This window comes from Dermacentor variabilis, chromosome 7 (assembly GCF_050947875.1).
Source record: "Dermacentor variabilis isolate Ectoservices chromosome 7, ASM5094787v1, whole genome shotgun sequence".
In the NCBI taxonomy this organism is placed as follows: domain Eukaryota; kingdom Metazoa; phylum Arthropoda; class Arachnida; order Ixodida; family Ixodidae; genus Dermacentor; species Dermacentor variabilis.
The window spans coordinates 129,722,725-129,788,728 of NC_134574.1; the positions used below are offsets into that span (position 1 = coordinate 129,722,725).

The following is a 66,004-nucleotide window of genomic DNA, read 5'->3' on the forward strand; positions in this document are numbered from 1 at the left end:
CCTCCGCCAGACTGGATGCACTTGTTGGACGCATGTGTGTGTTTGCCTGAGTTTTAAGTGTGTAGTTGTGTCCACTTTGTAATACACCTTCAGTTTTCTTTTCCATGTAATAAAGAAAAAAAGAAACTTCTGCGGTGGCGAAGAGGTAGAGTATCCGCCTCGCATGCAGGAGGACCGTGGTTCGAATCCAGGTGCCACGTAATTTTCCACCGGAAAAAAAAAAATCCGCGTGTTGAGAAAATTGCATAAACAGGCCTAGAGTGCGGCCTGATCCCGGTGACCAGAACCGGTAACGCACTCCCTCACCAGAGCAGGATTGGCCACAGCCTCCTATATGAACTAAATAAATAAACACCGCAAAATATGAATATTACCACGTGACTCATCGGATTGAATCACTCGGACGAAGGCCGTTCCTCCGGCCTTCGTATATATGTGTGTGTGCGATTTATTGCAGCTCGTTTGCGGGCTCGCAGGTAGCTCTTGATCACGAGTCCTAGGGTATCGCATCAGCAGCCCAAGCTCGGGTCTCGCGCCGCAGCAGTGACAGTCCGCACAGTGCCACATGCATATTACCCACTATAATATATATATATATGATATATATATATATATATGATATATATATATATATGATATATATATATATATATATATATATATATATATATATATATATATATATATATATCACAGTGAATAGCATCGGAAAGATTGTGTCTCCTTGTCTGACCCCTTTCTTTATTGGTATCTTCCTACTTTTCTTCTGTAGATATTTCCCAAGATATTTACGTACGCGGTCTGTACTCCTTGATTACGTAATGCATCTATGACTGCTGGTATCTCTACTGAATCAAATGCCTTTACGTAATAGATGAAAGCCATATAGAGAGGCTGATTGTACTCTGCGGATCTATCGTTTACCTGATTAACGACATGGATGTCATCCATTGTAGAGTACCCCTTCCTGAAGCCAGCCTGTTCCCTTGGTTGACTAATGTCCAGTGTTGCTCTTATGCTGTTGGAAATTATCTTGGTGAATATTTCATATAATACTGGGAGTAACCTAGTGGGCCTATAATTTTTCAATTCTTAAACGTCTGCGTTTTTGTGGATTAGTATACTGTTTGAATCCTTCCAGTTTTCTGGGACCCTTGCAGTCAATAGACACATCGTATAAAGAGCCGCCAGTTTTTCGAGCATTATGTTTCCTCCATCTTTGATTTAATGGACTCTTATTCCATCTTCTCCTGGCGCTCTTCCTCGTTTCATGTCTTGCAAGTCCCTCCTGACATCATCGCTAGTTACAGGAGGAGTTGCTGTATCCTGTTCATTACTGTTTCTAATGGAGGTATCCTGACTCCTCTGGGTACTGTACAGGCCTGTATAGAATTCTTGCGCTGCCTTTAGTATATCTTCGAGATTGCTGATGGTATTACCCTGCTTGTCTTTCAGTGCATACGTCTTGGTTTGTCCCATGCCAAGTTTCTTCCTCACTGATTTCAGGCGGCGTCCATTTTTTATGCCTTCCTCAGTCTTTCCCACGTTAAATTTCGAATATCCCTTATTTTCTCCTTGTTGATCAGTTGTTTGACAGTTCCGCGAATTGTATGTTATCTCTTGAGTTGCATACTTTCATTCTTTGTTATTTCCTTATTAGGTCCTTTGTTACTTGGGAGAACTTGCCTACTGGTTGCCTTGGTGCCTTTCCTCCCACTTCAATTACTGCCTCTGAAGCCAGCCTAGTTACGGTTTCATTCATTACCTCTATATTATCTTCATCTCTCCGTTCTAAGGCTGCATATTTCCTTGCAAGTGCCAGCCTGACTTTGTCTGCTTTTACCTTTACTGCATCTACGTTGGCCTGTTTCTTCTTGACCAATTTTACTCTTTCTTTCGTCAAGTTAAGGTGAAGCCTAGCCCTCACTAACCTATTATATATATACATGAGGATCGGAAGGCTGGTTGGCTATAAAACGAACAAAGGGTTAAAACACACGAAGACAGTACATAACAAAGATAGGCCTGCTAAAACACAGCCACAAGCGAGAGAGGATATCAGCATAAAAGGTAACTAAAAGGTCCCCGAAAGCGGCAATACCGAATTCACAGAAGGTTCAAATTAACACATTGTACGCCTCAACACAAAAGTTTGCGCAGCAAGTAAGGTCATATGCGCCTTCCGCTTGCCTAAAGACATTCAATAAGGGTTCTACAGGGAATGAATAGGTGGTCCTATTTATTCCGCTGCACCTGTTACAGGAATGCAACACAGACGTTAGACGGAATAGGACACGAAACGAAGTCCGGGCGTTCTTTCGCGGGCCTCGTTTCGTCTGACAGTCTCCTCGTTCCTCAGCTACTCGCTCAGCACAATTCGCTCACATTTGTCTGAGGACAAGCAGCGACATCGAACCGCGCTGTAAGAGCGCACGCGGTGTTCGAGATTACGCCGCCACGACATTTTGCAGCGGTTGCAGCCATAAAGGTTGGTACGGAGCTCTTGTGGTTGTGGGCAGCAGCAGGAGAACGCCGCAATCTCGTGTCATACGCGCAAAACTTGACACACAAGCAGAACCTTGTCAAAGAGTTATCGGGCTAAACAGCCCTTGATAAAAAAAGGTGTGCTTAGCCTATCACTTTCTCAGCCATTTCACTGCCGCAAGCAAGCCATATAGTGCCAACAAGACCCGTTTCAACGCCGTAACGCGAAGAATCCTTTGCCTTTTATTGTGCACTTCATGGTAGTTGCTTCTCTCGACTCTTTTGGAGCCTTTTCAGAAAAAAAATCTAATCGACTCAGAAAAAAAAAACTAATCGATGGTAGGATTTCAACCATGGTCTCCTGGCACATATATGATCTGCCCCGTTAGTCCTAACGCCATTAGGCCTAAGCGCGATAAGATAACCCGCCACTCCACATAGCAACAACATACGTTTAACAGCGAGTGCGCGCTGGCTTGCTAATGCACCGGCTTCATATGCGTGTCTACAAGGTGTCCCGGCTGAACTTTAGCAAAGCTATTCAACGAAAAAGAAGAAAGGTTAAAAAGACACGACGCAAGATGAAATAACAAGAGCTACGGTGTTCGGTTGTCAGACCTCTGACGACCAAACGTCATCGGTCTTAAAATCGTGTTTTGCACCATGTTTTTTTTTTCATCTTTTTTCTTCTTATTTTTTCTTTTCTTTTTTTTTTCATTGGAGAAGCTTGGCTAAAGTTAGCTGGGACACACAGGGTGTTCCAGGGAACACGTTCCATTTTTTTTTTAATTCGCCTGTGCGCAGATAGCACAACTCCAGCTCGTTACGCTCTTTCAATTTACAATTACGCTCTTTAAAGTTACAATTCTAGGCCATGAGCTGGTCTAACTCGAAGAGGTGAAAGAAATTGAAATGAATAATCGACTAAGTAACTAAAAATTGAATAATTTTTACCTGATTACCTGGTATGGCAATTTACGCATTCTAGCGGGTGAGACTTCAAGACGCATCCACTCGAAAATAATTGTTTGGACGACACCATTCACGAGAGATGCGCTGTCAAACTTGCGGTAAAAATGCACTGTCGTTCCACTTACTTTCTTAACAAAACGACGTTTCATGTATTTATGACCAGAATGTATGAATTGCAATGTGTTCCATACGGTAATTAGTAAAAAATGGTAATTTTTAATTTTTTTAATTAGTCGATTATGAATTTTATTTTATTTTTCTACAAGCAATGTCCGCCTCTTCGCGTAGACCAGCTCACGGACTACAATTGCCACCGAGAATTTTTTTTTTTTAATTTGAAAGTGTTCGCTGAAACACCCAGTATATCTAGCGCTTTGAGTCACCCTATGAAACTTTCGTTCTCGGCCAAGTACACCTTTTATTCACTGAATTACTTTCGGATTTATCCGAAAAACTTTTGGTAACATGTTGTAGTTGTTTCTTTTTTGCAGCGTAGTATAACGGATTTTCTGTCATCGTCATCACCGTCATACTCTGTCGTCGTCATTCCAGTCTTCGTCACCTCGCCCTCGTCGTTGCACATACACCAACTCGCTTTACACGGACATATTGCGCCACCTAGCAACACTTCGCGGAACTCCAAAAGAGGCCAGATAGCCAGCTACCATCAAAATACTTCGCAGGGAATTGATCCCAGTTAGTTCATAGCGTCGAAATGACAGCTTTCAGTGAAGCGAAATACTTTTCTTAAAGCGAAGTTTTCTTCAGCTAGACACCCGGGTTTCGCACGGCTGCCGAGCTACTGGGTGTTGTTTGGTCGGTCGCTATCTCGTCGGATATCTCGGCGCTATCTCGCGGCAAAGTGCCTCGAGCGGCCAGTCGAGCGGTAATCTTCAAGGCGAAAGCCTTACGTGGCCCGTTGCAATGGCTCGTACCTCATGAACCCGGCGTCTAGTCGAATGGCACAAAAAATATCATCATAAACGACGACTCATACCCCCGTAAGCACTGGCTCGTACCCCCCGAAAGCAAGCAAAAAATGCAATGGCTCATACCCCCTTACGTCCCTTCTCATTTTTTTTTCTCACGCTTTTATTTTTGTCCCGCTCTTCTTTCCGTCTTTACTTCCCCTTTCCCTTCCCCTAGTGCAGGGTAGCAAACCGGAGGCGTTAACTGTGGCTAACCTCCCTGCCTTTCTCTCATTTGCACCTACCTCTCTTTCTCTCTCTCTCTCTCTCACCCCCTTAAGGCAGAGTCTACAAGCGCTCAGCAAAGTGAAGCGAACGGCTAGCGCATACATTCATTGATATCGCCCATACAACGCACAGAACAGCATACGCGTCAATAATGGACAAGCTTGAAACAAGTATCCGAACCATCAGTAAAGGCTAAACCCCATGAGCGCGATTTTGTGCGCGACAGCGACGGCTTCGAGCGACGGATCGGGCCGTCGCGTGAACAGATCGCTTGGTCTTGTCGCGCGATCGCTCGGTTCTGCAGATCTAGAATTCGTCGCTCGTCGCCCGGAAGTGCTGTGAGCGACTAGCCAACAGCGCAAAGCCGGAACTGGATGTACATAACTCCAGTACTTCCGATTGTCGCACGGAACGAGCAAACGATTGAATTTTTATACGGGCAAGGATAAGAACCTACTGCAAGACTTTCAGAAATATTTTATGCTGCTTTTTTTACAGTAAAATACATCAACTTAAGTTAATAAAGCACGCGTCACGCTAGTTTCGGCGCCTATATTGCTGCCCTCATACCGGCAACGATGGGGAGACGTCGCTCGAAGTCATCGCTCGCATGGGGTGCAACTTGTAGGCGACAAGCGAACGTGACACGCCGCCTCCATCGCGTCGCTTGTCGCTGTCGCGTGCAAGATCGCTTGCATGGGGTTTATACTTAATGCATAGCATACCTCCCCCCCCCCCCCCCCTCGGAAGGTGTACGGCTACGGGCGAGGATCCTCGCCGAGCGAGAAACGAGGTGTGACGTGTGCGGGAGCAAGGCGTTCGACCTTGAGTGCTGCATTCCCCTTGCATGAGAGGATGCAACGCAAAGTCGAAGAGAAACGTCGTTGGCGCGAGTCTGAGTCCCGCTATATACACGAGCGCGCGAAGCGTCGGAAACGAGCCGGAAGAAGGCGCGCGAACTGCGAAAGGAACAACGCGACGGTGCGAGACGGCAACGTACGAAGAGGAGGCCGAAGCTCGCAGACAACGGCTTGCCACGCGTGTACCTTACGCCTGAGCTCGTTATGTCTCGCAAGAAGTCTGACACCTCCGGTCGTACGACTTAACGCGTTGCCAACTTCATGCGTGCAGCAGGCTTTCGCCTTCACGAATTACCGGAGTGCAAAATGCTGCCGAACTTTTCGTTTATTCGCGGGCTTCTTTCTTCTTGGAAAAACACTCCTCTGTGGCACGCATTATAAGCAACAGAAAGCTGTATCGAGAGTTTTTCATTTTCCTCTACGATTTTTCTCATCGATACTTTTTCATCTAATTATAATATTTAAAATGTTGAATAATTAAGTCGAACTATTTAATTAGGCGGAATGCAAAAAAAAAAAAAAAGATAACCCGAGTATCTCCAAGCGACGGCAAATAACAGTGCCATGGCTCTGTCCATCTACGTGGCATTTGCATATATTTAACGTTTAGCTCAAGTTACGTGGGACACCCGGCGCTACTCTATTTAAGGTCATCATCATTATGGTAATAAATGACCTCTTACAACTACGGCTACGAGCCAATGGTGACCATAAAGGTACAACGACAAGTGCGCGGAAGACTTCGCTTTAGCGTAGCCCTTATTGAGCAGGCAGCTTTGGCTCGGAGCCAACACCGATTTGCCTATTCAAATATACACGTGAACCGCACATATGCCCTCATTAGCAAACAGTCGAACCGATTTGAATGGACTTTTTTGCATTTAAGAGAAAAAGTTATGCCGAGTGTAGGAAAGCAGAATTTTGATTTAGTGGTTCGAAACTTTCACAAAAGTTGCCAAGTTTTGCCAATAACAAAATAAAGCACAGAGTTCACAACTGCATAACATAACGTCTATTTTGCGGCCCAGTGCATGAACATGGACACAACTCTTAGCGATAAAAAGAACTAATGTTGACCCGGAAAAGTCATTCAAGTTCTATATTATATAAACTTTCAGTTGATGTTTTATCTCAAGTTGGACTTCTTTGCACCCAATTTCGGAGGCGATATTAGCTATTTCAGTTCTTTTTCACATCCTTGTTTGACACAAAACACACACACACAAGTCGTCTTTTTAGCAATAGCTGCTGCGTCTAAGAGCCGAGATTTGTCGCGGGCACACCAACACTCACATTTCCATATTTAATGCATACGAAACACGCAAATGTTCAAATACTTTGTCAACGTCGTGCGCACCCCGACGAACCCACCTGCCTTCCAATAAAGAGACACTCTCTATAAGCTTACTAGGAAATTCTTAACCGTGTTCAACGAAGTTAGTCGCGCTCAAGAGAGAAAGCTAAAGATACCAACCGAAGAAGTAGAGCGAGAATGAGACGAAATAATAATAATAATATTTGGGGTTTTACGTGCCAAAACCACTTTCTGATTATGAGGCACGCCGTAGTGGAGGACTCCGGAAATTTTGACCACCTGGGGTTCTCTAACGTGCACCTAAATCTAAGCACACGGGTGTTTTCGCATTTCGCCCCCGTCGAAATGCGGCCGCCGTGGCCGGGATTCGATCCCGCGACCTCGTGCTCAGCAGCCCAACACCATAGCCACTGAGCAACCACGGCGGGTAATGAGACGAAAGCGGGAGCCAACGTCTCGCCAAGCAGTCTTTTGCAAGGCGACGAAAAGACAAGTCCACTTCTCGGCGTTGGCTCGTTGCTTTAATGTTGTTCTCGTTTTCCTTCATCGTCTTGAATTTCCATCTCCCACACTCCAAGCGCTTTCCTCGGACAACTGTACAAGTAGGATTTCGATTCGGGGTCTGGACTATTTTACAAAAAAAAATTATCATAACTACGTTAAGAAAATACATTAAAGCACAAAGTTTACATCTCTGTAAGTGTTCATTGAAGGCAGCTATCTTGACATTATAGGTCGCATCGGTTAGATCGCCAAAAACGGGAAAAAAGGAAGCATTAGTTGGTAGCTTATGGAAAATCGTCATATTGTTAAAAGAAATTTTCACGAAAGCTAGCGTCACAGATCGTTGATTTACTCCCCCCCCCCCCTCCCTGAAGCGCTGGGTATACACTATAAAATTTTCCCGCTTAATATATTCCAATATACGTGTAGTTCACGAGATATCTTCGTTGTGCACCAAACTAGAAGGTATGCACCATGTTTTGGGGCATGTTTATGAATAATTCAATTCAATCGTTCTTTTTTTTTCCCAGAACCCAGAAACACCGTTATAACCCTTTGCCCTTGATTTAAAGAAATATCGATTTTCAGCAATTCTTACAGAAAGAAAAGACTATGGCAGAAATCAAACATCTGTTCTCTACAATGGATAGGTTCTATAGTTTTTCTTGTTCTCAAATGCATTTAAAGGGTGCACTCAAATGCAAAAAAAAACACCTAATAAATTTAGTTGCAGTGTAGGCCGAAATAAACAACTTCTCCATTCTCATGTATTTAAATACAGGAGCTACCGGTGCAAAACCCAAACCTTGCGAAGAGCTAACTATCGCTGTAAAAGGGGAGCTCGGCACCCGAGGACGCCGCGCCATCTGATTGGCCGATCGGGCACGCACCCGACTGGCGGTCACGTGACCCTCGCTTCCGCCCGCAAAGCGAGCGCGCGTAGCCCTGGGCGCCATCTTTGATTGCACGATCGCGATGCAGACGACAGTCGCTGCTACGGGCGGTCCCGCTCGGCATTTTCGCGAGGCAAGGTTAATTACCGCCCCGGAAAATTCGGTCAAGTTCGACGCGCCCGTGTCGTGAGAGGGCCGCGCGACGCGACTAGCGTGAGTCAGCCGCGATCGTGACCCGCAAACGGACGCCGGTATAGAATATACAGCGGTGCGGTCGGTCTCAATTATTTCCCGACGGAACGAAATAAACGGCGCAATTTGCGTGCCCGACGGCAGAAGACGCGAAGTCGATAACGATGATTGAATTGCCCGTCCACGCCAGTCGAAACGGGCAGCACTTTTAAGAGTGCATCGGTGCTTATACGGGTGTGTTTACGCTATAGAAAAGCAGCTCCGCAAGCCACATCCCCGCTACTGCTAACTCTTGTTGCGGCTGCGATACGAGAAGCTCGCGTGCTCTCCGTATCGACGTTTCTGACGTGTGAGGTCTCCTTTGGAGAGCAAGGGCGCAATTACTGCGAGTGACTTAATTTCCAGGTGGACGGAAGTTTGACGAATCGCCTGTACGTACGACTCGCAAAAGTGTGGACCCCGCAAACGGCACGCGCTGTTCTTACAGTCCATGGCACTTTTATTGCTTCCTATCTTCAGAACCTGGCTGACATATTTCGAAACGCCGTAGTGGGGCCACAAATGCGAATCACTGGGTGCTTGTCCGCTGCTGCGGGACTTGAGCAGAACGTCACCCCGAGACACGCGGCTTTGCGCTCGCTGCAGCTTCCCAGTTTCGGTTTCGCGCTCGCTGATGGTCGAATTTCGGCGTGCCGCAATTCTGCGAATGATCGCATTTTTTCTAGTTCCAAAGGTTGACATGGCTTGTACGGAGAGCTCCCTTCAGCTTCCCAATTACAGTGAGCCCGCTGAATCTAACTGTTTCAAATTACTGGATTTTAGGTAATTAGTGACTAACAGACTATATATCACCCGTTACATCATTACCGAAGGTCTTGGTAGAATCGACGAGGGTGGCGATACGGGCTTGTTGGTCGGTCATCATTAAAAGATATCTGTATAGCGCAACAACGCAAGGACACAAGAAGAAACGAAGACAAGCGCTAACTATCAACAACCAAAACTTACTTCCGGGATCGGTCATACTTATACCCCCAAACCACCACATGCACAGCGATGATATCAACCATGAAGATACATGATTCGTAGAATCTCCCTTGATGTATGTATGTATGTATGTATGTATGTATGTATGTATGTATGTATGTATGTATGTATGTATGTATGTATGTATGTATGTATGTATGTATGTATGTATGTATGTATGTATGTATGTATGTATGTATGTATGTATGTATGTATACATATAACCGATTTCCTCGCCAACCTACCTCATGGTCGAATGAGTAGCGCATCTAGCTGCTGTGTTGAGGAAACAGGGTTCCAAACCAACCTTCTGACCAACTTGGGCCACTGAGCATGTGGCAAAGTGTATGCGCCGCTCTTCAACAAATCACTTTAACGCCAACATGGGTGACTGTAGACGCGGGACTGAGTATGGGTACCGCTATTCAACGAAACTCTTTAGCGCACTTGGTACGTGCTGGTCTTCAATGAAACTCTTTGACGCCAACTTGAGTCACCGGGCACGTGCCAGCAGCTCTGAGCCGCCCTTCCATGGACGTCTTTGACGTCAGCATGGGTAACTACGTATTTTACGCAGGAAGCCTGCCGCTCTACAATGACGAAAAATATCCCTCACATTTCTCCGATGCTGAGCGGAACCGAACCCAAGTCACGAAGGTTCTTCAAGGACAGCAAACTGACGCTTTAGCAGGCTGCACCACAAATACACTGGGAATGTGCCGCTATTCAATGAACCTCTCGCCAACTTGGGGTCGCTGAATATGTGAAACTGCTTGTGCGGCAAGAGAAGGAACAACCCTCAGCGTTCGCAGGCACCGGCGCGCACACGCTTCTCGCCTCGTAGCCGACGCGTGGACTGCTCGGCAGTCCCACTAGAGGGCGTAGCGTGTCCAGAAACAGTAGAGCGTCATTCTGGCTTGGGCGTGGTTGCCACTTCCACCCGATACAAAGGGTTGGACACATCATCATCAACATCATAATCATCATCAAGCGCATGAGAGAGGAGCCTGCAGGTTGGCGCTACTCAGCGTCCGCACGCGCCGGCGCGCTGTGCGTTTCGGAAGCTGCGCGCAGGCTTCGCGGCCGCGGCGCCAGGTGGCGCCGAGTGTTCTTACGGAAGCGCGGAAGAGTAATGGCGCTGCAGTACACGCCTCGTGCATGACTCGCTTCGGTAGTGGCGATGCGTCGACATGCATCGTGAGATGGGTTCGACCGAATGTTTGCCATTTCGCCCCATCGAAATGTGGCTGCCGCGGCGGGGATCGAACCCCCGGGTGGCGTTGCGCTCTGCAGCTCGACGCGATAGTCGCTGGATTATCGTGGCGCGTCCTGCGTCCATTCGCCCGAAGTGCCGATGAAGGCAGCAACATAGAGATACCGCGTGCCCAAAATATGCTGCAAAGTACACTGGCGCTGTGGACACGAAAAAAATATATATATATTTCCTACAAAGGTGGACGTGGAGCGCCAATGCATATTCGAGGTACATTTCGGAAGTGGATATGTAGATACACTCGAGAATTCTGTTGCGCTGATATGCCTTGGGTTGTAAAAGCCACCATCCCTCACAAAACAGCCCTATACGCGTGCCATAGTAATAAATGTAGAAGTCATAATTTAAGTATTTTACTAATTAGTTGGCTGACTGATTGGGGTTCATCGCACCATTCATCTTAAATTATAGTCACGGCGACTGAAATTCCAGCATTATTTTGTTATTTTTATCTAAAGTCTTCTAGCATGCTGTTTACTCGGCTATTGCCTTGTTGATTTTTTGGGGTCACGTAACGCTATGGAACTTTTAGCCAAAAATGCTCATTTGCGCACTGGAAATGAACGTTGACTGATTGATTGACTGACCAATCAATTGATAGGATTGATTTATCAATTGATATGGGTGTTTCCCCTTCGGCAAACACAGTTTCGCCTACAGAAACGACGCAAGGAAGGAAGGGAAGGAGGGAGAGGATTGAAGAGTGAAGGAAGACAAGAAGAAATGAATTAATGTATAAAGGAATAGATGAAGGAAGGAGATAAATAAGGAATTAATTAACGAAGAAGGAAATTGATGAAGGAATGAATGCATAAATGACGGTACGGATGTAAAAAGGATTATTGGAGGAATGATATATGGATGAAGGAAGGAAGCAATCAAGAAATCAATGAATCAACAATGAAATGGATAAACGTAGACATGAATGCAAAAAGGACGAACGGATAAGGGAAGGAAAGAAGGAACGAGTAGACGAAGGAAGAATCCAGTCTCTGCCGAAACAAAGGCGCTTAACGTCGGAGACCGACCGATACGCGACAGGCATGTCTCCAGTTCTTCTTTAATTCCATCATCTGTTACCTGTCTTTTGTTGCTCATTCTCTTTTTGCATGGCTTGCCGGCGTTGACGTAGGAACAAAAGAGTACCTTGAATGGGCGGACATTTCACGTGGGAGAGACGAGGTTGCAGTGTGGAAAGATAATGCCCGCTGACATATAGCTAGAAACCGCAGCTCTGAAAAGGACACATCCAAGCTTTTTCTTTCGGCCACGGTTTCATCACTATATATATGACAGTGTCGTTCGAGAGACAAGTAGTGCGTCGGAGCTCCACCCGATTGCTTTTTGTCTGTACTACGAAAGGAACAAAAGGCGTCTGCGAACTGCATGTCAGTTCTTTTTTTTTTTCAATGCTATGCCGAAGCAGACACAAAGCTGAAGTACAATGCCGGTGATCACGTCTCAAAGCCGTACGGTCTGCCTATGTGAGACGCCGCCGTAGGGACAATGACAAGGCTGCTTTACCAATAGTATATCAAAGCGAATAGCTTTATCTGGCTATTCGGGTCCGCTTTCGTGGTCGGTGTAGCCAGCCGGTGGGAGGGGGGCGAGACTGTCGCGACAGAGGGTCTGCGCATGCGCAGTAGCGTGACCCCTGGTTCTTGCGTACGCAAGCCGCTTGCGTCCCCTAATCTAAAACACTCTAATAAGGGCGGGGGAGGATTGGGTTGAGGGGAATCGACTTCCTACGCACTGACAGTAGAAGGTAGATGTTCTTCCCTAAGCCATCAAATAATGTCTCTTTTTTTGCACATACTGTTGAAAATCGGTAAAATGAGAAAAAAAAAGAAAGATTCCGGCGGCAGACCCAACGCGTCTTGTTGGAATCTACATATACAGCGAATCTTTGTTTGTATAGATGCATAAATAGCGGCTGAAACTTGCGTTAGTCTCTGCGCTGCTGCAATTTCAGTGCAAGGTCGCATCGAAGCCCTTTCTTCGCCCAAGCCGCATCGTCCACGTAACAATGCATGCCTCGCCATAACGACAGTCGGTGGCTATACCGTTGAGCGATGGGCGTGCCATATTGTCGATAAAGGCTTACTGAGGGCCACCATGAAACATCGCATCTCTTGAAATCGATTGGCTCTCGATCTTGATGACGTCACACAAGCCTTCCAAAACGCAGCCGCGATCGCATCTATACGCATGGACGCACAGTGCCCGTGTTATGCGCAACGTGACACGCGCGGTGGACGATCCTCCCAAAGAGCCAGCTGGCGTTGGCAGCGACAGAAGGGTATGCGCCCGCCTCCTGAAACTGTGAGTTCGCGGAAAATCATATATATTCCCATCTCTGCTATTAGTGAACTAATCTGAAAAATTCTTGAGGTAGAACGCTCCTTAGAGGGCCCGTAACAACGTCCAGTGCGTAACCAAAATGTGGTCCAGTGAGGAACCCTTCGAGGGGGCCAGTAATTTTGGCGCACCCGGGTGTAGTTAGAACACCGTCCGAGAAGATCAAGCGCACCGCTGGACCTTGCTGGACTAGTCAGTGCTTGTCCCATTCGGCGATACTGCCAATCTTCTTTTTTTTTTTGGTTCGCAATACATGATTCTCTTGATGCTACCAGATGAAAGGCAACATCAACGATTACATAACTAGGCCTCCAGCACTATACTATATACACTCACCACGAAACGGCATTGAAAAAAGAAAACTAACTAGTACAACATTCTCTGACACGTACGCAACTATTGAGATACATAAAATGACAACGTAGGTACATTACACACCGCTGTAAGATCTTCGCCTCGAGCTCCACCACTGGAAAAGCTGGCGCCACCGTCGCCGTGACGTGCTATTAGGGATCACATGGGCATAGCGGCCGCGTCGGCTGCTTCGGGAGCGCCGAAGCGAGCTGAAAACAAGAGTTTAAATTCCCGCGTACGCTGCGGTCCTCATTTAGTGGCGAGATTTTCCCGCTTCGAGTGTCTCCTTTACAACGCTTGAAAGCACTACAATAGGTTGTGGCTGCTTTTGAAGGTGCGCAACATGGTAGGCTACTGCTCGGTGCCGCAGTGCCGGACGTACGCAACGAAGCTCGGTGTCAGCCTTATTCACACGTAGCCGCAGGACAAGAAGCTGCGTGAAGCTTGCCTCGCGAAACATAAAACCGGCAAACAGTCATCGGCTACAACTCGGGTATGCAGCAAGCACAGACGCGAGGAAGATTTCTGCTACGGTGCCGGGCATGCGATATTCGGCAAAATGCGCACTGAGACTCTCGCCCGAGTCCGCTGCCCGACTGATGTCATGACGGTTTCGTCTATGAACTTGTCGATGCTATAGATACTCGCAAGTTCAGTGGAGTGGAAAGGGAGCGGTAAGAAGAGAATTAAAAAAAAAACATGGCATATGGTCATGTTTGTGTGATGATTTAATACACTGGATTACAAAAAAGAAGGAGCGGGAAATCACACGCTGAGAACACCGATAAACATACAGTGCGACGCAACTCGAGAAATAATATTGAAACGTCTGAGAATTTAGAAGAAAAAAAAAAGATTGATTCGTCGCGACGGCGCATCACCGTCCCCGTAGGCGTCGAAGTCTCTACAATGAAATTATTTTTGAACAGCTCTGATAGCGCCCACGCAACAATGGCTGCTTGTATACTGTCAAATGCTCATATTCTGCGGCCTAAAGCTCATGGCACGGTGCGAAAACGCGCACGCGGCGAAAGCGAAACAGTGCGCGGACAAGCATGCAGACGCGCAGTCGGTCGCTGCGAATCTGTGCGATCGCTGCATGGAAGCTTCATTCTATTACGATCCATTTAGTTATACAAACACTATAAGAACATATTTCACATAGTGTGCTCTCAGCGTTTACTTACCTTTCACGCAAGGAGACTGTTCGGGAGACTCCATCGCGGCGACCGCGCGCAGTGGCGTTCACTGTACTTATTCGGTAAAGAGATAGCGTCTGTAAACGATTCTGTGCTTTCAGTTTGCCCAAGATTATTATTCAGACAGTATAATCTTCTCTCGTTTCGAAAGTACTTACAGAAATGTCCGGGAGAGCTCGCGCGTGGTGTTTTCAGTGAGCGCTGATAGCAAAACCTATGAGGAGCGCGCCGCGTGATCCCTCATACTACGTCAGCGAGACGCTTCCGATAGATGGCGACTCCGTAACTCCTCGCCGCCAATACCTCTAGTTTGTGAGTACGATTTTGCAAAACTCCCGTAAAGGTTCTAACACTTGTAGGTAAGCTGCTAACTCATAATTTGAAGTTGGTCCACTACATGTTATTTAACACACGCTGTCCACAGAACTGGGGCACCTATATTCAGAACACAGTTAAAGCTGTGTAAACTTTGTGCATCAGGGCATTTTGATGCGAAAGCATCAAATGGCCCATTGAGCGAGAAAGCCGGCGTCTGTCGTCTGTAGCGGAGAAGGGTCGTCTAAATTCCCCTTGGCTGCGACACCACGCCTCAACGGAGAAGAGCGGGCGAAAGGGAATGCCTGCTACCGCAATAGTGCGCCAGGTGTTGCGTGAAGGGAGAGGGCATCGCCGCGACGCCACGTCAGCCTCGCTCGCGTTCTCGGAAGCCGGCGCGCGGTCCGTATCTCTCTCTCTCTCACCCCCACTAGGCTTAGCTGCTGCGCGCGCCTACCAGCCTTGGGTGGCCGCTGCTGCTTCCTCGGCCTCTCTCCTCGCGTATGACGTCGGTGGCATGCGGTGTTGGCAACGCACGCTGCTGCTGCTGCTTGCTGGCGCGGACAGCAGGTACCGCAAAACACTAAGAACTGTTCAGCGGCATTCGATGGGACATTAATGCTTTCTCCTTCACAACTCATAAAGAGCGCTTAGGTGTCCTCAGATTGCCTGTACTAATTTTCGACAATTTCTGTAAAGAATACGTTAGGCCCGAAATCAAAGTGCTCTTTACTACAGTCGGCAGAACTCGGAGTTTCTTCTTAAAATGAAAAAAAAAATTAATTCAATTTCATTCATTCGAACGAGAGCAGCTCTGACTCGCACTTATTTGAAAAGGGAAATTCCGATTGTCGCAGAGGTTAAGCGTTCTCTCAACCGATGCGTACAGACGACTGAGCGAATCACTTCGATTCGCCAGATTAACCACAGCTGCAAACGTGAATCCTTAGAATGCGCAGGGAAATGTGCGACCCAACAGAGAAGAAGACCGAGAATGGAGGGGGATTTTATCGACCATGTTTTACCAGGTATACGCACAGTTTTTGGCGCAGCGATACATGTATGTCCATTGAAAAGCAAGCTATCATAAAGCGTCTAACGACTCCATCGGGGCGAAACGCTATTACGCTTATCGCGGTATCGGCAGACCACCGACATCATCGGTGTGATTCTCACGAGGGTGCTTAGAAGTGGGGCAAATCGACGCTTAATAGATGTGGACTATACCGCAGCTCATTCGACGATGCCTTTCGGGAAACAGGGCACACAGAGCGATGCAGGTGCACATGTGGTCCGTACATCGGCCATGGCAGCGATTACGTGGAAACGCCTCGGGGCCCCTAACGGAGGCCCTTCTGAAGGAACCAATGCAAATGGACGTTGCCGCATAGACGGAGCTATATGGACCCCAACACAAGCCCGGTTGCACCGTACGCCCAAATCGCATCACGTACTATAGCTCAACTCAAAAGGCAAGCCAGTCGACTTTAGGAAGGATACGGGTTTACTGTCGACCCAACTCCGATTTATTAGCTCCGGTATAAACAAAAAAGAAAGCTTAAAAGACTGCAAGCAGGCTAGGTGATTGGGAAAGGAGACAGACAAATACCCTTGCTTCTGAAAGAGATGCGCTGCTGCTGATTAAGGTAATTCCCGGATATTTCGGGAAGTCTGCTGCAAGCGTAATCGGAATGCTTATCGTCGCCGAGGCTGAGATCTAACGCAAAGGTGGATATTCGAATTAATAAACAGTGGGCAAACTAGGGAATATATATAGCTGGGACGCCGCGGCTCATTTGGAAAAAGGCACGTAGAACGAGGGAGGAAGTAAATGTGGAAGACAATTAAAACACGTCCACCTTAGTATGATGAGGTCCTAGGAGGAGGTTTAGGAGGCAGGCCCGGATGGAGCTTCCCCCTAAGATTGGCAGGCCTTAACAAAGCATCGTAAATCGTAACAACAGCTATGAATTTCGGTGCGCAATTTCGCGCGCGGGTGCGCGCGCCTCTGAGCACTGGCTAGGTTATCTCCAGTGAATACTGATTAACCACAGACGTTTGAAGTCCTCTTGTAGAGGTATTTGTTTTACCTTGTGTGACCATAAACAAACACACGAAAATTTCGAATAGGAAATTCTCGAATCAACCACGAGTGCTACAGCAAGGATTATTCGATTCATACTTAAGCGTTCGGATAATCGCTAGAGCACTTATTTAAGAAACGTACGCCCGCTTCCTTTCTTTGTATTCGGAGCGAAGAAGTCCCGCTCTTTCTAAGCTGGGGTCGGTTGCAGTATTACAACAGAAAACTGCGCCGAGGTGACGTCAACGTTCGTGTTGGCATGGCAATGTTACCCAAACGAGAACGTCTAAGGGGCGTGTCCTTCATGCGCGTCTCAACGTATGTCCTCGCGTTCTTTCTTGCCTAGGTGTCTTTTCGAAGTGATGCCATATACAAACGTGACTGACGTACAGTCCTCGTCAAAAGTTTCGAAACCACTCTGCGAGCGACCAAAACTGTATAGCCGCGGAGCTCTGTTTTTGGACATCTGCAGCTCGAGTTGACGCTCCCTAGGCGCACTGTCATTGTGTGACTTGGTAGTCGCAACGAAATTTGTACGCGGGCTTCGGTATAGGGCCTATCGTCAGAACCCGTCCGGAGCCAAGTGCTTTCGAAATATTGTGGCAGAATGGCGCAGACATGCGAAAAGCTCTAGAAATGAACTATACATACCGACCACCTGTTTTGCCTGAAAAACTCTTGCAAAGACACTCTCTCCCGTATTCGCCAACGTCCCTCCGCTTTCTCGTGAAGTTGGGCAGCGTTTCCAGTTAGACCTGTTGGTTGTTCGTCGTTGCAGGGGATCAGCGAAGTAATCTGACTCGGGGGAAGAGAGCCACAAGGAAGACAACACGCAGCGCTGTGCTTTTCAACGAAACGTTTATTTCTCCGGCCGACCTGTCTGCACGTCTGGAAACCTGTCTGCTGACAGCTTTTAAGGTAGGCCTTATAGACAGGTTTTATTGACACCTGTCTGTGGGCAGAATCAAGGTTTTGTTGAATGCACAGCGCTGTCGATGCCTTCCATGTACATCGCATCGTGTTCGTCAGGTTTCTGCCCCGTTCGCTTGTAACTTTCCCGCCTCCTAACCCCTCTCCCTCCGGACTCGATGATAATAATTTATATTGGCATCCCCTCCGAAACGGGGAGGCGACAAGTAGTCACCTACCCTCCTTCAGTTCATCAGAGTTTTATATATGCATTGCAGTTTAGCATGTTACCTATCTCACCTTTATCTTTTCTATTCGAATTAAAACTTCTATTTCTGTATTGTACAGTTACTTAGGACCGTAGAGACTGCAGTCGCACCAACCTCTTCGCCGCATTTATTTTTCACCAATACTCTAAACATATATTGCTTATCTCCACTGCTGACCTGTTATTGCTTCCATCCGCCTTCATTCCCAGCGCTTCTGGAAGGTCATATGGGTCTTTCTGGGTGTCTCGGCATTCCATTACGATGCACTGAGAACGTTTCCCGACTTGTGCTGCTGCTGATACATGCCTCATCTCGTGGCGAATACTTGATCGGGTATTTTCTTGTCCTCAAGCAGCCATCTCGGGCCTCAGATAGCAAGGCACTGCCCTTTGCGCTATCGCACAAATTCTCCCTCCCGATTTCTTTCTGGCCGTATTTGTAAATTTCCATGATCTTTTTGTTTTGTTTCATACTTCGGGAGGGGCCATCGCCGGCTCTCGACCGAAGCGGTTACTACGACACATGACGATTCCCTATAGCGAAAATTGTGCACCAAACTGTCATGGCCGCTCGATATTTCAGCTATATTACCAGCTCATCGTCGGTCCAGCCGCATTAACCACAGCAAAGCCGTGTGTCCTCCCCCGGCGCAGACTACCTCTCATCTACGATCATTTTTTGTGAAAACCGCCAGGGACTGGAACGGTCTGTATGCCGACATCACGCGCCACTCCGACGTTCATCACTTCAAGGCTGCTCTCGAATCACTGTTTTGTTAAAGCCCATCCCTCATGTAATACGTACCCCATCTCTGGGGCCTTTGAGGTATAATAAATAAATAAATAAATAAATAAATAAATAAATAAATAAATAAATAAATAAATAAATAAATAAACAACGCACAACCTTGTGCGCGTGCATCAAGCAGCCGTGAAAGTGCTCTTGAAGTCTACACTCCAGCGCATTGAAGGTTTGTTTCTCATTCAACACCTCGTAGCAAGAATCAACAGACGAGCGTTATTGCATGGCCTCCGAGATTGCGTGCATTCTCAGAGGCCATGCATATTGATGTTCCCTGTATTCTTCCACTGAGAGCTCCATTCGATGGAGTCGAGCGAAAGCTTCGAGTATAGAGGCCCCTTTTTGTGAATACGCATCTTCGTGGTTCGCTATGATTATAGCGTGCCAAGACATGGAAATGCAACGCCGCTGCAAGTGTCTTTTTGTTGTTGTTGTTTTCCGTTTTTCCACGCAGACGAATGCCATGAAGGGGATCCGGGCACAATAACACAAACACACACACACACACATACACACACGTGACAGAAAAGCCCGACAAGACAAGCGCTCCCTAAACCAATGTTTAACCGACTCGTCCAACTACGATTTCCATCAAAAGATCAGACCCAGAACAGCGTCGCGTTCTTCCCGGTTTGCAAGACAACCGGGCAACGCGGTGATGATTAACGCGCATCTAAACCCTCGCTGACGGCGCGGAAAAAAGAAACAACAGCAAAGAGACGAACACATTATCGGGCTACGCCAGAGTATAGTGGAAGGAGGAGCCTTTGCCTGTGTGCAAATTGTTTCCGCATCGCATTACCCGACCCAATGACTCAGGGAACCAGTTAAGTATACACAGAAAGTGGTTCTGGCCCGAGAAATACGCCCCTTCATCCCTTTTGATCTGTAGTGTAGAGCCTTTGCGAGCGACAACGCCAACAAGTCGTCCCGCATCGCAATGCGGCGCGTGTATAACGATGACGGCGTGACGTCGGCCTACCGATCAACGCGGCTCGCTGCACAAGTGGCGAGAGATGCGTTTCTAACTGCACGCGCTTCTGCGGTCACCGTATCCCCGCACCTCGGCCGCACAATCGAGATAGATAGATAGATAGATAGATAGATAGATAGATAGACAGACAGACAGACAGACAGACAGACAGACAGACAGACAGACAGACAGACAGACAGACAGACAGATAGATAGATAGATAGATAGATAGATAGATAGATAGATAGATAGATAGATAGATAGATAGATAGATAGATAGATAGATCAAGGACAGGGAAGGCAGGGAGGTCAACCAGAAGAGCACCCGGTTTGCTACCCTAAACTAGGGGTGGGGGCAAGGGGAACAGAAAGAGGAAAGAAAGGGAGAGAGCGAGCACTGAGTGCGTGTGGGAGGGACACTATACACAGGGACACTATAAACGGTCTCTTAAGCCGGTGCACTTCAAAATATTGTACGTGTAGGCACGTGAGCAGCGTTGCAGCGACAATGACTAACAGACCGCCTTTGTTTGCCATCCAGGTGCTGCTTCCACTTGTGGCGCACAGCATCTGCAGTAACTGCCATCCTGCCCGTGACAGTGCTTCTTTGCACCAAGTGACGCAGTTTGCCTCCTGTCAATTGCCTCCGCTCGTTCATCAGGCGGAGCCCTCAAGATTTGTGAACAGTCCTTATCACTCCAGGGCTGCGGCATGGTCATCGACAGCGAGTTCAACGCCAGTATTTAAGCGCTGGTGTTCGTGGGACCGCTTCAGTGGGCACGTGAGCAGCGTTGCAGCGACAATGACTAACAGACCGCCTTTGTTTGCCATCCGGGTGCGTAGCTACATTCATTTGTATGCTATAGGGAAAGTGACAATCGATGCTTACTGCTGCTCCCGTACCCACGGGTGTTTTTGAGCGTGTTGACTGAATGCTTCAACAGCTGTCTTCTTTTGCTATTGTCGGGAGATGTGGAAGTAAATCCAGGCCCTTTCACACGCGTACCAAAATAATCGGCGGTGATTCGAGCACAGAAACCTCGAGCGAGGAGAGTAACCTTGCCGCTAATGTCATATTAACACAATCGGACCAAAACATGGAAACACTTCGTATCTTGAAGTAATTGCAGGCGCAGTCAGTCGCGCTTTCAGCAAGTAACGAAGATATAAAGAAAACCATGGAAGAACTACGGAGCGGACAGTAGAGTATTAATTCAGCCCTCGCCAATATGAATTCCAGGCTTACGACAGTTGAACACTCACTCGAAGCAATTGACGAAGTAAAGCAGGATCCCGAATGCACTGGTCCTGATATTCGCAAACAAAATCAACTGCTGCAGGCACGAATTCATGAATTAGAAGACCAGAGTCGTAGAAATAATTTAGTTTTTCATGGTATCGCCGATAAGAATGACCACAAAACGCGGGATGAAACGGAAAAAAACAACTTCTAAACGTCCTGTAAAAATACGTTGACCCCGAACTCTCGCCGAATGACACAGATAGGACTCATCGTGTAAGGCGGTATTCTGTTTCTGGATGCCGTCCGGTGATGGTGAAGTTCAACAACTTCAAAACCAGAGAAAGAATTCTGAAGTGTAAAAAAGACATCAAAGAAGAAGACATTCAAGCGACAGAAGATTACTCGTTTGACCCACGCCAAGCACGCAAAAAAAAAAAAAGTTATTGGCTTCACCAAATCACTGCCCGGCTCCCCATCTTTTAAGCTAATATACAATAAGTTGGTCGTGAACGACAGATCCTACATGTATGACCCTGTAAACGATAAAACATTTGAGATTACCGCCGAACGCACCAAGCCGGTAACCCAGCGCGCGCCTTCGTCTCTCCCCGTTGCATCTAGCTCTTGTAAATCTGCCTAACGGTTACTGAGGGGCAGTGACCGTTGTCTAAGCGCAGCTCAAACATCAGTTTTATTTACTAATATCCGAAGTGTCATCAAAAGACGTACTGAACTCTCCTCTGCCATAACTGCGTGCTCCGCTGACATCGTCGTCCTAAATGAAACACGGCTGTATGAATACATACGTGATTCGGAGATATTCGATTCATCAAATCCGTTCCACTTCTATCGTTGTGACAGGAAAGATCGTCAAGGTGGTGGCGTACTAATACCAGTCAGCAAAATAATAGTCATATTCTCTTCACATAACGTCAAGCATCGAAATTATATGGGTATCTCTTCAACTATAGGCTACCGCAGAACAATCCCAGGCGCATGCTATCGAGCGCCTAATGCCTCTCCTTCATTTGTTGCAGAGCTTCATGATACCATTAATGTCATAGTAAGGCGTTACCCTTGGTTCATCTATCTTTCTATTGGATGATTATAACTTTCCGGGCATCGATGGGTCCTTGGTGCAACCATCCTCCTCTTTGGCGCTATGCAAGGAATTCACTAATTCATGCTCACTGTTCAACCTTACCCAAATTGTCCGACGTCACCTTAATGTCAGGTGTTAATGTTAAAAAAAAAAGACTTAATGTCAGGTGGTTGGTTCGTTGCTCTTGTATATAAACAATTAAACGGCTCGAAGAAATAAAGAAAGGACGGCGTGTACAAAGAAGAAAGTAAAACACGCGTGTCTTATTTTGCAGATGTGTATCCTTGTGATTTAGTGTCACGTGCCTACTCTGGGGGATGGGCCAAGAATCGGGTAAGTTATAGTAAAGTGTAATATAAGTCAAAATTGCGTAATTATTAAGCTATGATCGAAAGATAGAGATTGTAGAGCCTTCATGATGTTATGAAACTGTAAATTCTAGCGTGACCATACAGCAACAGTTGAAGTTCAATTTTGGTGAAAGAAAAGGAGGCTAAGAATTTTGTATTCGTGGTTCAAATCTCATTGATTCTGAAAGAAAATCTTGGATGGCAGCGCTAACCTTCCTGTCACTATGCGCAAGTGTAGAGGCACCCAAAGACAGTACATTTCGATACAGTTAAATGTAATCCAAGAAGGCGGAGTGGTTTTTCCAGGGTTCGTTTTCTTAAGCTAATAAATCGTCAAGAGATTTTTAAAAAAATGTTTCATGGACTCTTTTTGCCTACACATACGACAAATCGTTGCAGGTGCCAGGCCAGCCTTGCATAAATAAATATTTTAAGAAAGTGCGCGACAGCGAAGCCTACTAATAGTTACTTCAATTTGTCTCGATTGGCATGCAGTGCTTTTCCAGGGGTGCAACGAGTGTTTAAAATCCGATGAATTTATTATAGATGGTACGGAGAATTTTCGCAACGTCATTTGTCTCCGAAATCTTGCAGCTACGATTAAGGCTGATGTCGGGAGAAATTGAATGGCTGGGCCAGCTATCGAAGCTTTCGCCAGTGAGTCTTGTTTTGGCGTCATGCATCCTCGTCTTCTCTTACACTTTACTCACTTATTAGTGCCACGGTGCGACGTATTTCCAGTTCAACCTTTAGATTTCTTCTCAGGGGCAAAAGAAAAATTATACAGTGAACAGAATTAAAGGAAGAAGAAACAAAAAGGAATTACGCAGCCCCAAAGAAAGCACGTGTCGGGGATCTTTAAGAAGTGAAGCTTTCGTGAAGTGTTTCGATCAATGCTGCAAAACTAAAAAAAAAAAAAAAAAAAATGCGGACGCGAGGAGTTGTTTGAGGACGTGGGGACGCGAAAAATATTGTTCGCTCGCGATATATAGGCCGTGGCGCGATGATAGAACGGCAAAAGAAGCGCGTACGCTTGTACACGTGACTGATCAAGTCGCACGTGACAGCATGTGCGCGCCGCGTTGCCGCAAACCTACGTTCTTCGTTCCGGTTGTCGATCGCCACGGTGTTATATAGTTCCGGTTGTTGCACGCTAGTGTCCCTTTAGGCAGCGAGCAAAGAAAAAAAAAGAAGGAAAAAAAGAAAGAAGAATCGTACATCCGTTTTCAGCGCTGCCTCGGACTTCAGCATGGTACTGCTGCAGCGTGAAAGCGAACAGGCAGATGCTTGTAACAGCGCAAACACATGTTTGCGCTGTAACAATTTTTATGTCAAGTATGCACCAACTCGCTCAGAAAGAAGTTTTAATGGAGGCAGATGTTCAACGGTGGCTCAGACTCGCACAGCTCTATATATATAGACCCTCTCGCTGTTTACGAACGTGGGCCCAGAACGGCGCTTCAGGTTTCGCCCGCTGACGCATCCCGCTGAATTCAGCAGGCTAAATTCTGCAACAATAAGAAAAATTTAGTGATAAGGAAATGATACTCTATAAATTTAAAAGCAAGCTATTCACTGCACATTAGATAGAATTTAAATTTCACTTTAGCTTCGGGCTAACTCCGACGTGCCTGTTATAAATATATGTGGAACGCGGAAATTTCTCTAATTAGTCAGCTGCTGAAGTGATTTAAATCAGTTTGGTAAGTTCGAGAAAGCTAAACTTTGCGTATACTGTAGGAAGCGAAAGCAGCGAAAGTTTAATTTACGGTATCCATACATTGGTTCTTTTTATCTTTTTGCCAAACTGCGGCAAATCAATGAATTAATCACGAAGTCCTCTAACTCTGCGCCGCGAAGAGACACCCCACTTTTGTAAAATATACAGCTGATCTGTCGCATCGTCCGAAGCGTACCAAAAACGATGCTCTAGTTTACAGCTTGCGCCAAATCGTTACATTTATTTTGCCCCATTCCAACTCCCGAAAGCCCTACTCACAAAATTATTCACGCACTTTCGAGCCATGGCTTGGTGGACAAGCTATCACGGGGCCATTGACACCTGAAATAGGGTGGTCGCCCACCTCCGGGCATCAAAAGCTTGGTCACTGAAATAAAATCTACCCGCTCAGTTTCGAGTGGCTAGTGAAATATTACATCGTTTTTTTACCGCCTTTGACGTACTAAAAGATTCAGTTAACAAAATTGTGTCATCGTTTCGTTTCTTGCCAAAGTGACAAATTTCTCAACTAAATGCTACATTCTCTTATTTTGATAGTAATTACAGGGACACTCCAGACGTGTTCCACAGTCGCACCGTCTCAGTATCGACGGCGCATGCGCGGATTTTGTTGGTTGAGGGTTAGAAGGTATGCAAAGACGCGCAGTGAGTTCGGCAGCAGAAACTGGCACTCCAGAATAACTTGTTCTTGGGCAATGCCTCCTTTACTAGATGCCTGCCGCGTTGCTAGTTTTCCCCATTGGAGTGGAGGTTCCTGTAGTTCGGGGTAGTCGCGGAGAGATGGCGCTGGCTGCCGACCCTACTTCCTGTTGCGGAGGAAGTGACGATTACTAGGCTGGTGCGCGCTCGACCCAAGGAGGTTCAACGTTACTAGATTACCTCTTTCTAGTACGGTGAGGAGGTTAAAGAAAATTGCTGGAGTGGAGGGGGCGCCCGTCAAGTGAAGCCGCCGCGACGCCATCTTGCGGGGGGCAGAAAGCGAGCCATTCCCGGCAGCGCGCGCCCAGTGTGTGGATGTGTTGGTGCATATGTACACGAAGAAGTGCTGCTTACAGCTACAGCTCGCCTCATAGCCCACAGTGTTTCATTGGAACTTTAAAATCCGTTAAACAAATAAAAACCGCTGGAAAAGGCGGAGAACAGCGCTGCGAAGCGCTTGGCAAGCCGCTTCTTGCCCCCCGCAAGGTGGCCGCCGCCGGCTTCACCTGAGCCCATTGGCCGGTATAGGAGACCTCCACTCCAGCAGTTTTTATATAACCTCCTTGGCTGGACCAGTGGCTTGACGAGAGACCACGGGTACTGCCTCCGGGATTGCAACACGCGCCGCTAAAATCTCGGAGGCAGGGGAACGTGATTCAAGTTTGGAGCAGCCGCCGCAACTAGCGCTCGCAGCCGACCCAGGTGGAGAGGAGGAAAGAGGGGAGGGCTCGGAAGCGGTTTCTCGGCTCACTCGGCAGGCATCTTCTAAAGGAGGCATCGTCTTGGGTCAGCTGGCGTCTAAGCTTGCTACCGGCCATGCTGGTAGGCTGGTATGGTAGGCTGGTATGGCCATGCTGGCTATGGGTGTTGGGCTGCTATGCATGACGTCGCGGGATCGAATCCCGGCCGTGGCGGCCCAATTTCGACGGGGGCAAAATGGGAAAACACCTGTGTGCTTAGATTTAGGTGCGTGTTAACGAATTCCAGGTGGTCCGAATTTGCGGAACCTTCTACTACTGCTTGCCTCATAATCAGATCGTAGTTATTGCCATGTAAAGGCTCATAATTTAATTTAGTTAAGCCTGCTCAAGATGATGTCTCTGGTGCAAAGTACGGAGCACGAAAAATAAGAAGGGGGGGGGGGGGGACACGTAAGTGACAGAGCAGTGCCAACCGTCCACGAATGGTCAAAGGTACAAAACAAGGAACACTTCAAAAGATAAACATATTTTGTGATGGCATGTTTCCCGTCACGCTTTCACTCTGCCGAGCACGCTTGGAAGTCTTCGCGACACTTCGCGAGACGTAATAAGTGTGACCCAATCGGTACACTTATATCCGTACATCCCGTATTTTTCGCATGAACACGCGACCAACTGCGGATTTATTCGTCAAAATACCCACAGCACCCGCAGGCATTGCACGAACCCCATTTGACGTGTTTTTGTATGTTTCTGAGTCACTCTATTGCAATATTCATTTTTACTGTGTCGCAAAGACACAAATCCCACACTCGTAAAAAGCGCGATATACCTGCGGAATATGCCCTTCGAATTCCTTAAGGGTGTGCAGCGCGGGTGCTCCTGTCAGGTTTAGGCCCTAACCCAAGCAACTGCAGCGCGCATCGAAATTCCCGTGGCGAGCACAGGAGTGGCGTGGATACTCCCTGCCTTTCGTATCATTAAACTCCTCTCTCTCTTTCTCTCTTTCTCTCTCTCTCTCTCTCAGTGTACGCAGGAAGAGCTGCTGCGGTTCCTGCGTAGACCTGCAGTCGTCCTTCGCGGCCAGGCCCACGGTAACTACGTAAGTCAATTGTCATCATACCTTGCTGGTGAAGCAGCGCACTGACACGGACACGGCGAAGACACGGCAGCGAGTGTCGTGTATTCTTATGTTTCTTCGCCGCGTCCGTGTCAGTGCGCTGCTTCACCAGCAAGGTATGATTAATCACCAAGTATAGCCCAACTTTCCAATTTACTGAACGTAAGACAAGACTCGTCGTTGGAACGCTGCTTACAGCTGCCGCCCACCGTGGGTCATTTCAAATCACGTGACCCCGCTTGGATTCCTGGCCGCGGGTAATCCGTCCCACGACAGTATAGGGCAGCCTGAACAGCGGAACAACCAGGAGCCGAACAGATTGAGTTTCTCTGCTGCGATTTGTATAGCATGTATGCCTTCAGTTATTATTCTATATATCATTGTGTCTTTCTCAGCGGATTTCTTTTTCTGGCTTTTATTCCACGATTTAGTTATTTACAACTACTGATTTCATTTGCCGCAGTGAGGCGAATTCCCCTCGTGGGTACGTGCCATCGCGCAAGAAATCATAATCAGCAACTTTTTGAAGACTCCGCGTCGTAATACTGGCCTAAGTTTATTTAGAACCGTTGCAGTCTCACTTTCAGCGTTGGGGCTAAGCTATAGCCATCGGAACGCTTGCCGCGCCGTCTTTGATTACCTCTGCGAACCAATATAAGGTTGCTTCGTTAAAGACATCCGATATTAATCGTTCTCTATCACGTTTTCACAATTTACTCCTTCATCAAATTAGCAAATTCAAATACTAAGAGACAAATTGCATAGAACTGAGCTCAAAATCTCATCTGCTTCCCTTTAATTATTGATATTATATTTACTAACTTCGTTGATTGTTCATATAAATCTGCGCCTACTTTATTGCTCATTACTGTATTCAATTTATGATCAATTTTTTCTCGCATCTTCGTTTATATTTTTTCTTACCGTAATACCATCCAATTCTCACCTATCCTCCCCCCCCCCTTTTTTTTTCCAGTGAGTTTATGCCATTCATTAAGGAAATCATCATCACATACGAGGGCACGCAAAGCGCGAGCCAAGCAGAAGCTCTTCGACTTCGCCGTTCGGACGCGGCTATAGACGCTTCGCTCCTTCGAAAACCTGCCGGGACATCGCCTTCCTGCCCCAACACACCGCGCTCATATCGCTCAGGCATGGCGAGCTCCGAATATGGGCGCGACAATCCCCAGCGCGCCGTCTCGTCCGATCCGACGCCGCCTTCCTTGACTGCGCTATCGCCATCCGAAGACCGCGACGAGGCGTCCAAGCTGTCCAAAGGCGACGAAGACCACAACCAGCTCGCGGTCCCTCTCGTCCTCCAGCGCGCCGTCTCGTCCGATCCGACGCCGCGTTCCCTGCCTCCGGGATCACCATCTTCCGAAGACCGCGACGAAGCGTCCAAGCTGTCCAACGGCGGCGAAGACCCCCATCATCTTGCGGTCCCTTTCGTCCTCCAGCCGGAGGCGTCCGCGTCGACGTCGCTCCCGCGGTCTCCCCTCAACGGTCAGCCAGAGACGCCCAGGGTGTCGTCCGTCGGCGAAGAGGAGACAGCGACGCGACCTTCGCTCCCGCCGTCGTCGACGTTCGTGTCCCCGCTGTCCGCAGGTCTGCAGGAGACCGGCCAGACTCCGGCCGTGGCTTTCACGACGACCGGGACCGCGGCCGCGGCCAGCAGGACCGCCGGGCCCTCGTCGCCGCTGGACCCACGTCCTCATCATCGGCCACGACCGGTTCCAGAGGATCGTGCTGGTGTGCACCACGCTGGCCTTCTTCACGACCATCGTGCACGCGCTCGCCTCCACCAACCTGGCGAGACCCGTGGACCACTGGTGCAGGTATCCCTTTTTTATTATTCTTCTGATGAAGTTCTAAAGCGCAGGACGCACTAATTGGCTGTAGTTGCCATGGTATCTCACAACGTGGTGTGCAGCGCAAGTTGGACGCCCCAAGACGAATGGAAAGGGCACGCGAGGCGTCTTCCTCGTCGTCACGCTAGCACCCTGCGCCCTACCCGTCACATAACGCGATCCAAACTATAGCCCAGCTGCCTGTCCTTCTGAACTTAGTTTTCGTTCGATGGGCTCTATTGAGTGCCTTCCTAGCCCCGATTCAAGCATTGCTGTCTCGCCTGCCGTTTGCCGTTTCCGTTCGCCACAATTCTAGAAGCGTCCGAAGTGGACTGCTCTCGTGTAATGTGTTACACTTGTTTGGCGGTTCCGTATACCATCGTTCGGTGCCGCATTCCATATCATCAGAAAATCTAATAGTTGCGTTAGCAAAACATATTTAATCTAGTCAGCGAAAGAAATGGCATTGCTGCATAAGGGGTAGATTGCAAGGCAGGTACGTCGCGTGCGTATGTTTGCTGTCCGGAGTTTGTATCTGATCATCGATGTATGACCGGGCGCATGCGTGCCCAGTTTTGTACGTATAAGTTGACTTCTTACTTCAAATAAATCAGTTGTAAGTACAGCGCCGTGTTTGTCTCCTCCTCTATCTGGTCCTGTCGTCTAGCGCTGTTTGAATTTAATTGTTTCTTTTAAGGTTATCTCAGAAATGCGTTTCTAAACTTAACATTTGAAATAGGCTGCCTCGGAGTTTGGCCCGAGCTAAATCTTCCTCTTAAGAAGTTTAGCAAGGGCCCCACTTCGAGGCCGCCCATTCAAATATGTGTAAAACGCAGAAACGCTTTTCTGAGATAATCACCTGGCTGAGTTCAATAAAATTTGTTGCAGTTGAGAGAGAAACATAATTTCTGGTGACTGCTGAAAGCGGTGTTTTGATTTAGCGTCTAAAATGTGTAAAATTAATACTCAAAATTGTAAGTATGGAACAAATAGAAGCACGAAGTTTACAAATTTGTAGATTTGCACAAAGAACAGATATTGCATTTCTGTAGACGACATTCAAAGCGGACAAACTTGGTATATCAATTTATATCTTACGTGAATTTATTACATTCTTTACAAGGGTCCTGCAAAAGTACTACTTGCATATTAGTACTTGAGAGCCACTTATAATACATCAGACTTGTCCGCTTTAGATTTACTATTATCTGCAAATTACAGGATTCCGATATCGTTTTTTTATTGCTGAGTTACAGAGTCCCAAACTTGATAGTTTCGTTTCCTGAACATTTGAGATATTCAACAATTTGCATAATACAATTCACGGTATAAATCAAAAATTCGCTGCCAACATTCACTATAGAGCTGAACGTTTTCTTACAGTTTAAGTAGGTTTATAGTGGCAGCTCACAGCAAGGAGATATTCAAAGCAGAAAGTTGGGCTAGTTGGTGTCGATTAGCGCCCTGTCCTGCCCCGCCTTTTTTTTCGTTAGTCTGGTTAGCGCTAGTAATTATGCCACAGCAGATTATTAAGGCGAAATTAGACGTCCACCCAAACGTAGCTAAATACTACAAAGGAAACCGATACGGGTTCCTCGAAAGAAAAGTCTCGCAGTTGAAAAATTCGTCGTGATCCGGGACTCGAACCCGGGACTATCGCCTTTCCGGGGCAGCCGCTCTGCCATCTGAGCTAACCAGGCGGTTAGCAGACGGCAGGGCGAAGTCGAATTTGTCAACAACTCGAGGCAAAGGCAATAGTTTGACGTAAGAGTTCTGCGGAAATCCGCAAGGTGGAGAGAAGTAATTAATAAGGGGAAATGAAATTTGCTCTTCTTAACTACTTCTCACCACCTTGCGGGTTTCCGCAGAACTCTTACGCCAAACTCACACCCGCCGTGGTTGCTCAGTGGCTATGGTGTTGGGCTGCTGAGCACGAGGTCGCGGGATCGAATCCCGGCCACGGCGGCCGCATTTCGATGGGGGCGAAATGCGAAAACACCCGTGTGCTTAGATTTAGGTGCACGTTAAAGAATTCCAGGTGGTCAAAATTTCCGGAGTCCTCCACTACGGCGTGCCTCATAATCAGAAAGTGGTTTTGGCACGTAAAACCCCAAATATTATTATTATTATTACGCCAAACTCACAGCAGATTATTCGGCTAGGCCTAACAGCCGCCCCCGCCCGCAGCCCTCTGGCCGAGTACGCCTTCGTGTCCGAGGACACGTGGAGGACCTCAGCATCCCGGTCGAGCGAAACGTTTCCGCGCGCGCGACCCGCCGAAGTCAGTGCCACCGGTACGAGCCTGCGTTCGAGCACCCTGCCGGCGACGACGACGTCACCACGCCTCCGGAAAACCGCAGCGTGGTACCCTGCGACGCCGGCTGGCACTACGGGAACGGCGCCAGTTCGGGCTACCGGTCGCACAGCGGCGCCTTCGGCTTCGAGCGCGACAACTCCATCGTGGTCGAGTGGGACCTGGTGTGCGACCGCGGCTGGATTGTGTCCGCGCTCACGGCTGCCTACATGGCCAGCGGTGTGGTCGGCGCTCCGGTATGTTGCGTATCGACGGTGATGTTCGCTCGTGTAGTAAAAAAAAACAATGGCCTCCTGTATTATTATTTTTTACGATGCTCGCGCAGTCACTCGGCGATGCACGGGAGTCAATAGAGAGTTTTGGCGTGTCCGGTGTTCCCGGTAAAACGCAGGCCGACTGGGCGTTTTGCCGGATGGGCGGGAGGCGTAAAAAGTGAGTGGAACGGAGCAGTTCAGTGGCCTGGTGGCGCTGCAGAGCTCAACCAGACAAACTCTGAGGTACTATTGCGGTAACCAAGTGTATTTTACTTCTTCGCTGGTGTTAATTTCCGACAACAAGAACGATTACGCCGCTGCAAGAAAGTTACACCAGCAGCGAAGTAGAATACATTTGTTGACTGGAGTAACGGCCCTCTGGTTGTGTGGCTGAGTTCTGCACCAACAGTTGGCTCCACCGGCTATCCGGCAAAACCGCCCGCGTTTGCCGGAATATCGGACACGCTAAATCTATCCAATGGTTCACTGGGCGGCGTCACTACCACAGTCATGCTGTAGTTGTCTGTTTCTAGACAAAGTTGCTGGGCACCGCTACCACTGTACGTGTCCATTCCTTTGCTTTCGCACGACGTGCGACGAAACAAAGTTGACTTTAATATTAACCATGCCCCATAAGCTGTGACGAACTACTAGAAGAGTGGTGGCACCTAAGTGGCCGATGCCTCTGGCGTGGTTGGCCTGGCATTGAAAAAAATACACGAGGTTACGTAGAAACCAGTTCTACGCTAAAACCTAGCTCCAACTTCACGCTGCGATTGTAGAGCTACCGTGGGAATAATCTATAGTGGCCTACATGAATTTAACCAATGCATACGTGTTTGTGGCCTCAGGCGGCAATGTGGTGTCATTCATTACGCGTCGTCTTTGTAGTTTCCAGATTACTTTTTTTCTACATGCATGAAGGCAATAAGTTTCTGTACGCGTGCGTACTGGCTTCGAAATTATGACGCGACATTTTGTTCAATATCAATTTGCTAAGTCACAGAGTCGTTTGAAAACAGTAGGACGAAGTTTTAGGCACACCCATGTATACATTCCTATCATTCCCATGTTGGCTAAACCACCATACCTGCATACCACATACACTATAGGAAAAGGAAAGTTCCCTCGAGTAATGTTTTGTACGAAACTCCCCGTGTTCGAGAACGTTCCCTCCACTGTTCTCTCCACCTCGACTCGAAAAAGTGGACGGCAGCACAGCCCCACGAGAGAAGTGGTCACTGCGCTTCAACGACGCCCAAGGGCAATTCTTGAGTAGCGTAGCGTCTTCTTCAGCCGGGGGGTGGCGTTGTGCTCATTTCGATGGAGTGGTCGAGTGGTGGAGCCTAGAGTACTTTGTTCAAAGGCTAAGGACAAAAACATACCGGGCCAAGTATTCGCAACAAGATTAGGCATGTGCATGCTGCTGCAAAAATCCGGAGAACACTCAACACGTCCTAATTGAACGCGAAGGGATTCAGCCGGCGAGATACCGTAGGTAACGTACACCTTCTAGAAGCGCTTGGATGTAAAGTGGACGGAAGCATCAATCGGTCAGTAGTCGAGATAAACAAGGTACGTTTAGAGTATTGGTGGAAAAAAAGCAGGGAAGAGATTGATACGGCCGCATCCGTTACAGGGATAGGTATAGCAGTACAAGGTAGATAGAGAAGTTTTGATTGAGGAAGAGAGAAAAGTTTAAGGAGATGTATACAAATATACCGTAATGAAAAACATGTAAAGCGTACCTGATTAAATCGAGCAGGCTAGGTGACTATTTCTCGCCCTCCCGTTTCAAAGGGGGTGCCAATAAATCATCATCATCAGGAGAGTGTGTGCTCAGGCTTGCTCGGGGCAACGATCGAGGCGTTTCCTGTCGGTAGACTTGAAATCAAACCGAAGAGAGCTATTTGGCAATACTGAAATGAGGTAACAATAAAAAAAAATGCCCGATAAAGAGAAGTATAAAAGCGCACTCCTCGACGAAGGTGGTTGATGAGGTCACAGCAGATGCGGTTTGGAAGAGTGCAGGCACACTGGGCGCGCCACGCACGGAGCCCTGCGCGGCTCATACATGGCTTCCTCAAGTCTTTCTGCCTGCTGTCCCTGTCAGCTGACCTTGACTCAGCAATGCGTAACGTACATTTTTGTGACAAGGGCCAGGTTAACATGTTCAGGTTAAGCAGCCTGACAGGCCCCACCACCTCCCTGACCATCGTGCAGCAATCAACAAAGCAGTTTAGCGAAACATGTGTGCCACTCGCAACATGAGGGAAGTATAACCGGGTGATAAAGAAGAAACACCTGCGCTAACTGTATTACACGTAACAAACAAGTCTTTCTGCGGTATAGCACGATAGGAACGGCTAAATTTTATTCATCGAGAGAATCTTAGTAAATGCGTGGGAGGCGGCTGATTGGTTGGCCTTTCTATCAAGGGGCCTTTCTATAAAGGGGAGAGAGCATCTACTCACTGAAAATTTTTGCGAGGAAGCGCAACTGAGGCACGCACTGCAGTTTCCGCGGTGCTCTTGATGGGGATCACGCGGGTTTACAACACTCCAAATCGCATTATTGCGACGGCCAGTGAGCTGTCGTTGGAAATACCTGTAAGTAAAGCCTACCAGAATAGCACAGAATATTGTACTATATCATATTTTCTAATACAATTTAGTATTGTATTTATTTAGTATTGTATTGTATTGTAAACGCCAGTCAGCGCGCGCCTGACGGCGATGGCACCGCCGTCAGGCGCGCGCTGACTGGCCGTTTGAGCAAAATCGGAGAGAGCTGACTGGCTGGTTGGGCTCTACGTCACGCTAAGGCGATAGTATCGCCCAAGTGATCGACGCGGAATACGTCCCCCGATTAGCTCAAGTAGGCTATGGGTGACTACTTGTCACCCACCCCGTTTCAAAGTGGGTGCCAACAAATCGCCGCAAACGTCGTGAGTGGCGCGGGGGAAAAAATATTTGAGGACGCTTAAGCTTCGCCTTCAAGAGTGGAACGCGACAGCGTTCCCGTCGACCCGCCAAGGGGTGTAAGACAATGGTCTACGGCGCAGCGACTACGCGCCCCGCATCGGACGCGGTGAGCGTCGAGCAACGCAGCGTTCGGCACGACAACGAAATTTGCGCCTGAGCAAGCGACGCACGCCTGAGCCTTAGTAACAGCTCGTATCTAAGGCAACACCGCGTTCACTAGAAGCGCTTTTGTACCGCTTTGAAGCATCGAACTCGTGGCTCAGTGGTAACGTCTCCGTCTCACACTCCGGAGACCCTGGTTCGATTCCCACCCAGCCCATCTTGGAAGTTGCTTTTTATTTATGAAGTGCCTGCCGTGATTTATCGCTCACGGCCAACGCCGCGGACGCCGACGACACCGGCTTTTCTGCGACACGAGCTCCTTAACGCTATCGCGTTAAAAGACTTGCAACCGTGCGTCCTTTGGAAGCACACGAAGGGGGAGCGGACGACACTGGTCCGTTTCTCGCAGGTCGCGGGCATAGCGTCCGACCGCATCGGTCGTCGGCCCGTACTCTGCATCTGGTTCCTGCTGCTCATCTCTTCCGGCACCATGCTCGTGTTCGCCCACAACGCCTCTGGAGTGCTGGTGGCGTCCCACGTGCTGCTCTTCGAGGTGACCGACACGGAGCACCGGGTCTCGTACTGTGCCATCGCCGTCGCGGCGGCCACGTTCGCTGCAGCCATGTGCGCCGAGCTTGTCTACGTCTACATCCGCGACTGGCACGCTGCACAGGTGACTTGCTAGCTGACTTGACCCACTGACTCATTCGTTCGCCGATTTGACTGATTAAATCGTTGAGTGACCCGACTGATTCGGTCATCATCAAGCCCGCATTGAAAGGATAACTTGAGTGATTGCACGATCCATCACTGAACGAATCAGTTCTTCGTTCACTGACTTGCCTAATTGTCGCTGATTGATTCATTCATTTACTCACTTATTGGTCGCGATTCGTCGTTGATTGGCGTAACTGATTCACTCTTTCACTGAATGACCTGACTGGTGATTCATTCATTTATCGCGGACAGGGTGATTCACGGGGTGACTTACTTTACCAAATGATTAATTAATTCATTCATTCATTACCAAGTGACCTTGATATTGATGAAGCAGTGCACTTGTAATAGACACGTTCACGTACACGTGAAAAATGACGTCATCACCATCATCATCAGCCTGGTTACGCCCAATGAAGGGCAAAGGCCTCTCTCATTCTTCTCCAACTACCCCGGTCATGTACTAATTGTGTCCATGTTGTCCCCGCAAACTTCATCTCATCTGCCCACCTAACTTTCTGCTGCCCCCTGCTACGCTTCCCTTCCCTTGGAATCCACTCCGTAACCCTTAATGACCATCGGTTATCTTCGCTCCTCATTACGTGTCCTGCCCATGCCCCCCCCCATTTCTTTTTCTTGATTTCAACTAAGATGTCATTAACTCGTGTCTGTTCCCTCACCCAATCTGCTCTCTTCTTATCCCCCCTTAACGTTACACCCATCATTCTTTCCATAGCTCGTTGCATCGTCCTCAATTTAAGTAGAACCCTTTTCGTAAGCCTCCACGTTTCTGCCCCATACGTGAGTACTGGTAAGACACAGCTGTTATACACTTTTCTCTAAAGGGATAATGGCAACCTGCTGTTCATTATCTGAGAATGCCTGCCAAACACACCCCAGCCCATTCTTATTCTTCTGATTATTTCAGTCTCATGATCCAGATCCGCGATAACTACCTGTCCTAAGTAGATGTATTCCCTTACCACTTCAAGTGTCTCGCTACCTATAGTAAACTGCTGTTCTCTTCCCAGACTGTTAAACATTACTTTAGTTTTCTGCAGATAAATTTTTAGAACCACCCTTCTGCTTTGCCTCTCCAGGTCAGTGAGCATGCATTGCAATTGGCCCCCTGAGTTAGTAGCAAGGCAATATCACCAGCGAATCAAAAGTTACTAAGGTATTCTCAATTAACTTCTATCCCCAAATCTTCCCAATCCAGGTCTCTGAATACCTCCTGTAAACACGCTGTGAATAGCATTGGAGAGATCGTATCTCCCTGCCTGACGCCTTTCTTTATTGGGATTTTGTTACTTTCTTTATGGAGGACTACGGTTGTTGTGGAGCCGCTATAGATATATTTCAGTATTTTTTACAAACGGATCGTCTACACCCTGATTCTGTAATGCCTCCATGACTGCTGAGGTTTCGACTGAATCAAACGCTTTCTCGTAATCAATGAAAACTATATATAAGGGTTGGTTATATTCCGCACATTTCTCTATCACCTGATTGATAGTGTGAATATGGTCTATTGTTGAGTAGCCTTTACGAAATCCTGCCTAGTCATTTGGTTGACAGAAGTCTAAGGTGTTCCTGATTCCATATGCGATTACCTTGGTAAATACTTTGTAGGCAACGGACAGTAAGCTGAGCGGTCTATGATTTTTCAAGTCTTTCGTGTCCCCTTTCGTATGGATTAGGATTATGTTAGCGTTCTTCCAAGATTCCGGTACTTTCGAAGTCATGAGGCATTGCGTATGCAGGGTGGCCAGTTTCTCTAGAACAATCTTCCCACCATCCTTCAACAAATCTGCTGTTACCTGATCCTCCCCAGCTGCCTTCCCCCTTTGCATAGCTCCCAAGGCTCTCTTGGGATCCAAATTTGTGGGATTTCAAATTCCTCTAGAAAAAGGACATATACATACATAAACCAAATGACTGATTTTATTCATTCGTTGGCTGACTGATTCATTAATTTGTTGATGGACCGTTGATGGACTGATTTACTCATATATTGCAGTGCGCTGTAGTGAAAAGGTCGTCTGCCATTCAACTGGTTTTTAAGAAATTAGCAATACAAATGCACACGTACATTGAATAAAAATGGAGCGCTAGAATACCCTTCCAAAAACTCCGCATAGTAAGTTTCCGATTATTGGCCCATTGTTTACAACTAATCGTTTTATGAAGCTCCCATTCCGTTGGAGTCGCGCGGTGGGACAATCAAAGCCTCTCCTCCTGTACTCTATTCGGGTTGGTTGACGCGACCCACGGGTTTCGCTGCATTGCTCGGAACTTGTGAGGCGGAGTACACTAACACAATTTCACACTTGATATTTTAGGATTCCGGCTCGTTACACGTGCGATTTTAGCGGTTGGTGGCGCGCGGTCGTCTACACGCAGTCGTACTCGAGTACAATCCCGTTAAGCAGTGCCCAGCGTCCAGTAACGTTCGGCGACACCACACGTGAGTGACGCTTCGGACAGGGTGCACAGGGAAGGCACCTTCCGGCGCCTCCCATAAGGACCACTGTACCACGACAGCATTCAGTTAAATAAAGCCCCTTATCAGGCCCCGATGGAAATCCCTCTGTCACGCCACCTTTCACTAGACAGCACTCTTGTAGACTTCCTGTCCTGCTTCCCTTAGTTGTGAGTACGCTATGAACCCCATCGAAGTGACCCGATGGAAATGTTTGGTTGCACACTGGAAGCTCTAAAGCGCCTTATGTTGTACCGCAAGGTTTTGCAAAGCGGTTTCGTACTGTAGCGTAGGTAAAAGAAAAATGACGCGTTGCGAGGCGATGAGGACTCGAACGACCCTCTCCTTAGAATCGCCTCTCTCCCCTTGCCTCGAACCAGCGTCCGCAGGGGACCATATTCCTCCCCTGTATTCTCCCATATCGGAGCTGGGTTTCCACGTGATGCGTACGTCACGAGTCCAGCCTCCTTGTGTTTCTCTCTCATCCTTTCTAGCGGGGTGCCCCATGTCCCGAGGCGATTTTGCGCGCTTTTCGTTTCCCGGGAATCTCAGTGTTCGCTTTGCTGCAGCACAGGCGGAAGCCGCGACGTAGCAGGTGGGTATATATGACGTTTTCTTTGCTGGTGAAAAGACTTGGTCGGTTTAACAACGAGCGTGCTCGGGCTTTCGTTTGAATTGGCAGCTGTTTTCGTAAAACACAGTCGATGTCATAAGTTTAGGAACTACGGAACGTGAAGAAAAAAGGAAAAAAAACTATTTCCGCAGTCTAGGAGCGCCGCTCGACATATCGATTTCCGTACTGTACTAATACAATTAAGCACTGTGTTGCCCGGGATCAACAGTGGTGGAACAAGGACTGTCGCTGGGAAGGGGGGGGGGGGGGCAACATTTCGACAAGGTAAACAATGGCTCGCGCGACATTGTCTATTAGACCACATTGTTGACCACTTCAAAGCTCCGTCTTGCAGCGAACAGCGTTGTAAGGCTTTACTGACTTCTGTCACGTACGGGGCAGAAACCTGGAGGCTTACGAAAAGGGTTCTACTTAAATTTAGGACGACGCAACGAGCTATGGAAAGGAGAATGATGGGTGTAACGTTAAGGGATAAGAAAAGAGCAGATTGGGTGAGGGAACAAACGCGAGTTCATGACATCTTAGTTGAAATCAAGAAATGGGCGGGATATGTAATGAGGAGGGAAGATAACCGATGGTCATTAAGGGTTACGGACTGGATTCCAAAGGAAGGGAAGCGTAGCAGGGAGCGGCCGAAAGTTAGGCGGGCGGATGAGACTAAGAAGTTTGCAGGGACAACATGGCCACAATTAGTACGTGACCGGGGTAGTTGGAGAAGTATGGGAGAGGCCTTTGCCCTGCAGTGGGCGTAACCAGGCTGATGATGATGATGATGACTTCTGTCACAAACTGTTTGGAACTTTAACGTCTTCTGCAAACCCGCGGTCTAAATAACTCGACTGTACAGTACAGTCGACTGCTAACTAGAACACGGGACACCTTATAAGCATTTCCGGACAAATTACGGCTCAGTTTTGACACAAAGGCCTCAGTAATAGCTTTTTTTTACCAATAAAGGTCTACGTATAGCGCGTCGAACAATGGACTACCTTCTTTCCTGTGAACAGTGCACAGTAAGTTCAAGTTACGTTGGATTGAATAGTGATTGGGTGCAAGATCAAAACTTTCTTTTTTTTTTGAACACGGTGAGCAATACTGCATCGCCCAGAGGTGTCGCAATGTTGTTTGCAATGTCCAGACCCTTTTTTGGGTGACCCTTCCAGAAAGGACGCCCCTGCGTGTGCGCCTTCATCTCGCAGGTGGCCTACATGGCGCCCGCGTGCGGCCTGATCGTCACGGTGTACCTGATGGAGGAGTCTCCCTGCTGGCTGCTGGCCGCGTCCGAGATGCGCTACGCCGAGGACGTGCTCGTGTGGGCTGCCGGCGTCAACCAGATCGAGCGGCGCCTGTTCAAGCGCCGCCTCTCCCTACTGAGGGTCGAGCTGAACAGGCAGCGCGAACAGCCGGGGGTGCAGCGAGAGCCGGAAGGAGCCATCGTCTCGGACCACGGTGATTCGATTAGCTCTCCTCCCTTGCGTGGCCGCGTCGTATAAAGCCTGAGTAATGGTAAGGATAAACATTGTTATTCGTGAGCGTAGACCGGTGACTTTCTGAGCGACCCTACACTTGGACTGAGGAGTCACAAGACTCACGCGATGAGATGGCGAGGTCCAGGTACTGAATGACCTCTTATTTAAAGGAACATACCTGCTATCTCTCCCGAACATTTTGTAAAGTTCACGATATTGGTTAAAAAACATTGGCGGGCAAGTTAGTTAGAATCCATGATAGAGTGCATAAGCGCGACTGAACGAGGACGTAGAAAGAAACAGATACACAAAGGCGACATTTTTGCTCGTACGACGATTTTACGAATGCTGCGTCCAATGTTGCGAAACATTCTGATTGCGAAAAAATTTCGCTCGTCGGTCCCCGAAAATATTTTTGTTTGGAAATCCTTTGACGGCGAAAGAAAGGCAGAGGGATAGACGCTTCGAGCGAGTTTGTTAAGACAATTTCGCACAGCAGGCAAACTCGGCAACAGCAATGTCGCTGCAATAATCACTGTTAAGAAAAAGACAATGTGCTGCTTGTTATTTTATGCCGGTCAAATTTTGTTGCGGCTTGCGTGCTGCATCTAAAGGATTAACCACCACTAATGAAATGCATGTGCATACCAGGAAAGAGGCACACCCTTTGATATTTAATATTGTATTTGGAAACAGAGTAAGGCGGAAACTGGCAGTGGCCGGTCATCTTGCTGCACACTGCATGCACTGTGGCTGCAAACCTTTGTTCAAAAAGACTAGAGTGATGGGCAGGCATTCTGATCAACTGACAAGAGAAATCGTAGAGGCGTTTTAAATGAATGGAAACAAATATTGCGTGAGCTGCCCATTTGTCGCGTTGTCAGGGAAGGAGACGCTGTTCTTGTGACGGCAGCGGTGGCTGCCGCGACAATGTGGCTGCCGTGACGCTGTTAGGCGATCTGTGATGCTCTGGTAACGTCACACTCCCTTTCCGGTGCTGCATATATACTGTGACCAAGTGCAATAAAGCATCAGTTGTTAGTAAGGCTGTGTCCTGTGTGCCTTCTCTCGTGTCGTGCGTTTCTTTGGGCTAAAACTCCATTCCGTCTCCTGGGCCGGCAAGGTTATAGTGACTGGCCTTCATCTCGGATTACGGCAACCTAGCTGTTACGACTATAGTTTACACTCATTCTGCGTATAGGTGAACGTGAACTCGAAAGTAATAGTGACGTCGCTAACTGACTGTACAGCCACCGTCTTGAAGAGGTTCTTACACAGCTGGTCGCTGTCATTACATTGACCTAATGCCCTTTTCTCTTGCCCATTGTCATGTTCTGCGTCGGAAAAGAACATGAAGGTCAATATAAGCTCCGCCATCTATTCGGCCATCTTTCCCGGTGCACGCTTGCTAGCCCAGCCTCGCACGCACTTGGAGTAGCTTAGGGAGAACGCAGAAAGCTGACCGAGCTAGCAGTGCGGCTTCTGCTAACGAACTTCTATATACCGTCTTATCGACTCTCTTCGTCGCATCAGAAAACGCGCACGGAAGTCGCGCATAACGTAACGACCGCTAAACACGCGCCCGCCCGCAGAGGTGCGCGTCACGGACCTGCTGTCCAACCAGACCATGCGCCAGCGGTCGGTCGTCATCCTCGGCTGCTGGTTCCTGGTGTTCGGCACCTTCTCGCACCTCAGCACGAGTCACGTGATGCGCACGAACGAAGCGGCGCGCGCTACCTTGGTGCTCCTGCGGATGCCCTGCGTCGTGGCGGACGTCTACGTCCTCAAGCACGTCGGCCGGCGCCTGTCTCTCGCCGCCAGCATGCTGGCCCTGTCCCTCGCCATGGGCGCCCTGTCCGCGGCCCACGTCTTCGACCAGCTAGCCGCCGTCCTCGTCGTCTCGGGGCTCGTCGTCTTCGACCTGTCCGCCATCACGGTTTTCGCCTTATCCGCCGAGCTCTACCCGACCGTGATCCGAGGAGCGGCGCTGGGCTGCTGCTACATGAGCGGCCGGCTCGGTGCGTTAGTGGCGCCGTTCGTCGACGAGATGCGGTCGCCGCCGCTCAGGGGCGCTGCGTACGCCGCCTCCGCCGCCATGTTGCTGATGTTGAGCGCGATGGCGTTCGCGCTGCCGGAGACGAGGCAGCTGCCGCCCTCAAACACGGTGTAGGGCATGATGGCGATGGAGGACAAGTGGCTGCTTTACTCTCCGCTGCGCGTGTCCCGAGGCGGAGGCAAGCGCCGGCGCTCCAGGACGCCTTCGCAGGAACGCGCTCAGGCGCGATCGCGCACGCCTTCCTCCGTGCGGCATCTGAGTGGATACAAGCCGGCCACCTTCAGATGATGCGCTCGGATGGGTTTCCGCAACGATTTCCAGGGACCGTGTTTTGTGTGATTTTTCCAGATTGTATGTCGCCTTGATTTCTGTCTAGACCCATAAGGCATTATTGACGACCTTGGACAAATCGCGTGTGGAGCCAAAGTTTTTTTGAATGTTCAATGACTTAACGTGAACTGCATGACGCGGAAGCGAAGAGCATTCGCTTTTCGCTGTAATCGAACTAATCGACGACAGCCGCCTATCGATCCGTGCGGTTTTGATTCGATGGCTTCCGGGCGATTTGTAATCGATATGTATCGACTCGGTCACGGTGTAGCCACTGTCGAAGCCGAAATCTCGTAATTAAGACTTGTGAAGCAGCGGCAAAAGTCGCAAGGTCGCGCTGTTGTTCAAAGGCGTCGACAAAACATCGATCGTCACGTATTTTGCTTTTCTTTGCCTACAATTTGTTAATGTGGTTCAGCGAAGTGCGATAGAAACTGTTCTTCGTTAATAAGTATATTAGCAGTTCGCGTTAAAAGTCGACCAACCCCTTCACGTGTGCTTTAGAACTCCTGACCCTATGACCTCGCAATGACCTGTTTGAAGGAGAGACTGGCAGCAATATAGCCCGATTGTAGCAACACGCCGTTTCCAGCCAAGACGCACACCGCTATAGTTGTATAGTCGCGGTTGGCCAAAACGAGCAGCAGTGAGCCAAGAGATAGCTCACAACGGGCATACTGCAGGAGACGTAAACATGAACTCCCCTGTTTCCGTATGACGTAAATCGGATGTCTGCGTTCTGAGAATGCGCTGTGCTAATACGCAAAGCGCTGGTGAGCGATTCTACCAGCATAGTTCATTGTTTGTATATATGTGTGTGTATATATATATATATATATATATATATATATATATATATATATATATAATTTTCAATCAATCAATCAATATTTATTTTTGACAAAACAAATACAAGATGGGTATAAGTACACATTCGGAGGTCCCGAAGTAACAACTGTCGGGGGGACCTCCTAACAAAACATGAAAAGGGGATAGTAAGATCGTGGCAAACAGTGAGTCAATGTCATATATTATACAGTTTCTACATCGGAAATAAACGATAAGATAGGAAAAAAATCTGTTAGCAATATCACAGGTATATTCACATAGTTAAAAAGAAGAAAAATAATTGAATAAATCTTAAAAATAACATGCAACAATTCAAACGAGGATAAATGGCACGTAAAGCTAACAACGAGGAGAAGTATCAATTAAGGCAAAATTTAGTAACACGGTAATTGAAAAGTACATTGCGTAATGTTAAAGTGAACAACATACTAATTAATTCAAGGTTTGTTAAGTTATGCTAAGCGTCCGTTAAAGTGTTCATGAAATGCTCCTTCGTTCTACGCTTGAATGATAATAATGTAGATCTCTTCATGTCAGATGGTATAGAATTCCAAACAGAAATGCCTGAAAACGCGACGGTAAATTTCCCATAGTTAGTTCTTGCTTTTGGAAGAAGAAGATTGAGTTCAGCTGAAAATCTTGTGTTGTTATAATTGATAAGGCTAGAGCGATTAATACCTGGAATATTAAACTCGGTATTTATAAGACGAAACATAAGTAGCGACAGCTTATGATTGAATAACATGCGTAAAGGTAAAACATTTAGGGAACGGAATATTGGAGCAGAGGGATATGTATGCGATTGGAATGCAATTAATCGTAATACCTGCTTTTGCAAAACTTCTAACTGATGAAGATGTGTGGTATATGAATTACCCCAAGATGACAGGCAGAATGAGAGATGACTGTGTGTATACGCGTAATATAAATACATGAGAATGGTTTGCTGGAAAAAAGAGCGAGTTTTTATTATGATGTGAATACCAAATGAGATTTTTTGAATAAGTGATTGAATATGGCACTGGAACTTTAGGTTTTCATCTAGTACTACACCAAGAAATTTAGTACACGTGGATCTTGCAAATACATTATTATTTAGAGACACTACAATAGAGTCAATGTGCAAAGATTTAGAAGAATGGAATACCATAAATGTTGTCTTAGATGGGTTGATGGTTAGCTTGCTTTTTACACACCATGAATGAACATTCGTTAGGTCGGCGTTAAGTTTATCCTGCAATGCAAATAAATTTTTATTAGATGCGAAAATGGTGGTGTCATCAGGGTAAAGAAGGCAGTGCGCATGTGTTAATATTTCTGGCAAGGCATTAATGAATATGATATATATATATATATATATATATATATATATATATATATATATATATATATATATATATATATATATATATATATATATATTGTCAAGGGGTTTACTCGGGTCGTAGATCAGCAGCGACCAGCCGGTAGGGCGCAGTACGAGCCTCGGGATGGCAACGGAGCTTTTCAGCGTGCCGATCTCCTTCCTCGCAATATGTATGTATGTATGTATGTATGTATGTATGTATGTATGTATGTATGTATGTATGTATGTATGTATGTATGTATGTATGTATGTATGTATGTATGTATGTATGTACTTATGCATGTATGTATGTATGTGTGTATGTATGTACTTATGCATGTATGTACGTATGTATGTACGTATGAGAAGATGGGACTGCAGAGGATTGGATTTGCAGAGGAGCATCGTACTTGCTTACAATATTAATATTAAAGTATAAACTCCATGCAAGCGATCTTGCGCGCGACAGCGACAAGCGATGCGATGGAGATGGCTGCCGCGTTCGCTCGTCGCCTACAAGCTGTACCCCATGCAAGCGATGGCTTCGAGCGACGTCTCCCCAGTGTTGCCAGTATGAGGGCAGCAATATAGGCGCCGAAACCAGCGTGACGCGTGCTTTATTAACTTAAGTTGATGTGTTTTATTGTAAAAAGCAGCAGAAAATATTTCTGAAGGTCTTCAGGTAGGTTCTTATCCTTGCACTATAAAAATTCAATCGTTTGCTCGTTCCGTGCCACAATCAGGACTACTTGAGTGATGTACATCCAGTTCCGGCTTCGCGCTATTGGCTAGTCGCTCATAGCACTTCCAGGCGACAAGCGGCGAATCCTAGATTTGCAGAACCGAGCGATCTGTTCAAGCGACGGCCCGATCCGTCGCTCGAAGCCGTCGCTCGTCGCTCTCGCGCACAAAATCGCGCTCATGGGGTTTAGCCTATAACATTAATCCCCTTGTAGGCGGTTGTTTCGTTAAAGTGTTGCAGAAATTCTCCGGCGGGTGCGAAGACTCCTTTGCCACGTTCTCAGCTGTCTGCAAGGTGATATTCGGTCGGATTCTCACCCACCCTGTTCAACGCGACAATGGCAAAGCTACCACCGCTCCTCGACAAGCTTCCGAACGTGTAGCACGCCCTATACGCCGAAGATGTAACAATCTAGGTGACCACGGGGTCGGACGGCGCCATTCAAGACGCACTACAGGAAGCAGTAAACATAGTACTAGAGTATGCAACAGCCGGAGGACTCACCTGCGCAGCTGAGAATTCGGAGCTCCTGCTTGTACATAAACAAACGCTATAAGGCCGATATTCCACCAGCCATCACATTGCATCTCAATGGCAACGTTATTCCAAGGGTAGACAGACTACGTGTGCTAGGTCTTCACATACAACACAACGGGAAGGCCACACATACCCTACGCATACGCCGCCAACAAATCGCCGAAGTAACGCACGTGATAAAGCGAATTACAAACCGCCGACATGGACTCCAAGAAACATCTACTCCGAATCCTGCAAACCTTCATAATTAGCAGACTAACCTACCACATCCCCTATCATAACCTGACTCAGAGCGAGATGCGCCAGATGGACACGCTCCACCGTACAGCACTAAAGGCAGCGCTGGCACTACCCCAACATGCGTCCACGCAGCTCCTACTACGACTCGGGGGCCACAACACCATCCGCGAACTAGGTCATCTTAACAGCCAATTGCAACGTCTTCAACGAACAATGCAAGGGTGCCTCATTCTACCCCGGTTAAGGTACCAAGCACCAAGAAAACCACAACAGGAAGACCGCACACATCTTGCGCTTAGCATTCGCAACAAAATTCATGTGACCCCGATTCCCGGGAATTTGCCCCTGAACATCATAAAGGCCAAAGAAATGCAAGAGCACAAGCCCTGGCTCGACTCTGACGATGACACATCGAACACACCGGTCCCATACACCGATGTGGCCCGCTACCCACAGAGGCGTGCCCTATGTCTTGTACTAAATAGTTAAGACATAGTGAGGGATTCGACTACGCTCAACACTGCGGACAGTGGCACGGCGGAAGAGGCTGCTATCGCCCTAGCCATCGTACACGATTCAACCATACCGGCACCAGATGGACCAATCACAGTGGTCACTGATTCACAGACCACCTGCAGGACTTTGGCACAAGGGATGGTGACACCCTACACACCTCGCATCCTTACATCATTACACCTCACAGCCTTGCACAGGGTGCGTATCGTCTGGACACATGAACACGTCACTCTCCATGGTAATGAACGCGCTAATGCGGTATAGCCCGAAAGCTTGCTAACCGGGCGCCATTGGAAGAGCTGTCCAACCCAGACGACGCACCGACAGAACCACTGAACTACACTGAAACTCTACAACATTACAGAGATAGCAGAAGACACTTCACCCCACCACATAATTCTCTTAATCGAGCGTGTGTCACAGCATAGATATTGCAATGGCAACAGGCAAATTGGAAACGGGTAATTGCCGAGGGCGCTATAACGTCAAACCATTCCAAACTTTTCTATTCCAATTCTGCAATCAGCCCACTGCGATAGGTCAAAAACTTCCTTGGACCACCCTCACTTCACCTGTCTCACGCGACGTCACGAAAACCGCGATAGCTCCGCGTCTGATATGACGTGTGCACACTGATTATGCATAATTTGACCGAACAGAACAAAAATAGTTATTTTTGATTCGACGCCTTTTTGTCATTAGTCCTTGGCTATTGCTCAAAAGTTTTCGGGTTGCACCCACTTCATCTGCCTCTCACGCGACGTCACAAAACCGCAAAAAATTACCGCGTCAAAGTTGCGCGTACGCGTTAAAGATGCATTAATATGCCGAACAAAACTGAATTTTCTTCTGAATAGCCGCAGGCTGCCCCGTTCCAAAAGGAATAAAAGATGGCTGCCGCCGATCGCTCCGGCCTGGCTTCTCGCCCCTGCCGGAGAGCATGGGTTTATTTGCGTGCAATAAAACCTTTTGTATGGCCGTGTAACGCTTTCGAGAAGTTTCGGCGCGTTTACGACCTCGTTCTGCCAACTCTGTTTTGCTGAGGATCCGTTTTAGCGTCATTCTTAAGCTTCCGTTGCATGCCGCCGCGATTGTCGACGAGCCACCGTAAGCTAAGTAAAGGAAAGCGGACCAATCACAGACGCCGGCACCACCTTCTTCATCCGATTATCGATATTCACTGCAGTGGCTCGGCCCCATCGAATCCATCTCCACTTGAGCATGCTCCTCGCCTCTTGTGAGCCAATTAGATCAGACAAGCCCCTCAGTGCAGGCAATGCTATTCGTTTTTAAAGAAAACGAAAGTCACCTCCTATGAACGAGGGGAGCATTTGATTGGTTTGGTCAGACAACCCTGTGGGTGACGGCCCGATGCTTGCGTCGGCAGTTACGCAAATTTGACGTCAGGAGATTGGAATAAAAACATATTGGAATAGTTTTACGTTATACGGCCCTTGGCAACTGTTGTTCTTGAGGTCTCAAAGCATGGCTCACGCCCAGGAGGAGTATCGGCAACACAGAAGGAGATGAAAACTGCGCACCTTGCACTTGACGTTGCGTTCTCCACAAATCGCTTATTTTTTATGTTTTTTCGCTTCCATTGACATTTAAAAAAATTTCTCAGTCGATCATAGTGCTCTAGCCTACAGCGAAGTTAAATGGAGGTTTAGGCTAGATAGGGGTACTATCGAGAGATATAGAGAAAGACAGAGAGGTTAGACATATATACTATGAAACTATCCACATGATTGGATTGGATAAATTTTATAAAGGTCCTGCAGGACGCGCGTCAGCGTGTAGTGGACGTCTCCCACGCAGGGACCGACAGGGAGTACCTTGCGGCCGCTGCGCAGGCCTGCAGGACGGCCCATCGCTGGTCTTGGAGCAGCGGGCTTCGTAGGGTCCTCTCCCACTTGTTCAAGGTAGTGTCGCCTTTCTACACTTCCAGAGCACGTGTGCGAGTGTCTCCGTGTCGCCGCACGAGAGGCGCGCGTCGTCGGGGTAGACGTCCGGATAGATGACGTGTAGTGTGGCGGGGTTGGAATAGGTATGTGTCTGTAACAAGCGTAGCGTTAGCGCCTGTGACATGTTTATTTTGGGGTGCGGGGGGGGGGGGGGTGTTAAAGAGACGTCACCATAGGTAAAAGTGTTTAGTGATTTCCTTGTACGTTACTGGGGCGTCCCTCTTCGCCTCCAACTCGTCGAGACGCGGTTGGCCGGGAGTGACGGCGCGGTCGGTAGCGCGCGCGCAGCGTCGTGGACTGTCTCGTTGAGGTTGGGCGGGGCGCCCGCGATCCGACCCAGGTGGGCGGGAAACCTGACGACGGTGCGGTGCTTAAGGGTGCCACCTGATCTTCCGGCTCAATAAGAAATTTAGACAGAGAGCGAAAACAAAGAAATGTAGGGAGGTTAACAAGAGGGACGTCCGGTCGGCAACTCTCAACGGGGTAAAGGAGGTGAGGCACTGAATAATCTAAAGAACGAACGTACGTACCAAGCAAACAGAAAACACCACGTGACAAAACGACAAGATATTTGCCAACTTCACAACACACGGCTTTTGTTTTTTCTTTATTAGTACTTCTAACTATAAGCCGCCGCCGTATAACCTAGGCAGATTTTCGTCAGCGAAGAAGCAGAAGAAACCATCGCGAGGTCGCCGGTGCACGCGGCATCACGCGACGAGAAGCAGCTTCTGGACGCACCGGTTAGGTCGCACTCCGGCATCGCTCCTCTGCAACGTCTCAAGCCTTCGCGCCAAAGGTGGCGAGATACGAACCGTCGACCACTGCAACGCAAACCGCGTCACTGCCCTCACACAGCCGAAGACAGCTCGGCCTTAACCGGTGTCGCCACACGAGGGTTAGCGGGCGATTGCCAGTATGGACGGAGCCGAAGACAAGCAGGCCGCCACCGCCGATCAGCCGACGACCACTCTGACGCCGTGGCTGCGGTCGCACGACGGTCAGCGGGACCCTGTCAAGACGGCCGACCGGAAAGACAAACAAGCCACCGTCGACCAGCCGTTGAGCGCTCTGCAGACGTCCTCGCTCTCGCCACACGACGGTCGGCGGGAGGCCATCAAGGTGGCCGCCGGCGCCGAAGAGTGCGCGGCGATTCAGATTGCTCACGCCCCCCTGCCCACGTCCGATCCGACGTCCCCGCTGTCGCCACCGGAAGGTCAGCAGGACGTTGGCCAGAGCACCACCGCCGTGGCCGCTACGACCGCGGCCACGGCCTCGACGGCAGCGCCCACGTCGCCGCTGGACCAGATCCTCATCTGCGGCCACGGCAGGTTCCAGGTGATCGTGCTGGTCTGCACCGCACTGGCCTTCTTCACGACCATCGTGCACGCGCTTGCCTCCGCCAACCTGGCAAGGCCCGTGGACCACTGGTGCAGGTACGGTGCGCGACCTGGGCTATTTTTAGGCCGCACTTTTTTTTTTTTTTAGCAGCAGCTGCACCTTGCAGCGTTTGCTCTCTGATCGATGCTACAGTCTTCCTGTCGATTTATTTTCTTTTTGTCGCTCTTTAGGCGGTTTTTTATATGTTCGAGATTGCCTTCCTTCGATTTCAGGCCCCATAGGTTACCACAGGAGGCCACTGACTTGACTGTGGATTTGTAGTAACCGACATTATGCGTGGTGCGTTGACCAATGCCGATGTAGTATGCCATGTATGCACAGGCTGTAATGAGCTGTGTGTGTACGTGCGCGCATGCGTGTAAAGGGGTTTTTTCTTGTCACGTGCATGGAACACTAGGCGAGTGAGTGAGTGAGCGAGCGAGCGCCGGTATCCGCTTTCATGTCGTCATCTCGGGGATCTTGCGCTGAACAGCATTTTCTACGCCGTGTAATAACAAAATTATGGTCGCAATTCAATACCTGCCGAGTGATTGAGCGGGTGAATTAATTAAAGGTCACAAGATAAGTTCAAAGCACACGCTAAAGCTCCCAAGCAACTTCCAAAGAGACGCCACCGTCGACAGCTCCTCATTAATTGTTGCTGCCTGGGAGGTGCCTTAAAATTCGCCGAAAGATCCGAAAGTGAGCGTTATGTATTCCGTCCCCATCGAAGCGTGGCCGCGGCAGCCGGCTATCGAACCCGCAACTTCGTCATCAGCAGCACAACACCATAGCCACTGCGCCAGATTGATGCACGTCGCCCTTTCAGCCCGAGCTTCGTCGTATTCTGTATGGGTCGGCATTACTGAAGGGACGCACCCTGGAAACTCTTCTCAACTGGCCCAGGCCTCCCGCCACGTACTCGCACATGAGCCCGGAGGCGTGGAGGAACGTCGCCATACCGGTCGTCCGGGACGAACACGGCGGTGAGACCAGAAGCCAGTGCCTGCGCTTCGAGCCTCCGTTGCCGGACGCCGAGTCGTACGGCGATTCCCCGGACAACCGGACCGCGGTCCCCTGCGACGCCGGCTGGCAGTACGAGTCCGGGGCAAGCTCGGGCAAACCCCGCCACGGCATTTTCTTCGGCGACTCGCGTGTCCACTCCATCGTGGACGAGTGGGACCTGGTGTGCGGCCGCGGCTGGATCGTGTCGGCGCTCGCCGCGGCGTACATGGCCGGAGGCGCGGTCGGCGCTCCGGTGCGTTCAGCGAGTAGCTGTCCTTCGTGGTAGTTTGACGGTTACTTTACTAATTACGCGGGACGTATTACACTGCAAACAACTGAATCAAGTATGTATCAAAACATAATTATTAATTTACTAAGAGAATTCGCGCTCAACGCCGCCCGTGAGGCGGCGTCGAGGCAGGGCCTTGACGTTCCCCCGTGAGAGACCTGAGCCCGGGTCGCTTTAAACCTTGCCGGACGTACAATAAAGTTGTGTGTGTGTATATATATATATATATATATATATATATATATATATATATATATATATATAGACACTACTCCCTCCGGCACCTTTAGCCAAAGCTTTATGTCGTCTACCCATACGATGCTCACCGTGGTTGCCGACACAGATGCGGTCTTAGCCACGCACGCATGGCTGCCACCGTGGCCACCATAAACAAGCGAGCAAACGCCGACCAGAAGGCGCTCAACGACGACGGGTGTACGCCACGTGACCAAATATAGGCGGCGCTTTTGGGTATGGCGCTGCGTAAAAAGGCGTATAGAGCGAGGTACACCAGCCGTACAAATTAGGCTCACTAGTTGAAACAAACGTTCAAATAAGATCCGGGTCGTATCTTAAGCCTAAATCCGCACTCGCCGCCTCCAGATTGCGGGCGTAGCGGCCGACCGCATCGGTCGCCGGCCCGTGCTCTGCACCTGGCTCGTGTTGCTCGTCTTCGCCGGCATCACGCTGGCGTTCGCCCAAAATGTGTCCCTCTTCTCCACGCTGCGGTTCCTGCTGTCGGCGGGCGCCGCCGGCGTGCTGGTGGCGTCCCACGTGATGCTCTTCGAGGTGACCGACACGGAGCACCGCGCCCCCTACTGCGCCATCGCTGTCGCGGGGGCCACGTTCTTCGCCGCCGTGTACAGCGAGCTCGTCCACGTCTTCCTCCCCAACTGGCACGAAGCGCAGGTAACTGGTGTAGGCTGTACTCGGTTGGCAACACTACAAATTAGATTCAGCGCAAGGCTTCGATCGCCTGCAAAATCGCTCTCTATACCGGGCCCTTGTGCGCATCCCTGCAACAAAGCGCAGTGTCCAAAGGAGACGGCGATGGCGAAGAAAGTTCCGCCTTGACCGCATACCGTCACTGAAATGACAGAACGTATAATTGGTTGGCCCACCTGTGCAAGGTGTTAAGGTGTATTTGGTGCTACCACACTGGCAAAGGGTGTCGGTCGACTTCGTGGATGGGGCAAGTGCCGTTACTCTGCAGGGTGTCTACACCAAGTTGACATTTCCAAATTCCGCGAGTTTTCCAGGCCTTCCCCGAGTTCCTTTGCAAAATTTTTCTCAGTGACACAAAACTTTGTCATGACTGCCCGGACACCGTGTCGCCCGATGTTGTCACATTCTAGTAAGCATGCTAAAAAATAAACAACTTAATGAAGTTTGAATAGTAAGGAGTGGAGTTTATTTTATTAGGAAGGCAGGGGTTACTAAAATGCACATCGAATAAGATATCTTCGAAAAAACATGGTAAAACTCATTGCGAATCGAGTCGAACATTTTCAAATACGAATAAAAAGGAGATGCATACAGAAACATTTTTGAATATCCCCTTCAGTCACGCATGATGATCGACTGTCGATACGTGTGTGAAACATAGACGGTTCTTGAGACTCCACCGAAAGTAATTGAAGACTGTATAATCACTCTTTGAGCATTTTATGATGAGACATCATAATTACAGAGTAATTATTTGCATATTGTAAAGTCAGTCATGCTACGTTTCTTCATAAAAAGCATTAAATTCGCAGCTCGAATTACGTCCATGCACAAGTTATTCATTGGCATCAGTCATTTCAAGAAAGAAAAAAAATATTCCGAGGTTGCTACCGACATGCCCCGCGTCAATCATCACGTTAAACGCGGTAATGCCTTCACCAAAGTGATACCCCGTAACGATACATATCCCTCAGAAGTAAAATGAAAGTAATTTAGGTTATCAGAATGTTCAATTTACCTTAAGCTTGATGTTTGTGTTCTATCCCTTGCTATCACTGCACAGAAATGACAAAAATAGGTCGCGTCCACAAACGTGGCCGCTGTGACTAAAGGGGACGCTGTGATTGAAGGGTATATGGGCTATTTCTAACAGCTGATAGCAAGCTCAGTGGTTCAGTCCCGAACTTTGTCAAAAGTGAGACTCTCTCTCAGCAGCTGGTAAGCCAACCTCAACTATGCTGACATTCAGCCCGCGCACAACGCCTCAGTGATGCATTTCACTGCTTTAAAGAGTTTATTTTGGTTTGCATGAGGGTAACCTGCATCTCGGCATCAGCCAACACTTTGCTTTTTGAGCTCAAGCTCCTTCAAAGAAGAGGCGGCCCAGTTCCTTTCCCTATCATTCCTCTATTCCGCTGCCCGTTCACCCCACAGACCATTTGAATCATCCTCTTGGTCAGTTGTACAGTCAACGTCCGATTTTTAGGACTCCCTAGGGGCCGCGAAAATATCCGAAAAATCGGGCAGTTAAAAAAAAAAGGAATGCATGTCTTTTACTGCTTTTAAGGGCTCAAATCCCCACTGGCACATCCGAAGAGGCCTGACAGTACACTTATTAGGCATACCGGTGCTCACACTGTGACAGGAGATGGCGGGTGCACGCGTGTATAGTTAGAGAACACGTACTGTGTCCCGTGACAATTGCCTCTACCCACGCTTGTTATGCTTCTCCGCAATACCTTCGCGTATGCTTCACTGCGTAACACTGCTGTATTGAGGCGAAGCTGACATTCATGAACCGGCATTATGCAACACGCCGTGTTCTCCGAGCTTCGAAGCCAATCGCGAGGACCACAAAGGCGGAGTCGGTGCCACTGTTGAGAGCGGCGAATTTTTTCAATTAAAAACACGGCGCCGAACGGCATGAAGCTATTTAATAGCGAACGTCGAAGCAGCTAGGCCTAGCGTTAGCCGCGCTGGTGGCTACGGCTGCCAGCGGATCTGCGTGCGAGAGCGCCGTTTCGAGGCGGCGAGGTAATGAAAACGGCGGCGGTGGTCGCTTTAATTAATGCCATCTCGTACCTCCGACCACGGCAAAAAGCACGGCAAATCGGACGGCGAAGGGTTCTTGCCTCCGAAATTTCAGACGTTCTAATACATTGACCCTATGGGGTACGTGGTGGTACCGCGAAGGCGTCCGAATGATCGGCTGTCCGGAAAGTCGGTCGTTGGCTGTATGTTCACTGGCAACTCCTACATCAGACGACACGGCGTCAAAGACGATTCGTTACGATCCCTCTCTGTTACTCGAACCAGCATTACCGCGACGTTCGTTCCCTTTAATAAGATTACAGCTAATTTTCCCTGATAGAGACATAAATTCCCTGAGTTTCTCCTGAGTATTTCCAGACTATTCAAAATCCCTGAAAATTCCCGGTTTTGCCAGTTGGTAGACACATACATACATACATACATACATACATACATACATACATACATACATACATACATACATACATACATACATACATACATACATACATACATACATACATACATACATACATACATACATACATACATACATACATACATACATACATACATACATACATACATACATACATACATACATACATACGGACGGACGGACGGACGTAGTTGGAGCAAAGTGGAATGGACACGCTCTTTTATTCACTTTAGACTTTCATGTGCGTTACGAGCTCGCCCGCACACCCTTTACCCAGTTGCAAGCAGACGAAGGTCTCCTTTCATTGTATACTGATCTTAATTGTGTGTAGAATGACCTGTCCGCGTGCTTTTCGCTCGGTGTCTCGGCAGGTGGCCTACATGGTGCCAACGTGCGGCCTGGTCGTCGCGGTGTACCTGGTGGAGGAGTCCCCCTGCTGGCTCCTGGCCCTCTGCGAGCTGCGCTCCGCCGAGAACGTGCTCGCTCGGGCAGCGTACATCAACGCAATCGAGCCGCAGCAGTTTAGACGCCGGCTGTCGGCGCTCAAGGGCGAGGTGAAGCGACAGCACGAGCACCTGGGGACCCAGCAAGAACCGGAAGGCGGCCACGCCATCGTCCCGGACCACGGTGATTATTGCGATACACGTGTCGTTTCTACGCTTAAACCGGCGGCTGTAGCAACTCCTGGGAGGCTCAGATATGTCGGTGACGGAAGCAGGGATAGATCTCGCTTCCCTGGGATGTATGAAGGTGAAACCGAGGGCGCGCACGTGATGAGGTACGCCGTTTATTGGGACACCGAGAGAAACGTCGCAGTTTCACCCGAAAGGCTAAGCATCGATTGCTATCGCAATCTATCGCAGTCGATGCTTCGCCATCTAAGCTATTAAGCAATCGAAGCTATTAGCCCCCGAGATCTTTGAGTGGCGCCCTCTCGAGTGTGACGTCAGAGACTCCGCTGCTGCGCCATCTATGGGTGCGCCGCGCCGCGCACGCACTCACTAGGTGAAGGCAACCTGCGCCTCTCGGCCGGCCAGCTCTGCTCGAGCTCTTGAAATGCGAGTAAGCAGGGTTGCAGAACAGTATATACGGAATGTTCCAGGACACTTCCTGCGAAATCGAGCGGAGTCGCCGTCGTCACGAGGCTTAGCGTCGATTGCTCCTGGCGCCGCCTGCTATATATGGTCATCGCCGTGTAGACGTGCGTGCATACGGCGTTGGTTGCTCGTCATTGGTGTTCCGCTTTCGCGGCGCACTCTTAATGATTTGTCGGCCCTTTTTCGACGATGAACTGCAGCAATTGGCCTTCAGCTACTGCGCCCGCGCTGTAATACCATGCGTGCGTGTCCAGTGCTTGCTGCGTGTTTTGCTGTTACCTGGCGACATTTTGGCACCCTTCTTGGATACACCGACGCTATATATAGTAGTGGTCAACTTTGCGCAGAGGTACGCCTATCGGACCTGCTGTCCTACCAGCCCCTGCGCCAGCGGTCGGCCATCATCTTCGGCTGCTGGTTTCTGGTGTTCGGCACCTTCTCGCACCTCAGCACGAGTCACGTGATGCGCACGAACGAAGCGGCGCGCTTTACCTTGGTGCTCCTGCGGATGCCGTGCGTCGTGGCGGACGTCTACGTCCTCAAGCACGTCGGCCGGCGCCTGTCTCTCGCCGCCAGCATGCTGGCCCTGTCCCTCGCCATGGGCGCCCTGTCCGCGGTCCACGTCTTCGACCAGCTAGCCGCCGTCCTCGTCGTCTCGGGGCTCGTCGTCTTCGACCTGTCCGCCATCACGGTTTTCGCCTTATCCGCCGAGCTCTACCCGACCGTGATCCGAGGAGCGGCGCTGGGCTGCTGCTACATGAGCGGCCGGCTCGGTGCCTTGGTGGCGCCGTTCGTAAACGAGATCCCGTCGCCGCTGCTCAAGAGCATTGCGTACGCCGTCTCCGCCGCCATGTTGATGCTGTTGGGCACGATGGCGTTCGCGCTGCCGGAGACGAGGCACCTGCCGCCCTCGAACACGGTGCAAGGCATGATGGCCGTGGAGGACAAGTGGCAGCTCTACTCCCCGCTTCGCGTGGCCCGAAGCGGGGGCAAGCGCCGGCGCTCCAAGGCGACGTTAACGGAGAGCCACCAAATGCGATGTCGCAGTTCTTCTTTGTCGCGACAACAAGCTGTAGTACGTGTGAAGCCGGCGGCCAGCAGCTGACATGTCCGCAAAGAACTTGCGGCAGACTGCGGCTTCTTCATTTCTTTTATTATTTTATTCTCTATCATCGTGTGTCAAGTTTTACTTTTGCGTTTAGTGTCAACGCGCTGTTTTTGTGACGTTTATTGACTATCGCTCGCTCAAACTGCCTGCAGTTAAAGCGGGACATTTCGTTTAACCGCTTCGCGAACTGCGAATCGCATTAGTAAAGCTGTGCGACGGACCTATATGTGTATTATATGACGCGTCCAAGAGGACACGGTATCCGTGAAACAGAACAGTTGCTAGGATGCCGTTTCTCGCGTGCGTTGGGAGTTGGGCTAGTAGATATGGGACTTCAAAGCGCTGCCCACTGAATAGACTGAATACTGAACATCGCCCCCAAGGGCTCTGTGGTCGCTGCGTATGCGTTAGCTGAGAGGTGAGAAAGTAGTAGTTTGCTTTACCGGATGTGACGTCACATTGTTGTTTGTTTGTTCTTTTGTTTGTTTGTTCTCCTGGGCAAACTACAACACATTCTCGGATCTGGCAGCATAATAAACTGGATAAAAGCTTATCTTGCAGGTCGGCAACAGTACGTAGAAATCGAAAGTCAGCAATCTGATTGGGTAGAAGTGTCATCCGGAGTACCACAAGGAACAGTCTTAGCACCAATTCTTTTTTTACTATACATCAATGACATGGCAGATAACATAAAATCAACGATGCGCATGTTTGCAGATGATTGCATTATATATAGGGAGATTAGGAACCATAATGATCAAGTAATACTAAATCACGAGCTTGCGCAAGTAGCAAATTGGTGTCAGGCATGGCAAATGAAGATTAATTTAGACAAGACTGTTTTTATGAGAGTAAGCCGAAAAAGAACCCCACTAGAATTCACCTACACGATCGAACAGCAAAAATTAAAGATAGTCGATGATTATAAATATTTGGGCATTGTCCTATCATCTGATATGAAATGGGACAAGCATGTGTCACACATATCTACTAAGGCATTTACAACACTTTGTTCGCTTAAACGCTCTTTAAAATCTGCCTCACCAGACACTAAGATGCTAGCCTACACCTCATTCGTTCGTCCTATACTAGAATATGGTATTACCTGCTGGTCTCCACATACCAAACAGTGCATAAAACGCCTAGAAACAATACAGAGAAAAGCCATCAGATTCATTTATAATAGGTACAACCGTAATGATTCTCCGACAGAACTCCTTGATAAAGCTTGTCTCCCGACTATTTACAAGCGTGCGAAATACTTACGCCTCAAGTTTCTGTTCCACCTCCTTAACGGGGTCTACAAATTAAACAGTGGTGCATATGTATCTTTCACTGAACAGCGAAACACTAGAACTAAACATCATAAACATTTAATTGAATACAGGTTCCACACAGACACATTCAGGTATTCTTTCTTTCCCCAGACAATCAGAGACTGGAATTCATTGCCTAGTGATATCATAATTTGCCCACCTGACGATTTCCTTCCTATGCTGGAAAAATATGTCTATGAATGCGCATCTTGATTTACCAGTATCGCCTGTAGACCCCGCATTTTGTCTCTAATTGGTTTTGATGTACTTTTTTGTTGTTTATCTTATGCTTCTGTATTTCTGTTCATTAACCTTTAAGGCCTGACTCAGGAAGGTCACACCCTTTGTTGTATTACTCCACTACGTCTACTTGTAAACTACAATACTAACAAGTGTATAAGTTTGTCATTCTTATTTTGATGCAATGTATTTTCCCATGTCCTGCAACAGCCTCAAAATGGAGGCTAGCAGTATGTATGAAATAAATAAATAAATAAATAAATAAATAACTACTCTCGAACTTAGACGGCATGGCTCGCGTCTCGTTCGCGCGCGCACCGTATCAGTGCCGCCTGTGCCGCCTCTGTTTTTTCAGTGCCTGCTAGTCTGCGGAGAGAACAAAGGGGACGCGCCGTCGGTCGAGTTGCGCGCCGCCGCCGCTGACCTTTGTGGGGGCGCCACTCGCCTAGACTAATGGCGGACGAACGCGCGCTGCTCGGACGCAGCTATAATATATAGGGTACGAATGTTTGCTGCGCACCTTGGCTCGATTTTGCAGCGTCTAAAGCGTACACGCCAGCAGAGTGCTAATAACGCATGTTTAAAGGACGGCGTTTTTTTTTACCTCAGCGCTCGCGATGGATGGAACTTATGCGATTCTCGAGAACTGAAAGCACATGCATAGTTGAATTTCTGCAATCTGCTTACCGCGCCCATTACGTACATTGAGCTGAAGGGGCTTCGAACCTCGGTGTGACGCACTCGTGGCGTGTAAATTTGCGATGCATGAGAACCAACCGCTTCACCAGGAACTGAAAACAAGGTGCACAATGATCGGAAGCGCGCGATGCAATATCTCCGTGAACTCGCGGCAGGGGCGTAGCCAGAAATGTTGTTCGGGGGAGGTTCAACCAAGCTTTGTACATGTACGTGCATGTTTTTGTATGTGTGCATGTATATATACACATGCGAAATTTAAAATATGCGGGGGGGGGGGGGAGGTGAAGGGTGGAACCCTTGGCTGAAACCTTGGCTACACCAATGATTTGTAGGGAGTTGGCGTCCTCATCAGACAAAAAAAAAACCAAGGCTTCTTTCACTCCTAAGAACACGAAGAGAGTTTACTCACAGCGTTCCTTAAAAGAAAACTAAACACAAGTGGGGCCACTTTTTACAGCTTAACATACTTTCTTGAAAGGGGCGTCTGAAAAAAAAATTTGTATACATCACTTTTATCTGTGGCTGTAGAGGCGTAATTCACAACGAGCGGCTTTATGAACTTTGTGCACACCAATGCAGCAAGATCCTGGTGGTGTTGAACGTTGGAGCAGTGGAGGAGACCCGACTCTGAAACAGCTGGAACAGTCGCTTCTAAGAGTTTTCAGGGGCTTCTGAAGCAGTGGTTTCTCTTCAAGAGCCGTTTTAACAAAGCGCCGCAGGGTCTCCAACACATGAAGCAGTTTATCAGAAGGGTATAGCAACCCACCTCGGTCCTGGTGCCAAGTCAGCTGCTGCAGTGGTCCCTTGGTCAATGGCTTCGATGTCACTGCACAGCAGCTTTCACAATCCATGTGCTCCCTAACAACACGGGCAATATAGCCAGCTACACAACTGCAGACAGCTGCAGCGTTGGAAAACTTGGTATACTCTGCAGCTTTAGGCACTTCAGCACATTGGCAGCTACTACAGGAAGTTCAGCTGAGCCCTCACATGCTTGTGTACTTGCAGGCAAAACTGCTTTGCTCGGTCCAGTTTCTTCAGTGCGGACAACATTGCTGTCTTGCGATGTAGCCGCAATGCCCGACTTCAGAATTTTCTATTGCAGAGATAGCAGCTCGGACATCCAACTGGCCATTACACCCTACTGATCGCCTCAGTGTCCCAAAAAGTGATTGGATAGGATCACTACTGAACTTTCTTGCTTATACAAAATTGACCTTTTCTGTCACGAGCAGGTAGGGAATACAATACACAGTAGAGTATGTTGTGACAAGGCGTGCTTCACAGGTCTCTGCTGTCGAGAATCACGAGGAGATGTCGCAGGAAACTGTAAGCGTAACCTTGCCAGCGATAGCCGAAGTCCCAATTAGCAGGACAACCTCAAGTCTGTCGTCTGGGTTTGAGGCAACATTGCGCAGTGTTGTAGACGTCACAGGGAATGACACATAACGGTGCACCAATGTATATTTCCATTCACGCCTCCACAAAGGAACATGCACCGCACGGGACGGATGATTTCGTTACTCAGCGCCGATGCTTGGCTTTTGGCGATTGTGAACTTTCAGAAGAACACGCCTATATTGCGTCGAGGCTTCCAATTAAGGCGAAGGTGCTCAGATTCTTTCTGCTTACACTACACAGATACAAGCCCCTTTCTGTCACACTCGAAGCACTTTGCATTCTTGAATTTGCAGGCTTGCTCTGAGTCTGTTTTGTTTCAGCACCTTCTCCACTCTTTACTTTCTTGCCTATTTGTGCTTCGTGCTGGTTGCCTGTCTATAAGCTCATGCAGTTTGGTTCAATCTTCACGTCAATGGTCGTCATGAGCTTGACGCTTTTACCCACAGCTCCTGCTGCCAGTACCATTCTCTCAGCTTCCTTCGTGGTCAAACTCCCATGAGAAAACATTGCTGTCTGTGGCATTTTGCTCTGGATTCCACATACAATCTGTGTCCCGCAGCATTAGGTCCAACATGCCCCCAAAGTTGGATTTGTCAGCTTGTCGTCGGAGCTCGACAGTAGCTTCTTGCGCTGATTTCTCTTCATTTTGGACACGAGTAAAAAACGTGGAGCTTTCTGCAATATCATTGAGCTTGAGGTCCTAGAAGCCCTCCAGAATTTCAACCACCTCTTTGCAGGTGGACTGGTTCACCATACAAGAAGAACATCCCCCATTGAGAACTTCAGTTCACTTTGATCTGAGACCCGAGAGAAGAAGTATACTCTTCTGCGCATCCTCTGCGATACTGTTACCTTCGAAGTAGAACTCCATGCGAATGACTTACAAAGTCCACTTTTTGTACTTGCCGTCGTCAAATAGTTGTATTTCTTATGACCCTGCTCAAGCAGCAGTATACCCTTGCTTATCAGTATGTTTGTAAATTTCTCATTGACATTGCTACACCATGCCCACGGGGTGAGAACGCAGTGTCCAGGACAAAGCAAAATGAAGGCTCCCTGTTTATTTTGGGGCAGTTATCTCTTAATAGCCACCCGTCAAAATCAGGCAAACAAATACAATCAAGTAAAACTCAGTGCAAGCATAAACAAGAGCTATCCCTGGATAGCAGGAAACTATGCAAACGCATTGGCAGCACAGTCTACTTTGCAGCAGTTTACTACATGCATAAGAATATTAAAGCAGTAATGATGAAGGCATATCTTTAATAATAGACCCACAGCTTGATATTTGTCTAACACAACTTCCTCAACACTTGCATAGAACTCTTCAATTACAAGTAAAATGTGCTGCTTACAAAAAAAGCTCTGAAATAAGAACTAGCATTGAAAGGGTCACTTTCCCTTGTGATGGCTCAGGTGCTTATTTAGGCTGCATTTAACTGTAAACGTCTTAAGGCAGAAGCGACACTGAAATGGCCTCTCGCCTGTGTGAGTGCGCAGGTGTACCTTGAGAGTATTCTTTTGTAAGAAGCTATGAGGGCATACAGGTCACTGAAATGGCCTCTCGCCTGTATGGACCATGGTGTGTGTTTTGAGATGACACAATCAGTCTTACAGTCACAGAAGTTACAGTGGTAGCGTCGCCCCTGGTGCGACTTCTCACTTTTCGTTGTTGCAGCTTGACAGCTGGAAAGCCTCGATGCTGCATAAACAAATTAGCACAGGTTACCATAGTAATGCTTTTCATTTGAAAACAAAATTCTAATTATGAAATGCCAATGAATACACACAACAGATACTAGCGCTAACGACTGCTTTTTTCTTCATAGAAGAAATATTGATGGTAATTTCGGATCACACCAAACAGAGCACGGCTGGTCGAACATTTTTGATTTGCCTAATATATTTATGCGTGGTTGCTCAATGGCCCAGCTGATGAAAAAAATTTTGAATTGTAAAAAACATCATAAAGTGAGAGGACGGGGAGTGTAGTATTGTGCAAGCTGCTGCTGCTGCAGGGTTTTCAGTTTCTCTCTTTAAGAAGCCTGAAGTTCAATGCCAAAGCAAGCAGTCTGGTACCTAAGCCCATCAGTAAAAAAACATAGCTGCTGGGTTCACAAATACATACAGTTGAGGTGTCAGACTTACTGCTTCTTAAATGCACGAAGCAACACAGTATACGGTTCCTCAGATGATGAGAATGATAGCAAGATGCAGTTTTGAACTGATACCAGTTTCGTTAGGTCGACTGTGCTAGGTTAATACCACTATTTCATCCTTTTGTCGAAGGTGTTCCGTCTCTCTGCTATTACTGCATAATACTCTGGAACATAAGATTTCTCTTGCCAGAATATGCATCGTGGGTGGCGGCTGTTAGCCACATTACATGAACAGGGTTCAACAGTCATCAGAACTGCATACAGTGATCTAGATGTTACTCCAGCAATGCTCTCGTTCGCAACCATTATTTCAGCTACATCGTTGTGTTATACTTTCTTTTGTCAAGCATAAAAGATATGACTAACCTTAACACACACGTAAGAGACAGAGGAGTGCCAAACCGTCCACGAATGGTCAAAGGTACAAAACAAAGAAAGACTTCAAAAGATAAACATCTTTTGTGATGACATGTTTCACGTCACGCTTTCGCTCTACCGAGCACGCTTAATTGGAAGTCTTCGCGAGTCGTAATAAGTGTGACCCAATCGGTATACTTATAGCCGTACATCCCGTACGTTTCGCATGAACACGCGACCATCTGCGGATATACACGAACCCCACTTTGCACGTTTTTGTATCTTTCTGAGTCACTGTAGCGCAATCGTTAGTTTTACTGCGTTGCAAAAATACGAATCCCACACTCGTAAGAAAGCGCGACGTGCGGAATATATGCCCTTTGAATTCCTTAAGGGGGTGCAGTACGGGTACTCTTGTCAGGTTTAGGCCCCAACACAAGCAACTGCAGCGCGCACCGAAATTCCCGTGGCGAGCACAGGAGTGGCGTAGATACTCAGCCCCCCCTGCACAGGTCCCGTCGCAGAGAAGCCGGGATAGCGAACGCCGCTGCGACGACGAACCACGTGCGGGACGGGGTGCAACGGCGCCGGTTAGGTCCGACCGGTGAATGCGCGCTGTTGGTTCCAAACACCCGTCGGACGTTTTTCCGACGCGACTGGCTTGCATTCGAGTGTGAAACCCTCGGGCCCTCCCGAGACCGTTCTGCTGATCCCGGTCCATCATCGGCAATCACTTCGCAGCCACTTCAGACAGCGCGGATACTCACACCCTCTCCATCGGCAGCGGTTGTCCAAGCACCTTGGGGCGGTACGACGCGCCCGCCGTCCGGACTTGAACCTGCCAAGGCCTCCCAGGTATGCTCAGCGATGAAGTGGGTCCGTAGTACGCGATGCACCTGTGACCATACCGTCACTGGTCCGGTGGTCATTCGGGAGGTGAGTTTGCTTTATATTGTGCGCGCATATGTTGGGCAACTGTGATATACGTGTATATTAATGGGGTTAGCATTCTTGGGATACTTCATGCCCTTTCAGGGACGTTTCCACCTTCGTTCATTTGTTTCTAGCCATTTTTTTTTAAACTTGGGTCCACGCTCTGACGTCACCACCGGAGAGGGCGCGTAAGGTGCGCTTCGTGCGCCGCTCGCTAGGGGGCTACGCCCCGCCAGGTGGAGCGCGCTGCGCTTCCTCTTCGCCCTCCCTCGCTCCTCGCCCGCACATCGTGCCAGGGGAAAGGCGTTCGCTAGCTGAACCTAACGAACACAAACGATGAGCGGCGAGTGCCACTAAGAGACACCTAAGTCAAAGATTAGGGTCGCCTACCATATCTCTTTTTTTAAATCTTTTTCACATCGGAATGCGGCCGACATTAACGGAAATCGAGCCCAGTGCCTCTCGCTCAACAGCACAGCGTCGTAGCCACTGAACAACCGTGCCGGGGCCCGTCATATATAAGAATCTATCAAATCTGTGGTTCCGATGAAACCAATGAGCTTATGTCCCTGTACTTCATATGCGTTCGAGCAGGACAACCGCCGCGTTATTACAAGCCGTCCAGGCGGTAATCCATTTACGGAGGTAAATAATCCAGAAACCTTGGCCGGGACAATTACTTGACTTTTTAGTAGAGTACAGGTCTGGAATTTAGGCTTTCAATAGACGTCTTTATTGTCATATGTTTTACATCCTTCTTCTGTCGTCACTGTCACACATCTTGCTCCTTTTTCCTTTCCCTCTTTCTTTCCCGCTTCCTCCAGCACAGAGTAGCTGGATAGAGGATCATGTACCTCAGGCTGACCTCCCTGCCTTTCGTATCATTAAACTTTGCTCTCTCTCTCTACTCTCTCTGGCCGTGAAATACTACACTCTACGCAGGAAGAGCTGCTGCGCTTCCTGCGTAGACCTGCAGTCATCCTTCGTGGCCAGGCCCACGGCAACAACGTAAGACAAGACTCGTCTTTGAAACGCTGCTTGCAGCTGCCGCTCACCGTTAGTCAATTCAAATCGCGTGACTCCGCTTGGATTCATAGTCGCGGGTATTCCATCCAGGACAGTATAGGGTGTTAGGAATGACCGTACGGGGTGACAACGTGCCAGCTATTTCAGCCCGCTGCACGTGTTCCAATCCAACCAGACGGGGCGCACTTCAGAGAACTGCGAATAACCGGCAGTCACGTGGCACGGGGTCAGCTCAGGGGAGTTCTCGAGGGGAGGTAATTGGCGGAACCTCCCCATGAGCGTTTCGAGACACCAGACAATGTGGTACCCGGCCGCGCCACCCGGGACGGAGCAGAGTTCTACAAAGCCCCTCTGACGTCGGCTCCGGACCTTTACACCAGTGTGTGTGTGCGGCACGTGTATGTGAGCCCTCCTCCACCTCCAAAAGGGCGGGTCATCTTCGGTGACGTCGAACGGTGACGTCGAACGATGAGTGGACGAACGTTTCCGTTAGCTTGCAATCAAGGGGGGGACCAAGTGCTTATAAGCAGCGGTTGTCGGCTGCGAGAGGGTGCTCGCTGTGTGCTCGTCGTCGTGCTCATTGTCGTGCTAGAAATGTACTCGTGGGCTGTGTGCTCGTAAGCTGTTTGCTGTATGTTAGTCGTGCGGGCTCCATATGGGAGTCACGCTAGACTGTCGATATATGTCTTGTCTAAGATGTAAATAATGTAAATAAATCCTGTTCACCTAGTTCCTCCCAAGTTCATCCCTACAGCTACGCCTGACAAATCTTACATCTGAATGGCAGCAGTGAGATAGGCCTACAGCTCGTACATCGTCCGACAACTCCTTCAAATGGCGGCAGCGGCGAGATCGTCCGATGATTCTAATAAGGGTCGTGCCCGAGCAGCCTGAACGGCCCAACAACCAGAAGCCGAACAGATTGAGTTGCCATCTCTGCTGTGATTTATATCGCATGTATGCATTTAATGATTATTTTATTTTTCGTTATATCTTTCTCAGCGATTTCTTTTTGTGGCTTTTATTCCACTATTTAGTGATTTACAACTACTGATTTCATTTGCCGTAGTGAGGCGAATTCCCCTCGCAGGTACGTGCCATTGTGCAAGAAATCATAAACAGTAACTTTTTGGAGCCTCCGCGTCGTAATACTAGCCTAAGTTCATTTAGAACCATTGCAGTCTCACTTTCAGCGTTGGGGCTAAGCTACAGCCATCGGAACGCTTGCCGCGCCGTCTTTGATTACCTCTGCGAACCAATATACG

At 48.5% G+C, this 66,004-nt stretch overlaps 1 protein-coding gene across 1 annotated transcript; it reads left to right on the top strand.

The window, feature by feature from the left end:
* The first annotated feature begins 49,232 nt into the window (after window positions 1–49,232).
* On the top strand, window positions 49,233–56,984 carry LOC142588851 (solute carrier family 22 member 7-like). Its single transcript, XM_075700670.1, has 5 exons — window positions 49,233–49,750; window positions 50,601–50,952; window positions 51,592–51,897; window positions 54,775–55,030; window positions 55,848–56,984. Exons 1-5 carry the CDS (start codon window positions 49,233–49,235, stop codon window positions 56,603–56,605), a joined length of 2,190 nt encoding a protein of 729 aa, XP_075556785.1. The 3' UTR covers window positions 56,606–56,984.
* The last annotated feature ends 9,020 nt before the right edge of the window (window positions 56,985–66,004 follow it).

What these genes read in the sequence shown, in the direction of transcription:
- LOC142588851 (XM_075700670.1), top strand. Translation starts at nt 49,233, where the DNA reads ATGGACGGAGCCGAAGACAAGCAGGCCGCCACCGCCGATCAGCCGACG. An exon ending in CCCGTGGACCACTGGTGCAG is followed by an intron (nt 49,751 to 50,600) that starts GTACGGTGCGCG and finishes CAACTGGCCCAG; the next exon opens with GCCTCCCGCCACGTACTCGC. An exon ending in CCAACTGGCACGAAGCGCAG is followed by an intron (nt 51,898 to 54,774) that starts GTAACTGGTGTA and finishes GTGTCTCGGCAG; the next exon opens with GTGGCCTACATGGTGCCAAC.